This window comes from Papio anubis, chromosome 14 (genome assembly GCF_008728515.1).
Source record: "Papio anubis isolate 15944 chromosome 14, Panubis1.0, whole genome shotgun sequence".
Lineage (NCBI taxonomy): Eukaryota > Metazoa > Chordata > Mammalia > Primates > Cercopithecidae > Papio > Papio anubis.
Window position 1 is genome coordinate 48321481 of NC_044989.1, and position 72089 is coordinate 48393569.

Genomic DNA, 72089 nt, shown 5'->3' on the forward strand with positions numbered 1-72089 from the left:
TATTTTCCTACAACTAGAAACCTCACTGATCCATTCCTTATTCAGTCCACTGAATTTATCCAAGTGTGGATAAATCCCTGGATGTAAGATGAATTTCTCCTTTCCTGGGTTGTAACCTACTGGGAATCACAGAGCTGATCACCTACTTCTGTGTGTTTCCCATAGAGCCTAACCTGGAGCTGAGCAATTAGAAGGCTTTAAATGCACACTTGTTCATTGGGGGACTGTTGATTGGTTAATCAAAACAGTTCCTTACTTACCTCAAAATTCTAGAAACTTGTCTTTTATTCTCTCATTAAGCAGACTCAATCATGGAGATATGTAGCAGGTGCTAAGGACATGGATTTTGGAGACTGGTCAAATTTGATTCTAATTCTATCTCTACTTATTACTAGCTGTGGAACCCAGGACTAATTAATTAACCCCTCTGAGCTTTGGCTTTCCTATTTACAAAGAGAGATGATAACAGGTATCTCAGATAAGTGTTATGGGGATTAAACTATATCCTGTATGTGAAATAATAGAACAATGATGCATGAAAATTGCTCGATAAATGTTAGTTTCCTCTGCACCCCTACATCTCCCCCAATCCTGTTCCTAGTTATCTGGCTGAGAGATGCACCCTAGCTAAATTTGCTGTTTTACATTGAGTACACAAGGACACAAAGAAGGAAGTGATAGGCACTGGGGCTTACTTGAGGGTGGAGGGTGGGAGGAGGGTGAAGATCAAAAAACTACCTGTTGGATACTATGCTCATTATCTGGGTGACAAAATAATCTGCACACCAAACCCCTGCGACACACAATTTCCCTGTGTAACAAACCTGCACATATACTTCCTGAACCTAAAATACAAGTTGGAAAAACAATTTGCTGTTTTACAGCATTATCAGGAGGATAGAGCAATGCCGCTGCTTACATGACTTAATGTTCTTGCAAATGAGTATTATGTCAAGGGATTATAACCATCAGGGGGAGAGAGGGAAAGACCTTACCCAAACCCAGCGTAGAGAGCAGAAAGCTGTTGATTTTAGAGAGCGCAAAGGTAAAGTTGCCACTGGGAAGGAAGGAACAGGCTGCAAGGGAGGCCTGAGCTCTGCTGTTTACATGTCCTGTTTTCCCAGAGGACTCTTTTTTTGGGCTATGACCACATAGGCATAGAATCTTTTCGAAGCAAAGTTGATGTTTATTTCAGATGACCTATTTCTAGGGGGCATTGTGGGATCCGACTTGAAGAAGCCATGTGTATACCACAGGCTGAAGGATTAATTGTGAGGTGTCTTGCAGGAATGTTGGTGTGTTTTGTGAAGATTGTTGTCTGTCACAGCTGTCTTTATCCATAGTACATTCAGAGAAAGTTTCCATCCTGGGGGGCTTAAAATAAAGCATCTAATTGAGTGAAACTTTTCCTGTAACGATTGTGAGAGGGTTGAGCTACATATTTGTGACAAACTAATGGCAGTTGAATCTGGCTTTTGAATGAAGCTTACCTGGAGTACAATATAACCTGATATTTAGTGTTAAAATTTTCTTTATCTTTTACCAAGTAATTTAAATTCCTTCAGCAGAGGTCAAAATGATGCTACAGATTCCTCAGTGAGAACTCAATAAATAAATCTAGAGGAGTTAACAGACGAATTTTTTTTAAAATTAATGTGTAAATTACTGCATGGAAGGCCTATGTGAGAGTGGGTTTTAGTAGTGAGCAGAGGGAAGTGATCATGGCGGGGAACCAGATTTCTAAACAGGACACAGTGAATGAGAAAACAGCAGGCAGGATGGAGAGGCTGCAGATACAGAAGTTAATTTAATGTCTTGGTTTCCCAGAGACAGCTCTATCTGGTTTCATTCAATCATTCAACATTTAGTGAGCACCTACTATAGAACAGGTTCTGTGCTGGGAACTTCGATGACAAAGCAGGGCCTTTATTGTGAAAATCTTTTTGTTGTGTACAGACCTGAACCTAATCTTCCTCCCGTAGATTGGATCCTGGAACTCAGGAACCCGAATTCTAGCCTAACCCACTTGAGCTGTAGCCAGCCTTTAGATCTGTGAGCATGAGTATAAGGGACTGTTGTTGTAAGCCTCTGGGTTTTGGGGTAGTTTGTTACATAGCATCATTGTGGCAATAGCTGATTAATATATTATAATAGATTTGGATTGTCTTCTGAAAGCATTAAGGAGCCACTAAAGAATATTAATCAAGGGAGAAGTAGATAACTTTTACCTTTCAGAATGATCAGCCAGAGAGGCTGCAATGGTCTCCTGGGTAGCCACTGCTCCTCCATCTTGGGTACCAGCATGAGATACGTGGAGCAGTACTCAAGCCCAAAGTAGCTGCTGGTCCAAAGACAATGAGAGCCAAGCAGAGCATATCGTAACCAACCTGTAGCTTGCAGCCTAAAGAACGGATTGAAGATGGCAAGACTAGACAGAGACAGACCATCAAGGAGACTGTTGCAATTATGTAGGCTTGAACTTGGGAAGTGACAGTGGGAGAGAGGGGACTATTTAGGAGATAGAATTCACTGGCTGTGGTGATGATCAGCTGTGAGAGTTGCAGGAGAGAAAGGTCAAGGATAACTTGGTTGTCAATCGGGCAGACAACAGTGCCCTTCACTGAGATATAACACTCAGGGGAACATATTGTTTTCTAGGGGGAGATGGCAGGAGAGGCAAACAGCAGATTCATTTTAGAGCATGTTGAATTTGTGTGTTCATGAGATGTCCAAGTTATGTCCAGAAGACAATTAGATATTCAGTTGGTGTTATCAGCAAACAACAGCAAAAGGACCCCAGCAAATAGATGAACCTTCCCAAGGAGATTATGTAGTCTGAGAGTAAAAGAAGTCCAAGGACAGAACTCCAGAGAGCATGGACATTTAAAACATGGATCAAAAAAGAGGAGACTCAGAAGATGTTGCAGAAAGGAGGAGACAGTGGAATCATGCAAATTGAGAGAGTAAAGAGTTATACAAAGGAGGGAGTGGTAATGAGCAATTTTATGTATGTATGCATGTATTTATTTATTTATTTTTAGATAGAATCTCTCTCTGTTGCCCAGGCTGGAGTTCAGTGGCATGATCTCGGCTCACTATAACCTCTGCCTCCTGGGTTCAAGTGATTCTCCTGCCTCAGCCTCCTGAGCAGCTGAGACTACAGGCACGCGCCACCACACCTAGCTAATTTTTGTATTTTTAGTAGAGATGGGTTTCGCCATGGTGGCCAGGCTGGTCTCGAACTCCTGACCTCAAATGATCTGCCTACCTTAGCCTCCCAGAGTACTGGGATCACAGGTATGAGCCACCACACCCAGCTATGGGCAAATTTTCCAGAGAGACAGAATGTATTTATTAGTACATGAGCTAAAGTGATTCAATTACTGGTACTGGAGTAAAAACGAATTGGGTTTGAGTCCTGGTTCAGCAGTTTATAGCTATGTAATCCTTATCTTACTTTTCAAAGGCTATTTTCTCATCTTTAAGTTGGGAACAACCTCAGTATCTATCTCATATGGCTGCTGAAAGGACAAATGAGATTGTGGATATATGAGTACTGACCTAGAACAGTATCTGATGTATAATGAGCCCTCATTAAATCCTAAATATTATTGTTATTGTTGGTTGTTACTTAGCAAAAGCAGGTCATTGGTGACCAAGATGAGGGCAGTTTCAATGACATGATGAGGCAGAAGTCAGGACACAGTGGGTCAGGGAGTGAATAGGAGCTGAGGAATTAAAGAAACTCTTGTAGACAATTCTATTGCCTGACATGAAGCAGAGAAAATATGTAGGATAGTAATTTGAAGAGAGGCACAATTGAAGACAATTTTGCTTTGTTTTGTTTGTTTCTTTTACAAGAAATGAAGTTGGCATGCTTATAAGCTGTGGAGAGAGTTTCAAGAAAGGAAAGAGAAAGACAATTGGCAAAGTAGGGTCTTATAGGAAAAAAACAAATAGAACCCCAGGAATGAGTGGTGAAATAAGCCTTTAATTAGTGAAGACAAAAACAAAAACCACCCAGGCTTTCCACTGCAAATGGAAATAAAGAAAAGTTTTTTAAAAGGTAAATACAATGAAGTGTTAAATTTTTGTTTTTTTGTTTTTGTCTTCTTGTTTTGTTTTGCTTTTTTTGAGACAGAGTCTTGCTGGAGTGCAGTGGCATGATCTCGGCTCACTGCAACCTCCACCTCCCAGGTTCAAGAGATTCTCGTTCCTCAGCCTCCTGAGTAGCTGGGGCTACAGACATATGCCACCACACTGGGCTAATTTTTGTATATTTGGTAGAGATAAAGTTTTGCCATGTTGGCCAGGCTGGTCTTGAACTCCTCCTTGAACCTGCCTGAGCCCTCTCAAAGTGCTGGGGTTACAGGTGTGAGCTACCAGGCGTGGCCCTGAAATTTTTATTTTCCAAATCCTAGAAAAGCTGGAGACGGTCATCTGGCCAGGCAGGGCTGCACCTGCCTTAGGAAGTGGGCTGCACTTCCCAGAAGGCTGTTCATGGATGTGAAGGTAATCTCAGGAACAGGGGTTTTGGATGACTCCTGGGATAGGAGGCTGGGTATAAGGACACTGTCTTGGTGAGAAGCAGTGTGTGTTCCATATGATCCCATCCCACAACTCCTCAAGCCTTCAGTGAAGTTATGAAATTCACAGGATCGCTACTGTAATAGAATTTCCTGCAGAAAATGATGAGAGGAGTTAAGGTGAGCCTCCTAGCTGCCTCAGCCTTCTGACAAAACACATGCAGAAGGAATAGACAAGCCCAAGGCAAGTAATTGTTGTATTTGCATAAGCCTTAAGGAGAGTCTTCAGATTCATACTGGGAGGGAAGCTGAGAGTTTGGGTTAGGTTAAGTTACTTAAGTCTCTGCTGGGCAGAGGGACACCCAAAGTGACATCTCAGTCATATAAGTTTGTTGGGGAGGGTTGAACAATTTTGTCGAGGTTGAACCTATCTTACTATACCCCCCCATGCTATATAATTTTTTTTGTATTTTCCAGCTAAGTGGAAGACAAAGTCATACAGGGTTTTTAGGCAGGGTCTTTATTTCAAGTCAGGTTAATCTGACCAAGGTTTTTTTCCCTTCTTTTCCAGTCCCTACTGTATATTTAATTTCACAAGTGACAAACCCATATTAAACTTTAAATCATGAAATTCTAAAAAACTCGATTGATGAAAACTCATTTTCATCCAAGTTTCAGGACCATGTCATTTGTGTAAAGTGAGGTGCACCTGTGCCAATAATTTATAGTAAGCTTTTATTTAAAGACATTTATATCACATATAATTTAAAAAAAAAAAAACAACAGCAACAACAACAACCTTCTCATCTCCCAGTGTAGCAGAGACCAGCAAGTATGACTGTCTCCATCTTGCAGGTGAGAAGCTGAAGCACGGTGAGACTGAATCACTTCTTCAAGGGTCCTTTGTATTCCAGAGCATCCCAGCTACTGAATATGTGGTAAATCACGTAAACTCCCAAACAAGAACAGTGAACAAATAAGCTACCATCTGTTAATATTTATGGAGCCCTTGTGTCATACTCATCCTATGGTGATGCTATAAATTATTAAAATAAAGATGTGAAATGCACATTCCTGGACCTAAAAATCCTATAATTTGGTTAGGGAGACCAAACTTCAACACTTAAAAGTTTACAAAGAATTTGAGAAAGAAATAACCTTTGGAGACAATGGCAGGAAAAATCCTGAGGCATTTGTGATGTGAGTAAAAAATAGAATAAAAAATAAATTGGAGGTCAAAAGAAAGGAGAGGCCAGAATGGGCTGGAGTTGATGGAGAAGACATCATGTGGGGGAGGGAATTTAACTGGACCTTGGAGAATGGAGAGTGGTTGTAGGGTCATCTTGTCATTATCACCTTGCTTATGCAAGAGCAGATGTATAAACATGGAACCTCATGAGTTTCCATCTGAGAGGACACTTTCAGACCTGTCTGAAAACAATTCAGACTTCTGAATTAGTGTCAGTAAGTGTTAAGGTGGGGAGGAGATGGGAAGAAATGCACTGAAAGCTAACTTTCCTAAGATCCCATCTCCCCCCGTGGCAAGAACCTGCTCTTGGGATTAGAGGAGTTTCCTTAGGATTCTCACAACCCTGGATCTCACACATGTTCCCCTGTGCCTCAAACCTCTGGACTTGTGACATGAATGAATCCTCTAGCTGCCCTAGTTCTTGATGATCTATTATAGTTTGCTCTTCCATGAGGTAAAAGTAAGAGAACTCTTTCCTAAACCCATGCATTTTCCAAAATGTTCACTTCAGAGTTTTCTGAGACAGCCTCCTGGGATTGGCAAACATTGTGGCCTGCATAGAATATGGCAGGGCAGGGTGTTGCTACCACTCATTTCTCAACTGGAAATCTGGTGGGCAAGAGCTATAAGAATAGACAGCTTAGAGACTCTACCCATCTGAAGACTGGATGGTCAGTTGATGGGTATAAAATGGTCGTTGAGTCCTCTGGACTCACTTGGTCCATTCTGGGCAGTGGACTCACATTGGAACAACTTTTTAATAATAGGTCCCTGGCATCCATAACCTGAACTCAGCAGGCTCTGCACTTGTCCATTCTCTCCCTGGCTTTCCCAAACACACACCCTTGCCCTTTGTTATTCCTGAACACAAAAGCCTTATTCTCTTATTATCTCATACAGTGGAGGTTAGGTGACCCATAGAACTTATTTGTAAGTATGTAGCCAACCTTGTTAGTAAGAAATAAAAATGCTGGTGTCAGAAATTAAGAGAATCTACAGAGGTGGAGGTATTTACATTTCATGAGCAATCTCATTACCTTAGGGTATGGATTTTAACAGCTCGCAAGGAGGAGCTTCAAGTGTCGAAGTCTCTTATACATGGAGACAGGTTATACCTGGGCTTCCTACAGAGCATGGGTCAGGCTTTCATCCCTGGGTTATGAATGTCAAAAGAGTCAGCTAAGAGAAACCAAAATCCTTATTCTGTGCTACCGATGCGGGCTCGAATTCTCACAATATTCTCATGATATAGAAGCCCTGAGCCAAGCTTATAAACTAAATACTTGCATGGAATCAGAGAATCCTGTTGAAACCACAGCAAAGGAAGCTATGGAAAAGCTCCATGGAGTCATCTTCACAATCCAGGACACAAAGCAAAACAGACTTCAAGTGTGTTCTAAAACGTTCAAAGAAAGAGAGGAAGGAATAGAACTTGTAAGGGAAGAATAGAACATTATTTTTATTTTTTGAGACAGAGTCTCACTCTGTCACCCAGGCGGGAGTTCAGTGGTGCCATCTTGGCTCACTGCAAACTCTGCCTCCCAAGTTCAAGCAAATCTCATGCCTTGGCCTCCCCAGTAGCTGGGACTAAAGGAACCCACCACCAATGCCCGGCTTATTTTTTGTGTTTTTAGTAGAGATGGGGTTTCACTATGCTGCCCAGGTGGTCTCGAACTCCTTAATTCAGGCAATCTGCCTGCCTTGGCCTCCCAGAGCGCTGAGATTACAGGCGTGAGCCACTGCCCCCGGCCAGGACATTATTTTTTTTTAAAGGAGGGATTTGAAAAAGAATCATGGTGGATTGTATCTTCCAAAGTTTGTTGCAGATAGTGGCCACAACAAAGCTTTCCTATCTCACAGGCTTTTCTTACAATGTGTACTTATATTCTTTCCATTAAGAGGTAGGGTCCCTTCCCCTGAGGGACATGCTTATGACTCTCTTGTGATTAATAGAATGTGGTATAAGTGATGCTGTGTGATTTCTGAGGCTAGATAGAAATGTGAGTCCGTTTTTGCCTGCTTACTGGATCACTTGTGCTGGAGCTCTAAACTACTGTGTAAGGAGTCCACCTGCTTGGAGGCTGTCACGTGTGAGGAAGCCAAAATTAGCCCGTGCAAAGAGACCACACGTAGAGAGGTGCTGTAACTGCAGAGAGGAAAAGAGCTATCTGGCCCTTCCCCAACTTCTCCAGTCCTCTGCTGTTCCCGCTGTAGCCACAGTCTGACTGCAATTACTTAAGAGACCCTAAGGCAAAACCTCTGGTTGAGCCCTTTTTGAATTCCTAACCCAAAAAATCATGAGCAAAATAAAATGATTGTTTTGGGCTGGCAAAATTTTGAGGTCATTTGTTATGCAGTAATAAATAATTGGAACATAAAGAAATTCTAGAAGTTAAAATTTTGAGGAAACCAGTGAATGGATTAAATAGTAATTTAGATTAGTTGAAGAAAAATGACAGAATTAGATATATTCTAATCACACAGACCGGAGAGAGAAAAGATAGAAAAAATTAAAAGGAAATTAAGAGACATGGAGTTTGAAATAAAAGGTTACATTATACTTCTAGTAGGGATTGCAGAGAAAGATAATAGAGAAAGGAGGAGAGAAAGTTTTGAAGCGATAATGGCTGAAAATTTTCCTGAATCAAAAACATGATTTCTCAGGCAGAAATTGCACAAATAATTGAGTAGAATAAGTAAAAATAAATCGAGATCTAGACATGGTGTAGTAGACATATAGAAAGTCAAGTGAAAAGAGAAAATTTTAAAGCTTTATGACAGAAAGCACAGATTATTGAGTTAGGCAATACGAAATATAGATCAATTGTAATTCAAAAATGATTGAGTAGGACTTCTACTTATGCGTATGAAGGATTAACTGCTATGGGAATTGCCCTCCCTACATAAATAGCTAGAAAACCAGATAAAATGTATTAACCCAAATGTTCAATAATTTGTGAACAAATAAACAGATTGTGATTTATCCACACAGTGGAATAATAGTCTGCAATAAAAAGGCAGTAAATAACATGAACGAACCTCAAAAGCATTATGCTAAACGAAAGGAACAAGATACAAAAGAGCATATGCTGTATGAGTCCATGTATGTGAAATTCCAGAAAATTCAATCTAATCTTTAATGACTAAAAGATTAGTGGTTGAACTCGGTGGTGGCCACTGCGCAGACCAGACTTTGCTCGTTCTCGCGCGCCTCACTCTGCTTTTCCTCTGCAACCATGTCTGACAAACCCGATATGGCTGAGATCGAGAATTTGGTAAGTCGAAACTGAAGAAGACAGAGACACAAGAGAAAAATCCACTGCCTTCCAAAGAAACGACTGAACAGGAGAAACAAGCAGGCGAATTGTAATGAGGCGTGCGCTGCCAATATGCACTGTACATTCCACAAGCATTGCCTTCTTATTTTACTTCTTTTAGCTGTAAAACTTTGTAAGATGCAAAGAGGCTGGATCAAGTTTAAATGACTGTGCTGCCCCTTTCACATCAAAGAACTACTGATAACGAAGGCCGCGCCTGCCTCTCCCATCTGTCTATCTGGCTGGCAGGGAAGGAAATAACTTGCATGTTGGTGAAGGAAGAAGTGAGGTGGAAGAAGTGGGGGTGGGACGACAGTGAAATCTAGAGTAAAACCAAGCTGGCCCAAGGTGTCCTGCAGGCTGTAATGCAGTTTAATCAGATTTAAACTGTAATGCAGTTTAATCATTTTTTTTGTTCAAATGATTTTAATTATTGGAATGCACAATTTTTAAAATATGCAAATAAAAAGTTTAAAAACTTAAAAAAAAAAAAAAAATTAGTGGTTGCCAGGAGCCAGAGGGGAGAAGAGGGACTAGAATATAAAGAGTCAGGAGGGAATATTTTTGGATGATGGTAATATTTTATACCTTGATTGTGATGGTGGTTACTGAATTGCATACTTAAAATTGGTAAATTTTGTCTGGGTGTGGTGGCTCACACCTGTTGTAATCCCAGCACTTTGGGAGGCCAAGGTGGGTGGATCACTTGAGGCCAGGAGTTGGAGACCACCCTGGCCAACTTGGTGAAACTCTGTCTCTACTAAAATCAGCCAGGCATGATGGTGCACATCTGTAATTCCAGCTACTCAGGAGGCTGACGTACATGAATTGCTTGAACCCAGGAGGCAGGGGCTGCAGGAGCCAAGATCCCAGCACTGCACTCCAGCCTGGGCGACAGAGTGAGACTGTTTTACCTTTTTAAAAAAGGTAAATTTTATTGTTCGTAAATTTATCTTAATAAAACATGGTCAGATACTAGAAATTTTATATGGTTCAACTGGATAGAAACACAGAATGACAGCAGACTTTTCATCTGTAACAATAGATGCTGAGAGACCATAAATAATATTTTCAAAGTACTAAGAAAAAAAATAGTATGCATGTAGGAGTCTTTAGCTAGTTAAATGAGTAGTTTTCCAACATTAGTGATTTTGCATCAAAATCACCTGGAGGGTTTATAAAAACGCAGATTGCAGAGGCAATTCCTGAAATTTCTGCTTCAGTAGGTCTTGGGTGGGCTGAGAATATACCTGTCTAATAAGTTCCCCTGTATTTCAGATTCTGCTATGAAAGGAACTATACTTGAGAACCACCAAGATAAACCATCACGTGAGAGGGCTAAGAAAGAAAAAATTCAGCCTTACAACAACTAAGAGAGTTTAGCACCTACACACCCTCTCTGAAAGAACTAGTAAGAGCTTCTTCAGTATAAAAAAGACCAAATCAGAGCCGGTGAATGGGACGTAAGAAGCCCTTCTTTAAATATTACCGACACATCTCTCCCACCAAATTGCCAAAACAGCATTCTCTGGAGGAGAGAGTCTCTTTTATTCCATCCCGTGGAAGGTTCCCTCCCACTTGCCAAGAATATGTTGAATCACTTCTTATGGCGATAAAAAAGCAGAAAGGAACGGAAGATTTGTTCTCTTACCCTTAATAGACTGAGAATTATTTTCTTGCTATAAATGTAAGAAGCAGTTAGCCATCAGTAGGAGAGACCAATCAGGGTACACATTATAGAAGCCAGGCCTTTTATGTAGTGGCAAAACAAGTGTGGGGTGGCGGGAGTGATCCCTGGGTGCAGGCCATAAGAGATGCTTTTTCTCTAGGGAATCAAAACAATAATAGAGTCAAGCGAAAGTACATATACTTTCTATTATCACTACATGCCATCAATTCTAAATAACGTCAGTGATAAGATACTCTTCCCCAATAAAATCTTTTGTTTGGTTTAAGTTCTAAACAATTGCTGAAGTTACCTGTTAAATTTTAATAATATATGCAAACTTCAAATTAACACGTTTTTATTACTTATCATTTATTATTATATTATACATGATAGTTAATATGGAGAATTGCCAGTTATACAGTTGGCTCCAAATATATTCAGACTTAAGTACATGCTTTTGTTTTAAGAGTAAGTTAGTAATGGTTCAAAATCATGTGAACTTGCTTTGTGTCTCCAACTCTAGAGATATTACATATTCCTACATTTAAGCAGCAGATTAGAAATAAGTGCTCATACCAAAGTGATTATAAAAACAAAGAAACAAACTTGAGTTACTAAAATTCCATCTTTCTATGTAACCATTTAGACTTTTAAATGATTTTGGAAATTTAAATCAGTGGAACAAGATATAAAATTTGAGGTGATATATTTTGTTTAATAAGTGCAAATTTTAGTCCATTAATTTTTCTTTTACCAACTAATATCTTTAAAATGAAAATTTCTGCCTTTTGAGTTTTTCTGTTGTTTTAAACTATGCCATTATTCATTATTGTAAAACACCAATATGTAAGTATAAACTTTTCTAAATCTTTGACTCCAAAAATGTATTATAATCAAAAAGTGTTAATCTATTACTGATTTCCTTTTATGCATTGCAATATTTATATGCAGTATTTACTTTTTTACTGTCATGTATGTGCATATATCCATACATATATCCATACACATTTAAATAAAATAAAACCCCCATTATCTGTGTTTCTTTTCTAGCCATCATGATTATTTGTTCAATTTCATGATTATTACTGAAAGCAATTTTGTCATATAGAGGAGATGTTAAAAATGACCTGCTCTGGTGTGGGCAGATAGGAGTAGGTGTATGTGCCTTCGGGACTGGTCTTCTGGACACTGGGCCCAACTCCTTCAACAAAAAGGACAGAAAAATGGAAATAAATTTAATTTTGTGGTTTTAACTCACTGCATTAAGTGAGAAAGCATCCCTTTAACTCCAGGGAATATGGGGTGGCGGCAGTGTTGGGGTGGAAATGGAGAGCTGATACTGTAGCAATGGTGGTGATGTACTGGCCGCTGCACAGGGAGGCTGTGCACAGAGAACAGCAACAGGAGACTCACAAAAACTGAACAAACACCATTTTTACAATGGAGGATTGACTAGATGAGGGCATACACCACCTATAATCTCTGGAAGAGAAGAGACAGGGAGGTTTGGAGGGAAATCAAAGCCAAATATTATTTCACTTGTCCTTCAAGCCTATAAATGCCACTAAAGCAGATGAGGCTTCAGTAAACAAAAGTTATCTTGGCTTGAAAGTAGTCTTCTCTAAGTATAGTCCTATGACATGAATCAATTATATTTTGAGTAGCAGTAGCATGAAAGATATATTGTATTTAAGAGTATATATGTGTTGGCCTATTAAGAAATTACGCAGGCCAGGTGCAGTGGCTCACGCCTGTAATCCCAGCACTTTGGCAGGCTGAAGTGGGTGGATCACTTGAGGTTGGGAGTTTGAGACCAGTCTGGCCAACATGGTGAAACCTTGTCTCTACTAAAAATACAAAAATTAGCCAGGTGTGGTAGTGGGCACCTATAATCCCAGCTACTCGAGAGGCTGAGGCAGGAGAATTGCCCAAACCTGGGAGGCGGACGTTGTGGAGGGCCGAGATCGTGCCACTGCACTCCATCTAGCCTGGGAGACAGAGTAAGACTCTGGGGGGGAAAAAAAAAAGAAAGAAAGAAGGAAAGAAAGAAAGAAAAGAAAGAGAAAGAAAGAAAGAAAGAAAAGAAGAGAAATGAAAAGAAGAGAAAGAAAAGAAAGAGAGAAAGAGAAAGAGAGAAAGGAAGGAAGGAAGGAAGGAAGGAAGGAAGGAAGGAAGGAAGAAAGAAAGAAAGAAAGAAAGAAAGAAAAAGAAAGAAAGAAAGAAAGAAAGAAAGAAAAAAATTATGCAAAGCAAACTGCCAGAGGCAGCTCTCAACTTAATTTAAAAGTTGGTGAAGTTCAGCTTCTGTATCTGGCCTCATACTGGTGCTTTTAACCTCTGTTGTGTGCCCACTTTCTTTTCACAAGGCACCCAGGGTCATCCTGTTCTCCCTGAAGGATCGTTCATCAGAATATTTTTTACACTAAGGTCTAAAAGACTAAAAAAAGCCAAATATGATCTCATCTGGTATATTCATTTTTTTAAAAAATAAGCTTTTTATCTTGCAATAATTGTACTTTCACAGTTGTAAGAAATAAAACAGAGATCTGGTGCACCCTCTACTCAATTTCTTGCAAAACTAGAGAACAATATTACAACCGGTTATTGAATTTGATTATCAAGATACAGAACTTTTCCATCAACACAAATATCCCTCATGTTTGTCCTTTGAGAGCTTCACCCACTTCCCTCCTGCCCCATCCCTTCCTTAACTCCTGGCAACCACGGATCTGTTCTCCATTTCTGCAATTTTGTCATGTCAGGAATATTATATAAATAGAATTATATGGTATGTAGCCTGTGGGGATTGGCTTGTTTCACTCAGTATAATTCTCTGGAGCTACATCCAGGTTGTGTGTGTCAGTAGTTTACTCCTTTTTATTGCTGAGTAATATCCATGGTATGGATATATCACATTTTGTTGAACTATTTATTTATTTATTTATTTTACTTTAAGTTCTGGGATACATGTGCAGAACGCGCGGTTTTGTTACATAGGTATACATGTGCCATGGTGGTTTGCTGCACCTATCAACCTGTTATCTAGGTTTTAAGCCCTGCATTCATTAGGTATTTGTCCTAATGTTCTTCCTTCCCTTGTCCCCCACACCCTGACAGGCCCCATGTGTAATGCTCCCCTCTCTGTGTCCATGTGTTCTCATTGTTTAACTCTCACTTATGAGTGAGAACATGCAGTGTTTAGTTTTCTGTTCCTATGTTAGTTTGCTGAGAAGTTTCCAGCTTCATCCATGTCCCTGCAAAGGACATGAACTCATTCTTTTTATGGCTGCGTAGTATTCCATGGTATATATGTGCCACATTTTCTTTATCCAGTCTATCATTGATGGGCATTTGGGTGGGTTACAAGTCTTTGCTATTGTAAATAGTGCTGCAATAAACATACGTGTGCATGTGTCTTTATAGGAGAATGATTTATAATCCTTTGGGTATATACCCAGTAATAAGATTGCTGGGTCATATGGTATTTCTGGTTCTAGATCCTTGAGGAATCACCACACTGTCTTCCACAATGGTTGAACTAATTTATACTCCCACCAACAGCATAGAAGCATTCCTACTTCACAGCCTCACCAGCATCTGTTGTTGTTGAACTATTTACTTGTTGAAAGACATTTGTGTTCTTCCAGTTTTTGACCATTATGAATACAGTTGTTAGAAACATTCACGTGACAGTTTTTATGTAGACATACATTTTCATTTCACTGGAACAAATGAGCAAGAGTTCAATTTTTTGGTCATGTGATATTTGCGTGTTTTGTTTTTTTTTTTAAGAAACTGCCAAATTATTTTCCAGAGTGGTTGTGCCATTTTGCTTTCTCACCAGCCATGTATGAGTCATCCAGTTGCTCCACATCTTTAGCAGAATTTAGTGTTGCCACTTTTTTGTTTCAGTCATTCTGATAGATGTGTAATGGTATTTCATTGTGGTTTTAAAATGCACTTAATGGCTAATGCAGTAGAGCATCTTTTCATGCGTTTATGTGCCATCTGTATATCCTCTTCTGTGAAATGTCCAACCGTTCATGTCTTCTCTTTTTTTTTTTGAGACGGAATCTCACTCTGTCGCCCAGGCTGGAGTCCAGTGGTGCGATCTCGGCTCACTGCAACCTCTACCTCCTGGGTTCAAGCAATTCTCCTCCTGTCTCAGCCTCCCAAGTAGCTGGAATTACAGGCACCCACCACCATGTCCAGCTAAATTTTGTATTTTTGGTAGAGACGGGATTTCGTCATTGGCTAGGCTGGTCTCAAACTCCTGAGTTTGAGATGATTCACCTGCCTCGGCCTCCCAAAGTACCGAGATTACAGGCATGGGCCACCGCACCTGGCCTCTCCTGTTCATTTTCTGATTGGATTGTTGGTTTATTTACTGTTCAGTTTTGAGAGTTTTTTTATTTTTATTTTTATTTTTTTGAGACAGATTTTCCTTCTGTCGCACAGGCTGGAGTGCAGTGGCGTGATCTCGGCTCACTGCAACCTCTGCCTCTGGGGTTCAAGCAATTCTTGCGCCTCAGCCTCCTGAGTAGCTGGGATTACAGGCATGCGCCATGATGCCTGGATAATTTTTGTATTGTTTTGAGAGTTCTTTGTAGTTCTAGATATTAATCTCTTGTCAGGTATGTGGTTTGCAAATATATTCTCCCAGCATGAGGACTACCTTTTCATCCTCTTAACAGAGTCTTTCACAGAGCATATGTGTTAAAATTTTTATGAATTTCAATTTATCACATTTTCCTTTTATGGATTGTGCTGGTGGGAGCTCTAGGAAAGGGCCAGGGTTTTGTTTTTTCCTGAGGTGTTTGGCTGCAGCACAGCACTTATTGTCTAAAAGTTTTATATCTTCCTAGTCCTTAGCTAGGTTTTTCTCGGCACATCTTATGTCTGTGCTCTTTGGCGTTTCCACATTGCCATTGTCTTTAGTACCCTGGGACATATAAGGCAAAAAGAAAACTGAGGGAACTCACCCCCATGTCACCCCTTGGGTCTTGAGTTCCCTAGTCTCTACCGTCTTCTCTCTACCACTCAGAGTTCTTTTGTTTTTTTATACACTATCCAGAGTTTTAGTTGTACTTAATGGGAAGAATAGGGAAAAGTGTGTCTACTCCATCTTCCCCCAAAGAAAACATTCTGCATTTAATTTTTATTAGGGATTTAGAAGTAAAGTCAGATATAGGAATTTGGGATGTCAGATTTTTAAAAATAAGGCCAGTCTTAGTAAACTCTAAGAACACAGTTCCTTTGAAGTCAAAGTCAGGTTCACGGAGATGGATGTACACATAGAGGATTCACAGATCTAACTTAACACATTAAGACAAGCCACAGATAAGCAGGGAAATGTGTATGTTAATACAGGTCAAGACTAGTTGCTTTTAAGGCAGGCTGAACCAAGTCAAAATAGAGGAAGTAACTACAGGAGTGTCATGAGCAGAGGTCTTTCTTTGCATCAATCTGGGAAGGCTATCTAGAGGAAATAATGTTTCAAGAGTTGCTTTCCAGTATGGGAAAAAGATTTGCCAACCGGATGATTAAAAAATCTGCAAGATGTGATATTTTCTAGTGCATTTCAAATTTCAGATATTTTGGGTTTTTGTCTCTTAAAGTTTCACTTTTTTTTTTTTTTTTTCAGTTTTCTACTACTCTTAATTTTATTCAGGTTTTCAACTACCTTACTTAATGAATGGAACATATTTATAACAGTGTTTCTCTGTGGAAAAAGCACTGAGTAGAAAATGGATTGTGGAGGAGCTTTGAGGTAAGTTGAAGAAGGTGATTGGGTTGTAAAAGATGAGAGGAAAAAAGATAAAATTAGACTCAGAAGTTTTCAGATTAAAGTCCATGTGTATGCACACATACACATACATTTTTTTGCAGAACCACTTGAGAACATAAAGACAGTGCCCTTTATCCCTAAATATTTCAGCCTGTCTTTTCTCAGCAAAATATATAATTACCATCCAATAATCAAATTCAGGAATTTAATATTGATAACAATACTATTATCTAATATTCAGCATATATTCAAAAGTTGAACATTCAAATTTTGCCAGTTTCTCCAATAATGTTCTTTATAGTAATTTCGTTTTCCCTCTAATTTACCATCCAATCTATGACTGTGTGTTGCATTTAATTATCAGGTTTCTCTAGTCTTTAATCTGTAACAGCTTCTTAACCTTTCTTTGTCTTTTACAACATTAATATTTTTGAAGACTATGATGAGCAACTTGTTTTGTAGAATGTCTTTCAGTTGAGGTTTGTTTCCATATAATTACATACAAGTAATATATCTTTGACTTGCATACTACATAAGTGACGTGTGTCCTTTTTAGTGTCAAGAAATGCATAATGTCTGTCAATTTATCTGATTATTGACGATAACTTTGATCACTTGGTTAAGATAATGTTCAGATAGCCGTAAAGTTACCATTTCTTCCTTTATAATTAATGAGTACTCATTTCTGGCATTCTTTTTTCTCTTGTGTAAATCCAAATTTCCACCTCGAACCATTTTCCATCTTCCTGAAAATTTTTCTTTATCATTTTTTATAGGAAAGATCTGCTGTAAATAAATTGTCTCAACTTTGTGTAAAAATGTCTTTATTGGCTGGATGCAGTGGCTCATGCCTGTAATCCCAGCACTTTGGGAGGCTGAGGCAGGTGGATCACTTGAGGTCAAAAGTTCAAGACCAACCTGGCCAATATGGGGAAACCCTGTCTCTACTAAAAATACAAAAATTAGCCAGTCATGATGGTGCACAACTCTAATTCCAGCTACTTGGGAGGCTGAAGCATGAGAATCGGATGAACCCGGGAAGTGGAGGTTGCAGTGAGCTGAGATCGCATGACTGCACTGCAGCCTGGGTAATGGAGTGACTCTGTGTCAAAAAAATAAAAATAAAAATAAAAAACATTTTTTAAAATAAAAAGGTCTTTACCTTCAATTTTGAAATGCAGTTTTGTTGGAGAAAGAATTCTAGGTTTTTAGTTTTCTTCTTTCAGTAAAGATGCTTCTCCATTGTCTTCTGGATTGCATAGTTTCTGTTATATGTTGTAATTCTTAGTATGTATCATGCCTTTCCTCTTTTTTTCCTTTTTTTGAGATGGAGTCTTACTCTGCCACTCGGGCTGGAGTGTAGTAGTGCAGTCTTGGCTCACTGCAAACTCCAACTCCCGGGTTCTTGGGATTACAGGTGTGTGCCACCACGCCTGGCTAATTTTTGTAATTTTAGTAGAGACAGGGTTTTGCCGGGTTGGCCAGGCTGGTCTCAAACTTCTGACCTAAAGTGATCTGCCCGCCTCAGCCTCCCAAAGTGCTGGGATTATAGGCATGAGCCACTGTTTCCTGGCCATATCATGCCTTTTCTGAATTCATTTGAAATTTTCTCTTTATTTCTAGTTTTCAGAAATTTGATTATAATGTTCTTTGGCATGGTTTTCTTCAGGTTTATACTGCTTCTGGAGGTGGTGGCTTAGATTATTTTAGATTTTTCTGCCTTCTAACATAAGTAATGAAAGCCATGAATTTCTCTCCAAGCATTGCTTTGTCTTCATACCATAAATTTTGATATGTTGTGTTTAATTTTCATCCAAACCAAGATGTTTTCCAAGTTCCCTTGTGATTTCTTCAATTACCCATGGGTTATTTAGAAGTATGCTGTTTATTTTCTAACAATTGGAGATTTTCACAATTTCTTTCTGTTGACTTCTAATTGAATTCTGTTGCGATCAAAGAACATACTTTGAATAATTTCAGTCTTTTTAAATTTATTGAAACTTGTTTTATGGCCTAACATATTGTCTATCCTGGAGAATGGTCCATAGGCACTTGAAAAAAAATGTGTATTCTGCTGTTGTTGGGGTTGTGTTTTACAAATGTCAGTTAGGTAAGTTGGTTGATAGTGTTCAAGTATTCTATATTCTTACTTGTTTACTGTTTAGCTCTATCAATTGCTGAGAAGGGAGTATTGAAGTTTCCAACTATCACTGCTGAACTGTCTATTTTTTCTTTCAATTCTGTTAGTTTTTGCTTCATGTATTTTAGAGCGCTATTATTAGGTGCATTTATACTTTTATAATTCTTGTATCTTCTTACTGATGTATTTTATCCTAATACAATCTCTTTTCTAATAATATTTCTTGTCTGAGTGTTTGTTTTGTCTGATATTAATATGACCACTCATGTTTCTTTTTTTTTTTTTTTTTTTGAGATGGAGTCTAGCTCTGTCGCCCAGGCTGGAGTGCAGTGGCCGGATCTCAGCTCACTGCAAGCTCTGCCTCCTGGGTTTACGCCATTCTCCTGCCTCAGCCTCCCGAGTAGCTGGGACTACAGGCGCCCGCCACCTCGCCCGGCTAGTTTTTTGTATTTTTTAGTAGAGACAGGGTTTCACCGTGTTAGCCAGGATGGTCTCGATCTCCTGACCTCGTGATCCGCCCGTCTCGGCCTCCCAAAGTGCTGGGATTACAGGCTTGAGCCACCGCGCCCGGCCATGTTTCTTGTGGTTACTGTAAGTATAGTATGCCTTTCATCATCTGTATTAGCTGGGTTCTCCAGAAAACAGGATATATATACACATACATATACCTAGATATATGTGCTATATAATACATCTTAATTATCACAATCTACTTCAGATTAATACTGATTTAATTTCAGAAAAATATAACAACCACGCTCAAATATAACTCAATTTTCACCTCTTTCTTTTGTGGTAGTATTGTCATATATTTTAATGTATATGTATTATAAACCCAGTAATAGTGTTATAATTATTGTTTTATACAATCTTATATTTTCAAAGAAATTTAGAGAAGAGAAAATATATTTATGTGTATATTGTATTTTATATATTTATGAAAATATATTTATTGTAGATTATGTTTCTTTATCTTTTTAATTCATGCACATATTTACTATTGCTGTGCTCTTTGCCCTGTGAATTTAATTTACCACCTGGTATCATCTTCTTTTAGCCTGAAGGATTTCCTTTGGTATTTCTTGTATGAAAGGTCAGTTAGCAACACATTCTCTGAGTTTTTGATAATCTGGAAATGTCCTTATTTTTAGTTTTGATGGATAGGGAATTCTTGATTAAAAGGTTTTTCTTTCAGCATTTTGAATATGTCACTCTGCTACTGCCTTCTGTCCTCTATTATGTCTAATGAGAAGTCAACTATTAATCACACCTTTGTTCCCGTGTAAAAGATGAATCATTTTGCTATTACTTATTCCAAGATTTGTTTTCTTTGGTTTCAACCTTTTTTTTTTTTTTTTTTGAGACGGAGTCTTGCTCTGTAGCCCAGGCTGGGGTGCAGTGGTGCGGTCTTGGCTCACTGCAAGCTCCACCTCCCGGGTTCACGCCATTCTCCTGCCTCAGCCTCCTGAGTACCTGGGACTACAGGCGCCCGCCACCACCCTCGGCTAAGTTTTTGTATATATATATTTTTTTAGTAGAGACGGGATTTCACCATGTTAGCCAGGATGGTCTCGATCTGCTGACCTCATGATCCACCCGCCTCGGTCTCCCAAAGTGCTGGGATTACAGGTGTGAGCTGTGAGCCCGCCTGGCAGTTTCAACTTTTTTTACTATGATGTTTCTAGTGGTGTATCTTTTTTATCTTATCATACTTGGGGTTTGTCGAACTTCTTGGATTTGAAGATTAATATTTGTAATCAATCCTGGAGAATTAAGATTATTGTTAGATATTTCTTTAAAAGTTTTTTTCTGAATATCTCTCTCTCCTTACCTTCTGGTGCTCCTATTACAGGTACATGGGTATGCTTGATGCTGTCCCACAGATCTTTGAGACTGGTAATTTTTCATCAATTTTTTTTCTTTTTATTCTTCAGATTAAAAAATTTCTATTAATCTATCTTCAAGTTGCTCATCTGCTAATTAAATTTTGCTGTTGAGCCCATTTGAGGAATTTTTCATTTTAATTATTGTACTTCTCAACTCTAGAATTTCCATTTGATTCTTTTTTTAATAGATACCATTCTTTTATTGAGTTATTTTTAGACATTTTCATATTTTCTTTTAATTCTTTAAACATGTTTTCTTTAATTACTTGAATATATTTACAATAGCTTCTTAGAATGCTTTACTCAGTACAACATCTGGGCCTATAAAGTTAGTTTCTACTGATTGATTTTTTTCCCCTGAATGTGGGCCACATTTTCTTTTTCCCTTTTGTTTTGTTTTCTTTCTTTCTTTTCTTTTTCTTTCTGTCCTCTTTCTTTTCTCTTTTCTTTCCTTCCTTCCTTCTTCCTTTCCTTTCCTTTCCTTTTCTCTCTTTCTCTTTCTCTCTCTCTCCCTTTCTCTCCTTCCTTCCTTCCTTCCTTCTTTCCTTCCTTCCTTCCTTCTTTCTTTCTCTTTCTTTATTTCTTTCTTTTTCTTTCTTCCTTCCTTCCTTCCTTCTTTCCTTCCTTCCTTTCATCCTTTCTTTTTCTTTCTTTCTCCCTTCTTTTCATCCTTTCTTTTTTCCTCCTTTCTTCCTTTCCTCCCCTCCTCCCTTCCTCCCTTACTCCCTTCCTCCGTTTCTCCCTTTCTCCCTTTCTTTCTTTCCTTTTTTTTTTTTTTTTTTTTTTTTTTTTGAGACAGGATCTTGCTCTGTCACCTAGGCTGAAGTGCAGTGGCATGATCAGGGCTCACTGCAGCCTTAACCTCCCAGGCTCAATTGATCCTCCTGCCTCTGCCTCCCAAGTAGCTGGGACTATAGGCGCATGCCACCATGCCCAGCTCATTTTTGTATTTTCTGTAGAGAGAGGGTTTCACCATATTGCCCAGGCTGGGCTCAAGTGATCCAGCCACCTTGGTCTCCCAAAGTGCTGGGATTATAGGTGTGAGCCACCAAGCCCAGTCTTCTTGCATTCTTATCATTCTTGGTTGATAACTGGGCATTGTCAATGCTATACTGTAGCAACTCTGCATTCTGGTTTTTTCCCCTGATTAAAAAGAAATTTGTTTGAACTTAAATGGTGGAATAATTTTCCCCTGTGGGTGTCAGGCCACTGCTGATGTCTCTGCTCAGATTTTTTATTCTGATTTTTATTTTTTATCCAGGCGAACTAGAGTTCATCACTGTATCAGTATAGCTTAGTGGTCAGCCAATGATTTGAGCAGAGATTTTGCTTAAACACCTTAAGTCCACAGGCATTCCCTTACCCCTCTGCTGGCCTATTTTTCTGCAGATTGAGGAGTGGGTACATTCAAAGTTCAGCTAGTTCTCAAGTGTGCCTTGACTTTTTTCTTTCCACTGGGGCTCCCTTGGGTTTTCCCTGTGTATGTGTATTGTTTTCTAGTCAGTCAGGGATGGGTGGAGAGCTAATCTAGATCATCTGTGACTATGTCATTTCTAGGATCTCCTTGTCTACCTGTTCTCACTGATTGACCCAACTTGTTCACAAACTCCGGCTAACAGAGTTGTGAGTTTCATCTCTTCATTTCCTACCAAACTTGCTTTTTTTTTTTTTTTCTTTTGACTGATAATGCTGCCATGCTTCCAATGCCTTTTGCTTCCTGTCCCAAGTCTAGTCTGCCCTCTCTGGCAGCAAAGCTTCTAATTTTTATAATCTGCCTCACCATTTTAAGGTTATCATTCTCAGCAACTACACTGGGAATGGGAGAATGGGAGTGGACCCAGGCAGGAAGACCACAGACTCCTGAGGTTCTAATCTGAGGTCCCAGCAATTAAAAAAAAAAATCAATAAATGCCTCATAATTCATTTCCCTTTGGTCATTTTTCAGGGTCCTGAAATAGTTGTTTTTGACAATTTTGTCCAGATTATACTTGTTTTGTGAAGAGAGGACTTACCTACCTCTTAATTCTGCTATAGCCAGAAGCCCTATCTACATGTTTGACAATTTTTTAATTGGATGCCAGACATTGTGTATTTACCTTGTTTGTTGCTGGATTTTGTTTTATCTCTTTAACTAATGATGGATTTTGTTCTGGTGCACAGTTGTTACTTGGCTTCATTTGGCTTATTTTGAGGCTTACTTTTAAGCTTTGTTAAAGCAGATCCAGAGCAGCCTTTAGGCGAGAGCTAATTTAATCTTACTATTAAGGTGTTGCCCTTTCAAGAACTCTGCTCAAGTCCTCATGTACTATGAGTTTTTTTTTTTTTTTCTTCTTCTTCAACTTTTAAGTTCCAGGGTATATATGCAGGATGTGCAGGTTTGTTACATAGTAGGTAAACCTGTGCCATGGTGGTTTGCTGCACAGATCAACCATCACCTAGGTATTAAGCACAGCATCCATTAGCTATTCTTCCCGATGCTCTCCCTCCACCCACCCCTCCGACAGGCCTCTCCATCTGTTTATGTGTTCTCATCATTCAGCTCCCACTTATGAGTGAGAACATGCAGTGTTTGGTTTTCTGTTCCTGTGTTAGTTTGCTGAGGACAACAACTTCCAGCTCTACCCTTGTCCCTGTAAAGGCCATGATCTCATTCCTTTTTATGGCTGCAGAGCATTCCATGCTGTTTATGCACCACATTTTCTTTATCTAGTCTATCATCAGTGGACATTGGGGTGATTCCACATCTTTGCCATTGTTAATAGTGCTGTAGTGAACATATGCATGCATGTATCTTTATAATAGAATGATTTATATTCCTTTGGGTATATACTCAGTAATGGGATTGCCTCTAGATCTTTGAGGAATCACCACAGCATCTTCCACAATGGTTGAACTAATTTACATTCCCACCAACAGCGTAAAAGCATTCCTTTTTCTCCTCATCCTCGCCAGCATCTGTTGTTTCTTGACTTTTTAATAATTACCATTCTGACTGGGTAAGATGGCATCTCATTGTGGTTTGAGGTTGCGTTTCTCTAATGATCAGTGACGTTGAGCTTTTACTCAGTTTTTTTGGCCGCATGAATGTCTTCTTTTGAGAAGCGTCTATTCATGTCCTTTGCCTATTTTTTAATGGGTTTTCTTCTTGTCAATTTGTTTAAGTTCCTTGTAGACTCTGGATATTGGACCTTTGTCAGTTGGATAGATTGCAAAAATTTTCTCCCACTGTATGGGTTGTCTGTTTGCTCTAGTGATAGTTTCTTTTGCTGCTGAGTTCTTTTCACTCTGAGCTGTAGAAGCATGAACTATTTTAAGATCTATGAATTGTTCTGCCTACTCCTTTCAGTTGGTTCTTTCTCTAGCTTAGGGTATATTCTCTAAGTATGTCATAGATCAATATTCAGAGAGAGACTTGATGAGATTTCTCTGCAGACCTTCAGAGTGCACTCTCTCCCTATGCTGCTCGTATCTTCTCCAATACTCTACTCCACAAATTCTAGCCATCTTTATCTTGCCCAGCTAGATCTCTAGCTATGAAATTCATGAAGATCTGTTTGGTTTACCCCTCCCAGTGATATGAACTAGAAACTGCCTGCAATTGTAGGGCTCACTCAATTGTTTGTTTCCCTTCTCCCAGGGATTACAGTCTTGTACTACCTGTCTGAAATAGTTATTTTATATATTTTGTTCATTTTTCCCATCTCTTAGGGAAGGAGAGTAGATCTTATCTCGGTTACTCCATTTTGGCTGAAAATAAAAACTAAACAATTTTAATTAGGGAAGAGAAGTCAGTTTGTTCATGATTTGAGATTACTGTGGTTGCTTTGTAGAGAATGAATTATATGGAAGTAAGATTTGCCAGTTAGGAGGTTTTAAGTAGTAGTCCAGGGCAGAGATGAATAGTTGCCTGGTCTAAAGAAGTTGTGGTTAATGAAAAGCAAAAAATAAAAAAAAATTTTTAAAAAAGGAAAAAAAGGATAGATGATTGAAATATGTCTTGATGTATCTTGGACATAAAATGGATAAGACCTGCTGATTATCTGGATGTAGCAGGCAATGAAGGAAAGTGAGCAAAAAAGGATGACTCCTGACTAGCCTAAAGCCCAGCCAATTTTTATTTCCTTTAGCCTCTTTTAAACCTGTAATTTGGCTTCTTATTCTACCTTTACCATTCTGTTCTTTGAGCCCAATTTCCTTCCCTATTTCTTGCTTCCTTTTCTGACAACAGAAAATGTTGAATGGTCAACCCTGGAATATGGAAGATAATGTGTTATGTATTTGACGGGCATTGAAGCCCCAGTAGAGACAACTGATTCAGTAGCCCATGTCAAATGGCCCCAAAGAGTAGACAAGGACTCAATAGAACCAAATCATGTAGGATGTATAGGATCCACTATTATAATCCAATCAGCAAGATTTCAGGCAAGCAAACAAAGATTTAAAACAGGTCTCACTTTAAGGAGTGTTCCCAAAAAGGGAAGGGTTGATTGAGGCTTTAGCTGGGGAAAACTCAGAGCCATGTGGTTGGGCCTATCCTGGGGCTGACAGTCATAGCAAGCATAACTTCCCTAGATATGAGGGGTTTTCTTGTTTATCCCAGTAGTCTGTGGCATTTGTGTTCAAAACAAGAGTCACTTCCCCTAAGAAGACTGCCCTTTAATTACAGGCTTTGTATCGGGAGATCCCAGAGCATGGAGTACAAGAGGCCAGGGAGGTATCTTAAACTTTGTGTCAATACAATGAACAAAAACCAGTCACCCTTGAGGACTGGGCGCGAGTCTGGAGATGGAAATCAGGCTGTTGCTGGGAGTCTCTGGATTTCCTCTGCAGTTCTTAGTGCCACACAATTTAACGCGGCATTATTCTGTGCATTATTCAATAACTGCTTTGTTATGTCTCAGTTTTTAAATCTTCAGTTAGTTTCTGAGGGCTGCTAGAACAAAGTGCCACAAACTGGGTGGCTTAACAACAGAAATTTACTGTCTCACAGTTCTGGAGGCTGGAAGTTCAAAATCAAGGTGTCAACAGGGCTATGTTTTTCTTCCACCAGCAAGAAAGACTACTTAGGGACTGGCATATTTACTTTATTGGACCAGTCATGTCAAGTCTAAAGCTACATTTTCCTTTGAAACCTGTGGGGAAGAATTCTGCCTTGACTCATTTAGCTTCTGTGTTTGCTGGAATCCTTGGCATTCCTTGGCTGATACATGCGTCATTCCAAACTCTTCCTCTGTTGTCACACAGCTATCTTCTCCCTCTTTGTCTCTGCACTTTTTCTCCTCTTCTTATAAGGAGAGTTGGTTATATTGGATTAGGGACTCACCCTACTCCAGTATGACTTCCTAACTAACACATCTTCAGTAACCTCATTCTTAAATAAGGTCACATTCTGAGGCACTGGGAGTTGGGACTTTTACATTTCTTTCTGGGAGAGACAATTAACCTATAAGGTTGGAAACCATGTCTCAGACTTTCTTCACTCCAAGGAAACTTAGAGCACTGCTCGGCAGTTTTCTGCTTTAGGTAGAAGTGAAGGAAAATTAAGGACTATGATTTCTTTTAAATAAACAGATTTCGGCTGGGCACAGTGGCTCACACCTATAATCCCAGCACTTTGGAAGGCCGAGCCAGAGGATCTCTTGAGCCCAGGAGTATGAGGTTACAGTAAACTATGATCAATACTACTATACTCCAGTCTCGGCAACAGAGTGAGACCCTGTCTCTAAAAAAATAAAATAAAATAAAATGAAATGAAACAAATTTTATATAAGGATATAATATATTTAATTGTAACAGAATAGTCCTTTGATATTAACTGATATAAGTTCCCTATGATTTTTTTTTTTTTTTTTTTTAATCTTACAGCCCTTCCCTCATTCTTGAGATATAGATTGTCTTAGGAAAGGTTGTTGCAGAAAAATTGGAGAACAAAAGAGTAAAATTTTACCTTTTCAGTTTTAAAAGCTTAGGTCCAGAAAGAAGGCAAAAACATTTAGAATAATACTTGATTAATCAAAGATAGTTCTTTCTCCCTCCTTTCTAGCTGAGATTAGATAAAGTGTCCAGAACTGGGGGAGGAATAAGAGGAGCATCTGAGAGAAAGCAGGACCAGTTTTTTGTTCCTCAGCAGGGGTCCTGTGGTTTGCCCCCAGGTCGATTCCTGGGGAGTATGAAGGAAGCAAGATCTTCCCCAGATGGGAATAGAGATTTAGGAGAAGAGGAAGATTATATCTTGCTTTCAGGGAAGTCTTAAGACTTGTAGAATTTTCCTGTCCAGGTAGGATAGAAGCAGAGTTGAGAGGGGCACAGAAGTACTCAAGGTAGAGCCAGCCTGGAGAGACCTAGTGGTCAGGAGCAAGAGGCTGAGAAGGGCTCTGGGACCAAGGCCCAGCTAAATGATGGACATCTCAACACATGCAGTTACAGAGAGATGATGGTGCCTCCCCTCCTATGCCTCAAACTCATGTAATCCCAAAGATAGGTCCCTGGATTGACTCACTATGTTTCTACTGCTATATGGAATGAGGCTTATAAAGTAAATCATGTTTGTTTATTAAAAGATAAAGTTAATTTCTTCCAATCCTTAATTTGTGACCTGAGATTTATTTCAACTCCATAAAGAAAATGATCTTTCTAAACTTGCAAGCTGCCTCATATTTGTAGGTGGCCAGTGGGAACTGAAACTATTCTTTGGGCAGCCAAGTGTAACATCAGCATTTTCCCAGACTACAGAAGTTATTTCTGAGATCTCACTGATTCAGTCTCTAGGAGAGAGGGAAAGAGAAAAGCAAGGAGTGGGAGGGGATAAGGGTATGTGATTAAACCACTTAAATTATGTTTTAAAGTTTTGACTTAGTGTTCTGAAAGGGATTCTGGCCCTTTTAGAGAGGAAGTTCTAAGAAGCTCTGAAACTTGAGGTACCTGCAAAGACAACTTAGCTGTTGTTGCTAAGGAACAAGTGTATTTGAATCGTAGTATCAATGTCACCAGCTCCTGCTCAAATGGCAAAAAGTAAAGGAAAGATGTAAAACCAGCAGTGGGGAAGGAACAGTTCAGTGTGATAGGCCATGCGTTATTATTTAAAATTGTCTCTTCTCTGAAAAAATATAGCCTCACATTTGAGGATGTCTCATAATTGTTCCCACAAGGTAAATATACCAGTCTCTGCATAGTTTCTCTTTGATGGAAGAGGAGAGAAAAGTAGGAAGACAGGGAAGGAAGCAGAAGCCAAGTGGCATAACTGACCTAATTAAAGGACATTTTGGAGGAAGAGGTCATAGTCAGAATGAGCCTTTGGAATTAGACTGAGTTTTAAGCATTGGTTTTGCTACTAACTAAATGACCTGAGGCAAATAATTTGTAACTATTCCCCCACTTTGAGTTTCCAATCTGTAAAATATGATGTGTTGTACTAAGATCTCATGAATTTTGCTATTTTGTCTCTTAATATTTATTTCTAAATCATTCATGATTTTTTTTTTTTGAAACAGGGTCTTGCTCTGTGGCCCAGGCTGGAGAGCAGTGGTATGATCATAACTCACTACAGCCTCCAACTCCTGGGCTCAAGTGATCCTTCCACCTCAGCCTCCTGAGTAGCTGGGACTACAGGCATGCACCACTACACCTGGCTAATTTTTTAAAAACTTTTTGGTGGCATCTTGCTATGTTGCCCAGGTTGGTCTCAAACTTCTGAACTCAAGTAATCCTCTTGCCTCAGCTTCCCAAAGTGCTGGGATTATAGGTGTGAGCCACTGCACTTGACAACTTTCATTTTTATTTCAATAACCCAAGGTGGTAGGCAGCCTCTGAAGTGGTCCCTAATCCCCATTTCCTGGTATTCATGCTCTTGTATAACCTCTTCTCCTTGAGTATGGGGTGGGCCTAATGACTTGCTTCTAATGAATAGACTATGGCAGAAATAATGCAGAAATAATGGGACAACCCTTCTCATATTATATTATAAAATGACTATGACTTCTCTCTTTGTTTCATTCTCTTTCTCTTTCTTTCTTTCCTTCTCTTGGATCACTTGCACTGAGGGAAGCATGCTGTCATATTGAGAGCAATTCTGTGGAGATGCCCATGTGGTATGGTGAGGGACTGAGGCCCTCAAACAGAAAGACATCCTTCATCCACAATCACGTCTTGAGAAAACTGCAGCCTCAGGCAACAGCTTAGCTACAATCCTGTCTTTGAGCCAGAGGTACCCAAGTAAGCCACTCCCAAACTATTCACCCATAGAAACTGGGAGGTAATAAATGTTTGGTTTTTTAGCTTCTAAGTTTCAGGATAATTTGTAATGCAGCAATAGAGAACTAATACATGGCTGAGGTCCATCTCACAGTGGGCCCAATATGTCCTGAAATCATTGTGTGTTTATTTCCTCAGTTCCAGAATGCATAATTAGAATAGACATACTCAGTAACTAGCAGAATCCCTGTAGTGGTTTCCTGACACCTGGAATGAGGGATATAATGGTAGGAAATACCAAGTGGAAGCCATTTTGGTTTAGCAATTAAACCATTTTAGTTTAGTTACAAAAACACTAAACTTAAAGCAATACTGCATTCTTGGAGGAATAGCAGAGATTAGTGGCACTAAAAGGAATTGAAAGATGCAGAGGCTATGATTCAGCCAGATTGACAATGGACTACTTAATCAGGTAGTGGCTCCCATTGTAGTTGTTTTTCTAGATGTAGTTTTGTTGCTGGAGCAAATTAACGAATCCCTGGTATGCAGCTATTAATCTGGCACATACTATTATCTTTATACCTGTTAGTGCAGACCATCAAATGAAGTTGACTTTCATCTGGCAAGGTAGCAATAATACGTCTTCACTGTCTTACCTCAGGTGTATATCAGGTGTTTTAGCCCGTTGTCATAATCTGGTCTGCAAAGACCTTGATTTACTTTTCTCTTCCATGGGACATCCTTAAATTGATGATACTATGCTTATTGGACATAGTGAGCAGAAAGTAGCAACTACTTACTTTAGATACATCAGTAAGACATTTTGGATGCCAGAGAGTGCAGAAGATAAATCCCACCGAAATTCGAGGACCTGCTACTTTGGTGAAATTTCTAGGTGTTCAATTATCTGATATATGAAGGGATTTCTCTTCGTCATGAAGGTCAAACTGCTGCATCAAGCTTTAGTTACTATTAAGAAAGAGGCATGATGCCTACTGGGTCTCTTTGGCATTTGAAGGCAATATATTTCTCATTTGCACATACTGCTTTTACTCATTTACTTAGTGACCTGAAAAGCAGTCTGTTTCATGTGGGTCCCAGGGTAAGAGTAAGCTCTACAACAGCCCAAGCTGGCATGCAAGTTGTTCTGCCAACTGGACCATGTGATTCAGAAGACCTGAAGGTACTTATAGTATTAGTGGTTCATAGAGAGTCTGTTGGGAGCTTTTGACTGGCTGCTATAGGTGAATCACAGCAGAGACCCTTAGAATTTTTTAGTAAAGCCATACCATTCTCAGGGGGTGACTATTTTCCTTTTGAGAAACAGCTTTTGACTTGTTACTGGGCTTCAGAGGCTGAATATGTGACCCTGAGCTATAAAGTTACCATGTGGCCTGAGCTGCCTATTGTGGGTATTGTCTGCCCTACTAAGCCATAAAGTTGGACATAGACAGAAGCACTCCATTACCAAATGGAAATGATTTCAATAAGATTGAATTTAAGCAGGTCTTGGAGGCGCAAGTAATTTGCATGAGGAAGTAGCTCAGATGCCCATGTCTTCTACTGATGCTACATTTACTTCTTACTTCTTTCTCTCAGCCACACTTATGGCCTCACAGGGAGTTCCCATGATCAGTTGACTGAGGAAGAAAACACTTGAGGTTTGTTTACAGCCCATTCTTCATGATATTTAAGTACCACCTGGAAGTGGATAGCTGTAACACTATAATCCCACTTTGGGACAGCCCTGAAAGATTGTATTAAAGGGAAATCTTTTCTGTAGGTGGGATTTTGAACAGGACATGTGGTGTTCATTTTGCCTAGGATGATAGATGGCTAGACATATGAGTCTACATTAGTTCATGGGTGTGGCTAATGGTTTGGCTGGATGGTCAGGGACTTGGAAGGCACAATTGGAAAACTGATACGTGGAGAAAAGATACGTTAATAGATCTCTGCAAATGGACACAGAATATGAAGATATTTTTATGTCCTACATGAGTACTCACCAAAGGATGACTCAATAAAGAAGGATTTTGATGATCTGTTCTGTGGATGTCAGGCAGCCTTCTCCAGTCACTCCTGTTGTCGCCCATAGGGTTCATGAACAAATGAAGGTTACTCTGGGCTTCAGCATCATGAACTTTCACTCACCAGGGCCTGTTTGCACACAATCTCTGTTAAAGGCAGAGACCAACGCCAGCCCCCAATATGGCGCTATTCTTTGGGGTGATCAGCCAGCTACCTGGTGGCAGGTTGATTACATTGGTCTGTTTCCATCACAGAAGGGAGAGCACTTTGTTCTTACTCAATATGGAATTGCATTTTCTGCTTGAAATGCTTCTGCCAAAACTACCATTTTGAACTGTCATAACACTTTATCTAAATGGCATCACTGTTAACCAAGAAGCTCACTTTACAGCAAATGAAGTGAGGCAATGGACTCATGCTTGTGGAATTCACTAGTTGTACCATGTTACCCATTATTCTGAAGCAATTGATGTGTTAAAATGGTAGAATAGTCTTTTAAAGGCTCAGTTATGGCACTAGCTGGGTGGCATCACCTTGTGGGACTGGGTCAAGGTCCTTCAGGTTGTGGTTAATGTTCTAAATCAATATCCATTCTATAGTGCTATTTCTACCCTAGCAAGCTTCACAAGTCTAGGAAGCAAAAGGTAGAAATGGAAGTTGTTGTTCTCATGATCATCCCTAGTAATCCACTAGCACAATTTGTTTTTTCATCCCCACAGTTTTAGGCTCTACTGCTCTAGAAGTCTTAGTTCCAAAGGAAGAAATGCTTCTACCAGGGACACAGTGATTCCATTGAACTCACAGTTGAGAAGACTGCCACTTGGCCACTTTGAGCTCCTAATGCCACTGAATCAACGGCATATCAACAAAGGGGTTACTACACTGGTTGTGTTGACTGACCTTGACTATCAAGGGAAAATTAAGTTGTTACCATGGAATGAATGGCTATGTCTAGAATGCAGGAGACCCTCTAGGGAAACTTTTAGTATACTTATAGTTTGTGATTATTAAGTCACTGTAAAACTACAACAACCTCCAATTCAAGCAGAACTGTTAATGGTCCAGACCTTTTAGGAATATATTTGGAAACAGATAAGGAACTGTGACTAGTTACGCGGCTGGATAAGGAAATATGAATGCGTAGTAGAAGAAGGCAGTTATAAATACCAGCTATGACCACATGACCATTGCAGAAAAAAAGGACTATAATAGTTGTGAATACTTACTTCGATGTGCATATTATGTATATATTAACCAAATATTTTTGTTTTCTTCCTTCTTTCTCATCTTATCTAACATAACATATACTGAGTTAACTTTTTTCTCAATACTTAAGTTACAAGATGTCAAAAGGTGACATGTGAATCAGTTAGGAGAAGAATAAAAGATCACCCAAATAAAAAAGAGGACTTTTTATTCTCTTTTGATAAAAGAATTAACACAAGGCTCAACAAACTATGGTTCATGGGCTGGTCATCTATTTTTATAAATAAGTTTTTCTTGGAACACAGTCATATTCATTCACTTACGCATTTTCTATGGCTGCTTTCATGATACAATGCTAGCATTCAATAGTTGCAACAGAAACCATGTGACCTATAAAACCTAAAATATTTGCTATCTGGCTCTTTAAGAAAAAGTCTCTGACCCCTGAGTGACCATATTTTTGGTTGCATGGTGATAATTGTATTATGTTAGGCAGAAGCATGACTTTATTATTTCCATTATTTGGAAGTTAACTATGGAGATATGTATGACTGCAAACTTGCAAAGGATAGACTGAAGTGACTTTGTAATGTGTTGCCTTGACTAGGCTAAACTACATTTCCCAGCATTCTCTTTCTTGAATATTTCCAGTTAGGCTGTATTACAAGGGAGATTCCCCTGGGGGATTTGGAGACTGTAAATGAAGCAATAGCCATTTTGAAACTCACATACCTTGTGTGTTTCCTTGTTGGTGTGGGCAGTGGCCAGGACTGGAACTGCTCTATCTTCCCCTGGATCCTCCTTCAGCTTATCTGACTCTTGGGCCAGGAGTATGTGTGTTTGTGCTTAGTTTCACGACAAAGGGCCCTGGCTTCTTCATGCCCAAGGTCGGAGGCAAGAAGTACAAACACAGGTTTTTGCCTGTCTTACTGGCTCAAGCTTGTGCTTATGGGTTCCAGCTTGTTCTTGCTCTCCCTACTTTACATCTTGACTGCCTGCCCTGAGGACTTCCAGCTCCAGCATCAGATGCAATGACAACATCCTTACAGAGACTAGTATTTAACCAGCAACCACAACTGCATAAGGTAAATCTCTATAACACATTTATATATTTCTTAAGGGGTCAATATCTTTGATTAAACCCTGACTGATACATGCAATAAACGTTTATAAAAAGGCATTTAAATGTTCTAATTAAATCAATTTTTTTTTCTATCCTTTTGTGGTTAATTTCTAAGTTTTTTGCATTTTTTAAAATAAATATGCTTATATGAATGCTTTTCATTTATGAACATTTTCTTTATGGCCTAATACATGGTTAGTTGTAACTCTTTCTACACGTTTCTGAACAATGTGTAATCTATGTTGAGTGCAAAGTTCTACATAACTTGTTACCATGTTATTAACTCTTGCTATACTTTTTTGTGTTTTCAATATGGTTTATAGGGAAGTGTGTTAACTTTTAACATGATAGTCATTCTGTCAATTTCTCCTTGTAAAATGCTAGAGTGTTTTCTCTTCATATTTTTTGAAACTATATTGTTAGGTGCATGGAAGTTCATGACTAATATAGTTTCTTGGTGGATTGTATATTTTTTCAATACGAAATACCGATTTTTACCCATTTTTACCCCTTTTAATGTTTTTATACCACACTGGTATTTGCCGTTTCTATTATATAATAATTGAGATAATATATAATGTGCTTGGTCTCTCATGTCTGATAATAGTAAGCAGGCAATAAATAGAGGCTGCTATTATTATTGTCATCCTTGTAATAAATATCATTCTATGTCCCACAGTGTGCAGATTGGTCTCTTTGGGAGACCAAGTGGGAAAGAAAGGACTAAAGGACTTCAGATTAAGAAAGAGAGCAACTGCCTTTCAGGCACTGCGTAATGATGCTTAGAGTTTCTTCTCCTCTTAACAAGGTGATGGAAACTCCAGGAAAGAGAGGCCCCAGGCTTGGACAGATCACCAGAAAGCCTGCCAAAAGAGTCTTCCTAGGCAGCCAAGAGAATACAGCAGAAACAGATTTTCTTGTTGGATCTTGGCCTTTTTGCTTTTGAGGCCCAGCTGAAACTAGGAAGGGTAAAAGCAAAATAAGGTCAGACCTAATAGTAAATGTGTTCCTGTGGCTGGAAGGTCAGAATTATCTCTTCAGAGATCCCCTTGAATTTACATATATTTATTCTAATTCTGATAATAATACTCTGATGTAGGACTGATGCACTTCATTTCCAGATGAGGAAACTGGTGTTCACAGAGGCGAGAGATGTGGTCAAAGTCTCAGAGCCAGTAAATGCAGAGCCAGGGTTTGAGTGCAGCTATATCTCCAGAATCCACTCTTTCCACTCTGCCATGGTGCTCCTCAGAGCAGCTCTTAGTGAGTCATCTTGGTGAGGGGCAATGAATTTGGGGACAGGAGCAACCTTCAGCAAGAGCTGAGATAAAAGTGCAAAACAGAGAGTAAGCCACGAAAGAAATAGAAGTGTTTGGAAATGTTGGAGAAAGGCTCACGCCCACGTTGAAGCTACTCCCTGAACTCTGTACCCTTTTCCAAATGGACAGAATTGTGATGAGAGATGCAACGATAATTCCTCTGAATGATGTTTCTCAGGTCTGAAGAGATGGAATGCACTGGGGATTCTCTCAGCCTTGCCATTTGAGAATAGAGAATCAGGGAGAAAGCGAAGGGCTGGAATTAGAAATTCAAATGCAATCTGATGAAACCACATTTGACTCCACAGTTATTAACCCCAAGCTGGCTCATTTATTTAAATCTTGAGCCCATCTCAAATGTACTATACATTAAGCACCAGAAATTACTGATCTCTCTTTCCATATGGCCAGTGCATCTCCCCAACTCTGGAATGGAAGAAGCAATAAATGCTGAATAAAATATTTCTTTAGGGAAGACCAAGAGCAAACACATTCTAAAGATGAGTAACCTTGTGAAAAATGTAGACCCAGTACAGGAAAGAAACAGGTTGCTTTGAAGGAGCTGCTAGGGATTTTTTTTTTTTTAAACTAGGGAAGTTTGCCCCAGGCACATTCACTCAAATAATAAAATGAGAATGGTGTTTGCAAGAATTTAAAAAGGTCCTTAAACTCCTTTCTAGTCGGAATAGATTATTACAAAATGTTCAAGAGAGCTCTTCAGAATTTCATTTGATGACCTTGACATGAATTTAAAGCAAATCTCTACCTTAAAAGTTGTATTGGTAGAGTGATTAAAAGTATGTGATGTTCTTTGCAGAGAGGTGTTCATTTGATGAGAAACTGGAGAAAAGCTTTTTCCTAACAACGTTATTGCAGCTCTTTGCAAGAACTTTAGTAAATTCTGGCTTCTGTCCTAGGTTAAGTTAATTAGTAGTAAGTAATTAGTAGTATAGGTAAAGATAATTAGTGTATATAAGATAATGATTGAAGTTAAATCAACCAAGGATGGGGATGGAAAGGTGTGGGGGATGGCACAGGCCAAGTCCTGGAATTAATTGCCAGAGGCAAAGTGAGTGAGGCTCCTGAATAGGCTCTGGGCCAGATGGTAATCAGAATGATCTGCTCTAAAGAGATCTTTGATGTTGGTTCATTCTTTATGGGATTCCCGGGATTGAAAGACAAGGGCAGCCTACTAAAGCCCTACTTGATTTGCAATTTTTTATAAAATAGGTCTGGCGAATAATACCTAATTTTCATTACTCCCAAATTAAGTCACAGCATTTCACCCAATTTCTACCTGGTTGAATTCAGTCCATGAAAAGGGTCAAGCTCTGTAAAATATTTGAAGAGAGTTATTCTGAGCCAAGTATGAGTAACTATGGCTGGTGACACAGCCCTCAGGAGATCCTGAGAACATTTGCCCAAGTTGGTTGGGGTGCAGCTTGGCTTTATACATTTTAGGGAGACATGAGACATCAATCAAATACATTTAAGATATACATTGGTTCAGTCCAGAAAGGCAGGACAACTCCAGGCTTCCAGGTTATAGGTAGATTTAAAAGTTTTTTGATTGGCAATTGGTTGAGTTATTATCCATAGAAAGGAATTGTCTAGGTTATAAGATGTTGTGGAGATCAAACTTTTATTATGCAGATGAAGCCTCCAGATAGCAAGTTTCAGAGAGAATAAATTGTAAATGTTTCTTATCAGACTTTAGGTCTGTGTTGATGTTAATGCTGGAGGGTATGAAAAGGCACGTCAGACCCTCACTTCCCATCATGGCCTGAACCAGTTTTTCAGGTTAAATTTTAGAACACAGCAGCAGATGAGGAAGTCCATTTAGATGGCTGGAGGTGGCTTAGAATTTTATTTTTGGTTTCCAATTCACAATGCTGAATTATTTCACTGAAGAAGTTGTTACAGGAAAGGGGTCCCAATTCAGACCCCAAGAGAGGGTTCTTGGATCTCATGCAAAAAAGAGTAAAGTGAAAGCAAGTTTATTGAGAAAGTAAAGGAATAAAAGAATAGCTACTCCATAGACAGAGCAGCCCCGAGGGTAACTTGTTGCCCATTTTTATGGTTATTTCTTGATGATATGCTAAACTAGGGGTGGATTATTTATGCCTCCCATTTTTAGACCCTATAGGGCAACTTCCTGATATTGCTATGGCGTTTGTAAACTGTCATGGCACCGGTGGGAGTGTAGCAGTGAGGACAACCAGAGGACACTCTCATCACCATCTTGGTTTTGGTGGGTTTTAGCTGGCTTCTTTACTGCAGCCTATTTTTTTTTTTTTTTTTGAGACGGAGTCTTCGCCTCTGTCAGCTTCCAGGCTGGAGTGCAGTGGCCGATCTCAGCTCACTGCAAGCTCCGGCCTCCCCGGTTCACCATTCTTCCTGCCTCAGCCCCTGGTAGCTGGGGACTACAGGTGCCCGCCACCGGGCCTGCTAGTTTTTTGTATTTTAGTAGAGACGGGTTTCACCGTGTTAGCCAGGATGGTCTCTATCTTCCCTGACCTCGCGGATCCGGGCCCCATCTCCGCCTCCCAAAGTGCTGGGATTACAGGCTTGAGCCACCGCGCCCGGCCTACTGCAGCCTATTTTATCGGCAACGTCTTTATGACCTGATCTTCTGTCAACCTTCAATCTCATCCTGTGACTTAGAATGCCTTAACCATCTGGGAATGCAGCCCAGGATGTTTCAGCCTTATTTTAGCCAGCTCCTATGTAAGATGGAGTTGTTCTGGTTTACACACCTCTGACATTTCCCCCATCCCTTTTAAAGGAGATCCCTTAATCCTAAGGGTTGCACAGGGATGAAGATCCATCTTCTGTAACTTCTTCAGGCTGAATAGGGGCGATTATATTCCTGCCTAACTATTAGGGTCTTTTGTGTTTAGGGTAGAGAGCAGCTCAGTCAGAAAGTGTCGGTGCGGCGAGGGCCATTCAAAACACTGAATTCTGACAAAAGGTGATATCTGGAAGATTAATAAGTGTTCAATTTAAGAAAACATTCAGTAAGCTTATCCTGCATCCCTACACAAAGAGTACAACAGCAATATATTTCACAACAGTACAGCAAAATAAGTAAAATTACTCCAGGTAAACTAAGTTAGAAGGCTTTCCATGAACTAGGCAACTGTTGGAAGCAAGTTGATATGGGGTTGCTAGAAGATTCCAATGTGTGCCCAGGATTAGAATATTGATCCAGGTTTTTACATTAGCTATCTTAGCAGCAGCCAGAGATCACTGGTTGGTTCACAGGAATAAACAAGGTTAGCCTAAATTGCAGAAACAATCTTAAAAACAACTGATGAGACTAGAATCTAATAACAAGTGTACTATAGTTTTTGAAACATAATTTTTCTCTCCAGTTTCCCATTTTTACTAAAGACAAATTATGGTAAGACTGATTTGCTTTATTATACTTGGTCTGATTATTTGTATAAAGTGCAGCAAGAATAATTATTTTTTCACATAGGCTTTTTGTAAATTGGCTTTGATGGAACTCTGTTTCGTAGAAGGAATCTCAGAAAAGACTTTTTTAAAGCCAAGGCCAGCCGTGGGTTTGTGCCCTCAAATACCTATGAATTGAGTAAATTCCTCTCCTCTTGGGGTCCCAAGATAACCTGGAGCTCCTGGGCCTGTTAGAAAGTGACATTCTTTACTTACAAGAGGTCAGAAACCTTGTACAGGGACTGTTTTAGGCAAGGTACGAGGCTGGTTCCCCAAGGAGCTTTTATTGGCTCTATAAATCAAATTTGAGTCCTCAAAGGAAAACATGCCATTCCAGACAAAGTCTTCATAAAATAACCAATTTTTCCAACTGTGTCCTGTTGCAAAAGAAAACAGATTCTTATTGCACTTATGCAAATAACTATATTGCCATGAATTAAGAATACTTAGAAATAGTTTCCAAATTCTGGAGAAAGCAGGTAGGAGAAACAAATACGCTCCAAATTGTGTCCACAGGGGTATACTTTACTCAATTGTTGAAAGCTGTAAATAGCTTACAAGGAAAGTTTTCTTGAGGGGGAGGTTCCAAGATGGCCGAATAGGAATAGCTCCAGTCTACAGCTCCCAGTGTGAGCGATGCAGAAGACAGGTGATTTCTGCATTTCCAACTGAGGTACCGGGTTCATCTCACTGGGATGGGTTGGACAGTGGGTGCAGGACAGTGGGTGCAGCCCACAGACTGTGAATCAAAGCAGGGCCAGGCATCGCCTCACCCAGGAAGCGCAAGGGGTCAGGGAATTCCCTTTCCTAGCAAAGGGAAGGCATGACAGACAGCACCTGGAAAATCAGGTCACCCCCACCCTAATAGTGCGCTTTTCCAATGGTCTTAGCAAACAGCACACCAAGAGATTATATCCTGCACCTGCCTCAGAGGGTCCCACGACCATGGAGCCTTGCTCACTGCTAACACAGCAGTCTGAGATCCAACTGCAAGGTGGCAGAGAGGCTGGGGGAGGGGCGCCCGCCATTGCTGAAGCTTGAGCAGGTAAACAAAGTGGCCAGGAAGCTTGAACTGAGTGGAGCCCGCCGCAGCTCAAGGAGGCCCGCCTGCCCCTGTAGACTCCACCTCTGGGGGCAGGGCATAGCTGAACAAAAGGCAGCAGAAACTTCTGCAGACTTAAATGTTCCTGTCTGACAGTTTTGAAGAGAGTAGTGGTTCTCCCAGCATGGAGTTTGAGATCTGAGAATGGACAGACTGCCTCCTCAAGTGGGTCCCTGATCCCCGAGTAGCCTAACTGGGAGGCACCTCCAAGTAGGGGCCAACTGACACCTCAGATGGCCGGGTGCCCCTCTGAGAGGAAGCCTCCAGAGGAACGATCAGACAGCAACATTTGCCGTTCTGCAATATTTGTGGTTCCGTAGCCTCCACTGGTGATATCCAGGCAAACAGGGTCTGGAGTGAACCCCCAGCAAACTCCAACAGACCTACAGCTGAGGGCCCTGACTGTTAGAAGGAAAATTAACAAACAGAAAGGACATCCACACCAAAACCACATCTGTACATCAACATCATCAAAGACCAAAGGTAAATAAAATCACAAAGATGGGGAGAAACCAGAGCAGAAAAGCTGAAAATTCTAAAAATCAGAGCACCTCTTCTCCTCCAAAGGAATGCAGCTCCTCGCCAGCAATGGAACAAAGCTGGATGGAGAATGACTTTGACAAATTGAAAGAAGAAGGCTTCAGACGATTGGGAATAACAAACTTCTCCAAGCTAAAGGAGGATGTTTGAACCCATTGCAAAGAAGCTAAAAACCTTGAAAAAAGATTGGATGAATGGCTAACTAGAATAAACAGCATAGAGAAGAGCTTAAATGACCCGATCGAGTTGAAAACCATGGCATGAGAACTACATGACTCATGCACAAGCTTCAGTACCTGATTTGATCAAGGAAGAAAGGATATCAGTGATTGAAGATCAAATGAATGAAATGAAGCGAGAAGAGAAGTTTAGGGACAAAAAGAGTAAAAAGAAATGAACAAGGCCTCCAAGAAATATGGAACTATGTGAAAAGACCAAATCTACGTCTGATTGCTGTCCCCGAAAGTGACAGGGAGAATGGAATCAAGTTGGAAAACATCTTTTAGGATATTATCCAGGAGAACTTCCTCAACCTAGCAAGGCAGGCCAACATTTAAATTCAGGAAATACAGAGAACGCCACAAAGATACTCCTCAAGAAGAGCAACTCCAAGACACACAACTGTCAGATTCACCAAAGTTGAAATGAAGGAAAAAATGTTAAGGGCAGCCAGAGAGAAAGGTCGGGTTACCCACAAACAGAAGCCCATCGACTAACAGTGGATCTCTTAGCAGAAATTCTACAAACCAGAAGAGAGTGGGGGCCAATATTCAACATTTTTAAAGAAAAGAAGTTTCAACCCAGAATCTCATATCCAGCCAAACTAAGCTTCATAAGTGAAGGAGAAATAAAATCCTTTACAGACAAGCAAATGCTGAGAGATTTTGTCACCACCAGGCCTAACTTACAAGAGTTCCTGAAGGAAGCACTAAACATGGAAAGGAACAACCAGCACCAGCCACTACAAAAACATGCCAAATTGTAAAGACCATCGATGCTAGGAAGAAACTGCATCAACTAATGAGCAAAATAACCAGCTAACATCATAATGACAGGATCAAAATCACACATAACAATATTAACCTTAAATGTAAATGGGCTAAATGTTCCAATTAAAAGACACAGACTGGCAAGTTGGATAAAGAGTCAAGACCCATCAGTTTGCTGTATTCAGGAGACCCATCTCATGTGCAGAGGCACACATAGGCTCAAAATAAAGGGATGGAGGAAGATCTACCAAGCAAATGGAAAACAAAAAAAGGCAGGGGTTGCAATCCTAGTCTCTTAAACAAACACATTTTAAACCAACAAAGATCAAAAGAGACAGAGAAGGCCCTTACATAATGATAAAGGGATCAATTCAACAAGAAGAGCTAACTATCCTAAATATATATGCAGCCAATACAGGAGCACCCAGAATCTTAAAGCAAGTCCTTAGAGACCTACAAAGAGACTTAGACTCACACACAATAATAATGGGAGACTTTAACAACCCACCATCAACATTAGAGAGATCAACGAGACAGAAAGTTAACAAGGATATCCAGGAATTGAACTCAGCTCTGCACCAAGCGGACCTAATAGACATCTACAGAACTCTCCACCCCAAATCAACAGAATATACATTCTTCTCAGCACCACATCTCACTTATTCCAAAATTGACCACATAGTTGGAAGTAAAGCACTCCTCAGCAAATGTAAAAGAACAGAAATTATAACAAACTGTCTCTCAGACCACAGTGCAACCAACTAGAACTCAGGATTAAGAAACTCACTGAAAACCGCTCAACTACATGGAAACTGAACAATCTGCTCCTGAATGACTACTGGGTACATAACAAAATGAAGGCAGAAATAAAGATATTCTTTGAAACCAATGAGAACAAAGACACAACATACCAGAATCTCTGGGACACATTTAAAGCAGCATGTAGAGGGAAATTTATAGCACTAAATACCCACAAGAGAAAGCAGGAGAGATCTAAAATTGACACCCTAACATCACAATTAAAAGAACTAGAGAAGCAAGAGCAAACATATTCAAAAGCTAGCAGAAGGCAAGAAATAACTAAGATCAGAGCAGAACTGAAGGAGATAGAGACACAAAAAACCCTTCAAAAACTCAATGAATCCAGGGGCTGGTTTTTTGAAAAGATCAACAAAATTGATAGACCACTAGCAAGAAGAAAAGAGAGAAGAATCAAATAGACACAATAAAAAATGATACAGGGGATATCACCACCCATCCCACAGAAATAGAAACTACCATCAGAGAATACTATAAACACCTCTAAACAAATAAGCTAGACAATCTAGAAGAAATGGATAAATTCCTGGACAGATACACCCTCCCAAGATTAAACCAGGAAGAACTTGAATCCCTGAATAGACCAATAACAGGTTCTGAAATTGAGGCAACAATTAATAGTCTACCAACCAAAAAAAGTCCAGAACAGATGGATTCACAGCCAAATTCTACCAGAGGTACAAACAGGAGCTGGTACTATTCCTTCTGAAACTATTCCAATCAATAGAAAAAGAGGGAATCCTCCCTAACTCATTTTATGAGGCTAGCATCATCCTGATACCAAAGCCTGGCAGAGACTCAACAAAATAAAAGAGATTTTTAGACCAATATCCCTGATGAACATTGATGCAAAAATCCTCAGTAAAATACTGGCAAACCGAATCCAGCAGCACATCAAAAAGCTTATCCGACATGATCAAATGGGCTTCATCCCTGGGATGCAAGTCTGGTTCAACATATGCAAATCAATAAACGTAATCTAGCATATAAACAGAACCAGGGACAAAAACCACATGATTATCTCAGTAGATGCAGAAAAGGCCTTTGACAAAATTCAACAACCCTTCATGCTAAAAACTCTCAATAAATTAGGTATTGATGGAATGTATCTCAAAATAATAAGAACTATTTATGACAAACCCAAAGCCAGTATCATACGGAAAGGGCAAAACCTGGAAGCATTCCCTTTGAAAACTGACACAAGACAGGGATGCCCTCTCTCACCACTCCTTTTCAACATAGTGTTGGAAGTTTTGGCCAGGGCAATCAGGAAAGAGAAAGAAATAAAGAGTATTCAATTAGGAAAAGAAGAAGTCAAATTGTCCCTGTTTGCAGATGACATGATTGTATATTTAGAAAATCCCATTGTCTCAGCCCCAAATCTCCTTAAGCTGATAGGCAACTTCAGCAAAGTCTCAGGATACAAAATCAATGTGCAAAAATCACAAGCATTCCTATACACCAATAACAGACAAACAGAGAGCCAAATCACGAGTGAACTCCCATTGGCAATTGCTTCAAAGAGAATAAATTACCTAGGAATCCAACTTACAAGGGATGTGAAGGACCTCTTCAAGGAGAACTACAAATCACTGTTCAATTAAATAAAAGAGGACACAAACAAATGGAAGAACATTTCATGTTCATGGATAGAAAGAATCAGTATCGTGAAAATGGCCATACTGCCCAAGGTACTTTATAGATTGAATGCTATCCCTATCAAGTTAAATGACTTTCTTGACAGAATTGGAAAAAACTCCTTTAAAGTTCATATGGTACCAAAAAAGAGCCCGCATTAGCAAGACAATCCTAAGCCAAAAGAACAAAGCTGGAGGCATCACACTACCTGACTCAAACTATACTACAAGGCTACAGTAACCAAAACAGCATGGCACTGGTACCAAAACAGAGATACAGACCAATGGAACAGAATAGAGCCCTCAGAAATAATACCACACATCTACAACCATCTGATCTTCGACAAACCTGACAAAAACAAGAACTGGGGAAAGGATTCCTTATGTAATAAATGGTGCTGGGAAAACTGGCTAGCCATAGGTAGAAATCTGAAACTGGATCTCTTCCTTACACCTTATACAAAAATTAATTCAAGATGGATTAAAGCCTTAAAAGTTAGACCTAAAACCATAAAAACCCTAGAAGAAAACCTAGGCAGTACCACTCAGGATATAGGCATGGGCAAGCACTTCATGACTAAAACACCAAAAGCAATGGCAACAAAAGCCAAAATTGACAAATGGGATCTAATTAAAGAGCTTCTGCACAGCAAAAGAAACTACCATCAGAGTGAACAGGCAACCTATAGAATGAGAGAAAATTTTTGTGATCTACTCATCTGACAAAGGGCTAATATCCAGAATCTACAAAGAACTTAAACCAATGTACAAGAAAAATATCAAACAACCCCATTAAAAAGTAGGTGAAGGATATGAACAGACACTTCTCAAAAGAAGACATTTATGCAGCCAACAGACACATGAAAAAATGCTCATCGTCACTGGCCATCAGAAAAATGCAAATCAAAACTACAATGAGATACCATCTTTCACCAGTTAGAATGACAATCATTAAAAAGTCAGGAAACAACAGGTGCTGGAGAGGATGTGGAGAAATAGGAACACTTTTACACTGTTGGTGGGACTGTAAACTAGTTCAATCATTGTGGAAGACAGTGTGGCAATTCCTCAAGGATCCAAAGCTAGAAATACCATTTGACCCAGCCATCCCATTACTGAGTATATACCCAAAGGATTACAAATCATGCTGCTATAAAGACACATGCACACGTATGTTCATTCACAATGGTACTAGTAATGGCACTATTCACAATGGTAAAGACTTGGAATCAACCCAAATGTCCATCAGTGACAGACTGGATTAAGAAAATGTGGCACATATACACCATGGAATACTATGCAGCCATAAAAAAGGATGAGATCGTGTCCTTTGTAGGGACGTGGATGAAGCTGGAAACCATCATTCTCAGCAAACTATTGCAAGAACAGAAAACCAAACACCGCATGTTCTCACTCACAGGTGGGAACTGAACAATGAGATCTCTTGGACTTGGGAAGGGGAACATCACACACCGGGGCCTATTATGGGGAGCGAGGAGAGGGGAGGGATTGCATTGAGAGTTATACCTGATATAAATGACGAGTTGATGGGTGCTGATGAGTTGATGGGTGCAGCACACCAACATGGCACAAGTATACATATGTAACAAACCTGCATGTTATGCACATGTACCCTAGAACTTAAAGTATAATAATAATAATAATAATAAAGAAAATGTGGCACATACACACCATGGAATACTATGCAGCCATAAAAAAGGATGAGTTCATGTCCTTTGTAGGGACATGGATGAAGCTGGAAACCATCATTCTCAGCAAACTCTCGCAAGGACAGAAAACCAAATACCGCATGTTCTCACTCATAGGTGGGAACTGAACAATGAGAACACTTGGACACGGGGTGGGGAACACCACACACTGGGGCCTGTCGTGGGGTGGGGGAACGGGGGAGGGATAGTATTAGGAGATATACCTAATGTAAATGACCAGTTAATGGGTGTAGCACACCAACATGGGACATATATACATATGTAACAAACCTGCACACTGTGCACATGTACCCTAGAACTTAAAGTATAATAATAATAAAAAAAGAAAAGTTTTCTTAACTCTGTAAAACAATGCTCTGTCACCCAGGCTGGAGTGCAGTGGTATGATCTTGGCTTACTGCAAGCTCCACCTCTTGGGTTCCCGCCATTCTCCTGCCTCAGCCTCCCGAGTAGCTGGGACTACAGGCACCCACCACCACGCCAGGCTAATTTTTTGTATTTTTAGTAGAGACGGGGTTTCACTATGTTAGCCAGGATGGTCTCAATCTCCTGACCTCATGATCTGCCTGACTCGGCCTCCCAAATTGCTGGGATTACAGGCTTGAGCCACCATGCCCAGCCTAGGATCAGCAACATTTTAAGCAAAAAGTTAAAAAGATTACTTCAATTTTTTTATTGGTTCAGTTAATTTAGTTAACTCCTGTTCTGCTTGATATTTATGAACATTTCAGCTCTCCGAGAGAGTCCTGAAAATTTTTTCCTCTATCTTGATGTCACAATTTCCAAAGTTATCAGAAAACCTGCATTTAAGTGCACTTGTTGAAGTCCTACAGTTGATTATAAAACCGTCTTCGAAAGAGGACCAAATCAAGATAACAATTGTCTGTGGATGAGAAAATGTCTTAGGACAGCCACAGTCAAAAACACAATTGACAAATTTGATGTTTCTGTGGCATACACAATTTTATGTAACAATTATAATTATTAATACACTAAATCATATTAGAATTATAGTTTTTAAAATAATTTTAGAATACATACCAGTAACATATTTATACAAATACAGCCCAAAGAAAATCAAACACTGTTTCATATTTGACAATGCTTCCTGTAAGACTTTGATACCAAATACACCAAATTTCACCTTTACATTAGTATACTATTGATGTCAAACCCAATTCTTAATGCAACCTTATAGACAAATGTATTCAATCTTAATCAGTTTGATAAGGTAAGATTTTCATAAAACTTTTATAATGCTTTACACATTTTTGTTAAAGAGCAGATCATAAGCAGGTTTTTGCTTTAAGAAAAACCTGTTGTGCTTTTATTCCAATGTTCAATTTACTGAATTTACTGAATTGAATGAAAAAACTGAATAATACCCCTTTAATTTTAGCCAGTATGTTCACACACAGAATTTCTTTTACAATTAATTTTTCACAAACCTTCCACAATTTATTCAAATCTTTAGATTTTTTCCTGTCTCACTTAAAACAATCCTTTAACCCTTTAAACTTAGGCAAGAAATCCACATTCCCATGAGTTCTTATAATTTTGTTTACCAAAAACACATTCTACTTTTCTCACACACCTTGCATGTAGAGTTGTTTCTTTGGTAGTCTCATTACAATGTTAACTCTTAGTGACTTTTATTTTTGTTGAAAACTTTGGTAAGTTCAGAATTTTAATTATGTACTAGGTATGGAGCCTAGCATAGGACACTAGGCAGAAGTGCAGATAAGGGCTGACTCCAGCACAGCTAGGGGCGTGGCTAACTCCACATGTCCTAAGCCTTATCTAGAATCTAATGCTCAAAAGTTAAAGAAGCAGTTTGTGGCCTTAAAGCATTTAGCACATTTGATATCTTACCTGCATAATTTAGACCAAGTATTTACACTTTTGAAGACATTTTTATTTTACCAATAATCTTTAAAACTATCTTTATTTCCCAAAGATTACTAAAGTCACATGAACTAAAAGGCGTTACATTTTTAACTTTTCTAACAAAATATTTGGTTTAAGCTCGTATTATTAAAGCAATTAATCAAAGCTCTTTTGTATTAAACACACAACACATATAAATACACAGACAGTGGAAGATAAAGAAGTCATCCTCTAAGCCAGAAATTGAAGTCTGAACCCGGGCCACCATTGTGATGATGGAGACCAAGAGAAACAATTGCCATGTGGTTACAAGGTCAAACTCCCAAAGACATGACTGACCAGTTTGCTGGGCCATCTTGAACAGCGGGCTTACAGGTGTCCTAGGCCCACATTCTATCCTAAGGTACTCCTCTCCATTATAGAACACGGGAAGAAAGACACACAAAGCACACCAGATTCGCTACAGTTTAAGATTAGCCTCACAAGTTCTTTCTTCCACAAATGAAAACTTTACAGGAGATAAACAATGATATTTACCATTAATTCAACAAGTTTAAGAGAGAGAGAGGAAAGCATTGCCTGAGGCAGGGTGGGGAAGGCAAGGCACTCAGGAGGCCAGAGAAAGAACCACCCATTGCAGCTGACACGGAAAAGTTCAGGTGACCACTTGCGTCGTGAAAGGATCTTTTCCAGTAGTCCCATCAACTCTCAAGTCTCAAGTTTCCCCTTTGTGGGGAGGAGAAATCTCCCCATGTCCCATGATCCTGTACATGCCTAATCCTGTCACCCACAGCTGTCAACAAAGAGTGCAAGGCAGATTAATCTGAAGAGAACAGCAGTTAACATTCCATAGTGCCAAACCCGTTCTTAGCTAAAAGGGACTTTAATGAGAGGGGCCTTTAACCCCCTAAGTCTTAGAAGAGACTCTAATCCTCCTACGTTGGGTGTCTAACCCAAGGTCAGTCAAGCGTCCTTGCTTTTTATTAAAAGGGTCTTCTAACTCACTCTGTCTTAGGAGAGACTCTAACTCCCCTAAGTTGGGCATCTACCCCAGTCTCATTCTTTACCTGGGTATATGCACCCCACTTACCCAAAGTCGTCCAGTCAGTGCTGCAGTCTATTTCCTTTGGGTTGGGGGTCACCTCAGTATCACTCCTTCAGGGTTCTCCAGAAAGATGGTAACAGACCCCACCACTTACCCGAAGTTAGCCTTTGGGTCAGGGCTTTCCACACTATAGTCTCTTCTCTGGTTGCCAGAAAGATGTTACAGGAAAGGGGTCCTGATCTGGACCCCAAGAGAGAGGGCTCTTGGATCTCATGCCAGAAAGAATTCAGGGCGAGTCCATAGAGTAAAGTGAAAGCAAGTTTATTAAGAAAGTAAAGGAATAAAAGAATGGCTACTCCATAGACAGAATAGCCCTGAGGGCGGCTGGTTGCCCATTTTTATGGTTATTTCTTGGTGATAAGCTAAACAAGGGGTAGATTATTCATGCCTCCCCTTTTTAGACCATATAGGGTAACTTCCTGATGTTGCCATGGCATTTGTAAACTGTCATGGCACCAGTGGGAGTGTAGCAGTGAGGAGGACCAGAGGACATGCTTGTCGCCATCTTGCTTTTGTTGGGTTTTAGCTGGCTTGTTTACTGCAGGCTGTTTTATCAGCAAGGTCTTTATGACCTGTATCTTGTGCCGACCTTCAATTTCATCCTGTGACTTAGAATGCTGGGGAATGCAGCCCAGTAGGTTTCAGCCTTATTTTAGCCAGCTCCTATTCAAGATGGAGTTGTCCTGATTCACATGCCTCTGACAGAGTGGCTCACTATGCTTTAGGAAGGAGTTTATACCCACATCACAAGAACATACCGTGACTCTTCCTCCTCAATCTTCTCCAAGAGATATGAAGCCACTTACTGGATGAGTGTGATTGAGAGAGAGGGAAACATTCAAAACATTTAGGGGCATTTCAACAATGACCATAGACTTAAACACTAATTTTTTGGAGTCCAGAACCACGTTAGTATTGACGCTTATGAGGAAGAGTTATTAAGTGGAATTTTGACCCAATGCCCGCATGATAGGTCATGTGACAGCCCAAACTCTCATCTCATGGTTATCTCCCCTTACCTAAGACATACAGAATACAGTCAGAACTAGACAACCTCAGTAACTAGAAGAATCCTTACATTGACTCCTTGACTCATAGAGTATGGACTATTACAATAGGAAGTGTCAAGTATAAGTTCTTGGGGCATCTCCTCATTAGCAAAATACAGAAAAGCAATATTACCTCATGGTACCTATCACACCTCGTAATAGATAGTACAATTATTCGTTTGTATATGGTCTGTTTCCCTCCCTAGAATGCAGTCTCTTTGGGAGCAGATATTTTATTTGCCTGTTTACTGCTCTATCCCCAGCTCCTAGAACAATGACTGGCACATAATAAGTGCTCGATAAGTATTTATTGCATAGACAGATGAATTATGTTTCTGAGGGAAATATCAGAAATCAGTGCCATCCTCAAAGACATGAAAGATACAGATGTGGCAATTCCTACCATAGTCCTATTTTATTCTCCATTTTAGCCAATGGAGAACATGGTTGAGTCTTGGAGTATGAAAGTGGACTGTCATAAACTTAATCAGCTGGTATTTGCCACTGCAACTTTTGTTCCAAAGGCAGTGTTCTTTTTTTTTTTTTTTTTTGTGAGACGGAGTCTCGCTCTGTCGCCCAGGCTGGAGTGCAGTGGCGCGATCTTGGCTCACTGCAAGCTCTGCCTCCCGAGTTCACACCATTCTCCTGCCTCAGTCTCCCAAGTAGCTGGGACTACAGGGGCCCACCACCACGCCCGGCTAGTTTTTTATGTATTTTTAGTAGACGGGGTTTCACCATGTTGGCCAGGATGGTCTTGATCTCCTGACCTTGGGATCCTCCTGCCTCGGCCTCCCAAAGTGCTGGGATTACAGGCGTGAGCCACCGCGCCCGGCCTAAATGCAGTGTTCTTACAGGAGTAGATCAATACCACTGACAACTGGAACACAGCTAATAATATGTTAAATGCTTTCATTATTTTCTCCAGCCCAAGAAATATAAACACATTAGACAGGTGCTTTCACTTGGCAATGACAACTGTACAACACTGGTGTTCTAACTCAGCTATATATAAACCTTTGTCACTGCATCATATTTGCTACACTGGACCTTGACCATCTCATTATCTCTCAGGACATTATTCTGGTTTGCTCTATTGATGAAATCATGCTTATAAGACTGTGTATTTGTTAACTATTATTGCGTATCAAATTGCCCCAAAATGTACTGGCTTAAAGTAAAAGTAATTAGTTACTTCTTATGGCTTTTGTAGGTAAAAAATTAAGATAGGAAAAAGTGGGAAAGGCTTATCTCTGTTCCCTGACAAATGAGGCCTCAGCTACAAGACACCAAGGCTGGCTTCTGGAATAATCTGAAGGTTTCTTCACTCATATGTCTGGCAATTGATGCTCCCTCTTGACTAGCTGGGTTCCAATGGCATGTGGAGGGGAGAGAGAGAAAGAGAGAGAGGGCGTCCTTCTTATGACTTAGTCTTGGAAGTCACATAGCATCACTTTGCTTATACTTCATTGGTTGGAGGAGTCACAAACTCCCACCCAGATTAAAGGAGGGAAAGCCTAGATTACATCTATTAGTGGGAGGAGTGACAATAACATTGTAAGAAGGGTATGTGGGATGGGATAAATATAAGGTTTGAGTATCTTTGAAAATACACTGGGCCGGGCGCGGTGGCTCAAGCCTGTAATCCCAGCACTTTGGGAGGCCGAGACGGGCGGATCATGAGGTCAGGAGATCGAGACCATCCTGGCTAACACGGTGAAACCCCGTCTCTACTAAAAATTACAAAAAACTAGCCGGGCGAGGTGGCGGGTGCCTGTAGTCCCAGCTACTCAGGAGGCTGAGGCAGGAGAATGGCGTGAACCCGGGAGGCAGAGCTTGCAGTGAGCCGAGATCCAGCCACTGCACTCCAGCCTGGGTGACAGAGCAAGACTCCGTCTCAAAAAAAAAAAAAAAAAAAAAAAAAAAAAAGAAAATACACTGAAGCCTGTATCCATACTTCTTTAGTTGTTGTGTATAAAACAAATTCCCAGTTCTTTCTTCTCTCTTCTTCCCACTGTTCTATATAGGTGTATCTGTGATGTTTAACTTTAAAATTTAGTCCCTAGATTGTAGAATATCAACATGGGATTGTATTGAACCAAAGAAGAAATTAAATTGCCTCAAAATCCTGCATGCAGTATCTGATGAAACTGTGGATTGTCTCATTTCAGCAAGGATATGAGAACATTTTTGGTTATTATGAAGAAAAGCTGCATTCTATTTAGCAGTGTGTGTGTGTGTGTGTGTGTGTGTAAAAGTATAAAAATAAAGAAGCCAACCACCTTAAGTATTATGGAATAAAGGATTTATTATAGAAACAAGATCCTTTACAATTATGGGGAAATTTCAGGATGTAAAGCCCAAAACAAGGGAGTTGGAGGATAAGAGAAAATCACTAATGAACCCTCCTAACACACTGGCATGTGAATACTGAATACTCAAAGGGCTGGGTGGTGGTACTTGATATTTTACAGATAAATTTATTTGCAGTTTAAAATAACCCGAATTCATTTCTGTTGCTTGCAACCATGAAACCCAACTGATAATCCTCCCTATGTCAGAGAGACTAACGGCTGCCACAGGAATAGAAGCAAACTCCATCAGCCAGACCGATAGCTGTGATAGAAGTAGCAATGGCAGTGGTGACAGAAGTTTCTGCTGCCAACTGGAGACACCAGGAAAACGGCACAGTGGTTATAATAAGGATTAAATGAGCCAACCTTTGAAAAGCACTTAAAGCAGTGAGTAGGTAGTGAGAAACATATTAAGCATTGTTGAACAAAAACAAATTAAGTAGTGCTAGCAAAAAAAGTTAAAGCTAAACAACATATAAGACATTTAGAATTTCCACAAGGAAAGAGAGGGAATCCAGAAGGTAAAATGTCCCAGTTCTTCTATGATGGTGGTTCAGAGACAAAGATGCTTTGGTTACCTTTGAGATGGTTATTTGTGTCTAGATGGCTTTCTGGCAGACCAAGATTCCTCACTCCCACTCTATTGCCACCATCTTAGTCCAGCCTACCATTATCTCCTGCCTGGACTGCTGCACTATCCTACTAATTGGTTTCCCTCTTTCCATTCTTAACCTGTCTATAATTTGTTTTTCACATTGTAATCAGAATTATGAATGGGAAATATGATCCACATGAAAATCCTTCGTTGTCTTTCCATTGCCAATGCCTGTTAATATCTCAGTGTTTATTCAATGTTCCCCCTAATTTTGTAAAGTTTTCCTCAGGTGACCGTGCTAAAAGAGTAGCAAGCTCTCAGTATTATACATATCTCTAGGGAGTTGACTGTTTCTAGTGAAAAATAACATCAACAAAATTAATGTTACACCAATTTAATGAAATATATAGTTGTTACCATGCAGTATGGCAATGAAATATAATCAGTGCATGAGTATATCTGAGTATCAGACTGTAATCAGGGAAGCCAACCACCTTAAGTATTATGGAATAAAGGATTTATTATAGAAACAAGATCCTTTACAATTATGGGGAAATTTCAGGATGTAAAGCCCAAAACAAGGAAGTTGGAGGATGAGAGAAAATAACTAATGAACCCTCCTGACACACTGGCATGATTGGGCAAGTCAGAGCCTGCTAGGGAATTGGGGAAGACAGGTACATCCAGATGCTGGAGTCAGACCATGATGGAGGCCTGGTGGAGAAATCCATGGTGAGCTATTGCCTTTGCATCTGATAGTGGGTGTGAGGTCACTGTCAGCAGATCCAGCAGTTGGGAAGAAGAGTTAGACACAGAGTAGAAAGAGCCAGGCTGACTTAGGACACATCAGCACCTCTGCATATCTGTCTCCCATTGCACCTAACCACAACCACCTTTAGAGATTGGTAGTCGTGCTTCATTTCTGCCTTCTAAGTCTTCCGTAAATTTTCCTGTTGAATAACTCAAACACAGACGCATACAGGGAAGGAGACTGTGGGAAAAGGTGTTCTACAACAAATATTTAGAGAAATTACTAATGTGTATTTCTTTTAAACCATTTAACCAAATTGCTAGGTTTTGCCTTCTCACTTTATTGATTCATGGATTCTTTCAGCAAGATTAAATTTTATTTTTTTCTCGATTTACATATTTTTTCTTCATCATGATCACAATCACACAAACACGCAAAGACACACACACAATACACACTGGCATACAAATATCAGAAACTATGGGATGCCTTTAAGGTGTGTTAGAGATTGGGATCCCTAGAACCATCTCCTGAAATGGGGATTATTCTTTACGTGATTTATAGCAGGAACATTCTTGGGAAAGAGGACTGAGGGGAGCTGGAAAGAGCAGAGGAAGAACCTGGTCTCTGCTAGAAATTACCTTAAGTCTAATTCCATGAGAAGCTCTGTAGCATAAATTGCACCAACATTAGTCCCACCCCAAGTCTAAGGCACCAGCTCTTCCCACCCCTCTGCTAGTGAGTCATTGACCCAGGTCTGCTGTAGGGGAGGTGGGTGGTTACAGGCCTGTTGTCCAAAGACAGCAGGCAGCTGTGAGTGTTACCAGCCAACACTCAGATGGTAAAGGGGATAGGGTGAGGCCCAGCAGCATTCATTCCACCATGCTTTAGGAGAAGAAATCTTCATATATGGAACGTGTGGAAATTCAGGCAGCTGGGGCAGAAGGCCACAGCGGAATCCTTTTTTCCACTTCCTCTCTTTCTGCTGTCATCTCAGACACGTCTCTGATTCTGTAGCAGTTTGGTCTTCTGGCGCCCACTTCTAGATATCCTTCTGTAGTTCAGTGTTTGGTTATGGATGCTACATTTGCATACCACCATTGGCCTTATAGTTCTTGCCTCCACTCTTCTGTTACTGATCTTGGGTTGTCTGGGGCTCATATTTGGGTGCCTACTTCGAATTCAGGCTCCTTTCTGCCCTGGTACCCCTCCTCCTACCTCAGTATTGTCATGTGCAACATAATCACATCCGTGAAAAGATAAAGGGTTTCTACACAATAGCTGTTCTTTTCTCCTGTTCCCCAAAACTGGCCCTATTCTCATATTTGGTACAATCCCACTATTTCTCTCTTTTTAATTCTGTATTAGTTATTTACTGCTGTGTAACAAATTATACCCCCCAAACGTAGCAGCTTAAAACAACAAGCATTAGTTCAGAGTTTCTGTGGGTTAGGAATTTGCAAGCACCCTAGCAGGGTGGTTGTGGCCCAGAGTTCTTTCATGGGATTACAGTCAAGATATCAGTTGTGGCTGCAGTCATTTGAAGGCTCAACTGGGCTAGAAGATCTCGTTCTGAGATGGCTCACTCACATGGCTTGTTGCTAGAAGGCCTCAGTGTCTGGCTGGCTGCTTGGTAGGAGGCCCCTGTTTCTCACCATGTGGTCCTCTCTTCACAGGGCTACTTAAATGTCCTCATGACATGGCTGCTGACTGCCCCAGAGTGAGATGATCCAAGTGACAGTGACAGGTACAGGAGGCAGCGAAATTCAAGGCAGAAAAAGGCAGGGTCCCTGGCGAAGCCCCACTCTTAAGCAGAAAAGCCTGAGACTGTGGCCCAAATCACTTACATCCCCATTTTCCCGCTTGAATGTTGCCTTTTCCTAAACCACCCTGGCCCACTATGCTTCCCATCCTGTACCCATAAAAACCCCAAACTCCACTGGCAGAAGAGCAGAGCAGCACAGCAGAATGTAGAGAAGAGAGGAAGAGAAGCATCTTAACAATGAAGAGGCAGGGACCAGGGAACTCTCCCATCTCAAGAACAAAGTGGAAGCTGTTATGTCCTTTTGATCTAGTCTCAGAAGTTACAGTGGGTCACTTGTGACAAAATTACTCCTTAGAATTGAGTCACTAAATCCCGTCCACACTCAAGGAAGGGGCTTAAGCTCCATTTCTCACAGAGAGGACTGTCAAAGAATTTGTGAACATACATTAGAACAAACACATACCCCACCACACTAGGGGGCCCTTGAGCAGCTGCTCCCTGGTCTTCACATTTGCCTGGGATGCTTGAGGATTGATATAGGGGATTCTGAACCAAGAGGTTGAGATTTACCTCCTATAAGGGATGATCACATGACTACCATTCCAGGGCATCTAAGAAGTGGTGGGAAGAGGCGAATACACAGTGATGGAAAAAGGTATAGGGAAAATGGCCTTTGGAGTCAGATAGATTGGGGCTCAAGTCTTCACTTTGACATTTCCAACCTGGCTTGGACAAACCACTTAATTCAACACAAAACAAAGCATGTGTTACACACTGCACTGGATACTGAAGATAGAGTGCTGAAAAAAATTCACTCTTGGGGTGCTTACAGTCTGGGTAAGCAGACAGACATTAAATATGTCATTTTCATTGTGATGAGGATTATGTGCCATCAGAGCACATCCCAAAGGGAGTTAACCTTATCTAAAGAATTGAGGAAGTGATATTTAAGTTGAGGATGATTAAGAGTTAGCTGGATGAGAAGAACAGATGATGTAAAGATCATGGGGTACCAAGACCCTTGAACTTCCAAGAAGTTGAAAGGAAGCCAGAGAAGCAGGAGAGTAGGTAAAAGAGACAATGGAGTGAGATAAGGCTGGAAAGCTGGGCAGGGACTCATACTGCCCTGAGTCTCTGAGGCCATGTTAAAGCTGGGGAGCCATATCTATAGGACCGTGGCCAACTATTGGCTGTTACAGCAGGGGTATGGCTTGATGAGATTTGTATTTTATAAAAACTTCTCAGGTTATTCTACAGGGAGTGGGTTAAAGAAGGACACAGTGGATGTGGTGGAACCATCTAGGGAGCACTACAGGAGTCCTAGTAAGGAGGTGATGGTAGCAGTGAAGGTGAGAGGCCATGAGGAGGGGAACAGCAGACAGGGCTTGACCATTGACTGTGGGCTGGGGACAGAGGAATTAAGGAATAAGAGCCAGGTTTTTCAGTGGTGATGGCGAGTGGTGGGTGGGTGGGGCTAGAGTATGCATTCAGCTTTAGACATAGGGTATTTCAGGAACTTGTGAGATATCCAAGCACAAGTGTTGTAAAGTCCTGGAGCTCCAAGACAGGGCTGGGCTCAAAAGGTCTCGGTGAGTCTAGACATGCATGCTGCAATTAAAGTTCCTGGATGAATGAGATGGCCTAGGATTTGTGTAGCACAACTCCGGGGCATGTCCTAAGGAACTTCAGTGTTAAAGGGGCAGGGAGAAAAGGAGCCAGGAAAGGTCCTGAGAAGGAGCAGTGAGGGAGGAGGAGGAAAACCTGGAGAGTATGATGTCACTGAGCCAAGGCAATGGTATTTCTAGGGAAAGCAGTAAATGGAATTACTTTTCATTGGGATAATTATAATCTTCTCTCATAGGACTCTTGGGAGGATTAAATGAGATAACATATAAAACCATCTCAGTACTTCATAAAGTCTTTTCAATGTGAGGTGTTCTCTTTAGCAGGGGAATGGGAGTGTAGGGGGTAAAGGTTGGGGGAGTGGAGAAGTCCAGGATGCCCCTTCTGAAGTAGCTTCTTAGCACCTGACACATCCAAGCCCCTTCTAAAGGAACTAACCAGCATCTAACACATCTAAAGCAAACTTTCGGTCATTTATTGATATTTGGAGTCAGCCGGTCTTTGACATAGTACAGTATAATTTTTAGAAATGAGAAATGACTCCCTTGTTTTTGTTTGTTTGTTTTTGTTTTTGTTTTTGAGTTGGAGTCTCCCTCTGTTACCCAGGCTGGAGTGCAGTGGTGCGATCTTGGCTTGCTGCAACCACCACCTCTCGGATTCAAGCGATTCCCCTGCCTCAGCCTCCTGAGTAGCTGGGACCACAGGCATGCACCACCATGCCCAGCTAGTTTTTGTATTTTTAGTACCGACAAAGTTTCACCATGTTGACCAGGCTGGTCTTGAACTCCTGACCTCAGGTAATCCACCCACCTCGGCCTCCCAAAGTGTTGGGATTACAGGCGTGAGCCACCGTGCCCAGCCACTCCCCTGTTCATAAAAAGAAAAAAATACCTGGGGCAGTTACTACTGTAATGTGAAAGAGACAGGTATAATGATGTGATCAGATCCTGTGTGTGTGTGTGTGTGTGTGTGTATGTGTGTGTGTGTGTGTGTGTTCTAAGGCTTAGGAAGGCATTCAGAATGAGGAAGGAGCAGGGAACAGAGGGGAGGGGAGGCCAGGGCGTGGCCAATGAAGGGAAACAGGCGGGGTTGGAGATACTCAAGGCAAATTTCACTGACTTCCCAGTTTTACAATTTTGCTTTAGGCAATATTGGTTTCTCTTTACATCTGTCCAGAAAAAAATACAACTTTTGTGCAAATGTACATTATGTCCATCTGGGGTGGCTAGTGGCAACCCTTACCTCAGCAGAAACTATGCATCTCTCCCACGTGTGCCACAGGAACGTATTCTTCTCTGGTGGGTGTAGGTGACCTAATGTCTAGAGTCTAAATACAGCAGATTCCCAACCCTGTCCCCTTTAGGATACGGGTGGTTTTGGTAGACCCGTGAGTTAATATACTGAACTAGTGTGGGAATCACAAAGCTGAGCCTTTTCTATGGTGCACCTGCGTAAATGGTCCTGGGAAACTGACCTCCCATTCACCTTCCCAGTAGTCACTCAGGAATACGCAGAGGTTGTTACTAGTTACTTAGACCTAATGAGCAGGCAGGTCCCAAGCTAGAGTCTCCAGAATAGAATGAAGGGCTAAAAGAGTGATGATCCTTTCTCCCATTCCATGAGAACAGTAAAGGGAGCTTCTGATGACTGACGGCCTCCACAGCCGAGTGTGGTTGCGTCATAGCAAGGGCAGCAGTGCTGCTCTTGGGCACTGAGGGCTGCTGAGTCTCCATCTGTGTGTAATCGGCTGTGTCAGGGCCTGTGAGGCTATTTCTGTCAATCACTGTAATCTGCACAATCAGGCTTTTATTGTATGAAACTGTTCCTTTTCTGGGTGCCATCTATGCCCTTGCGGTACATTAAACCCGTGAAGTTATCTGTTATAATGGGTTTTGAATGATTAACTGAAGGTGGCCTTTTAATTCACTGAATTTGCACTTACTAAGCACTCACTATGTGCACTCCTATTGGAGGCCGGAGAGGTGGAACAGTCCTTGTCCTCAGGGGCTCATCACAATGACGACTCCTCTCCCAAGGCCATAGTTATCTCCCCTTATGCCTCTCTCCCCATTGCTCCCCTACTCCACAGCTCCTGGCCTGGAGGCAGAACTGCTGAAGAAGCTCCAAGGGGTCTCAGGTTCACCCTGGCTGGTCTGCTTTCTGTCTGAGCCTGCTTCTGTTAACCAGATGCTGTTGCCATCTTCTCTGTGTCTTATTATGACCTTCCTTGGATGTTAGCAAGTATCTGCAGGACCAGCCTGTGAGTCTTCCTTGTCAGAAGCAATGCCATCATCTCCCCATATCATTCTGGCATGAACTCCACTCCCCACACCCTACACACATTATATCCTCTGGTCCAATGTCACCCCTGCCCCATCCCTGTTTGAATCATCCTTCCTTTGCCTGCAGACTGAACTTCCAACATCTATAGCTAGGTCTAGACTCGTAGTATATGTGCCTGCCCTCTTTCCCCCAATTCTAGTGAACAGACCTAATTCCAGAATTTTCTGCCCTAATAATCAGTCCTATTCTACTTCAATTAATCATAGATGGGCAGCTGTTTCTTGAGTTATGACACAAGAAAGGAAGTAAGAAAAAAGAAGTACAAGACAACATGCATACAACTGTGCAATGATGTGGTACAGGGGACACAGAAAGACAACTGAACAAATTCAAAATGAGAACACAATGGGCATTCTGCTAGACCAGACCTGTGCAGTTGAGAAGAAGAGTTAATGAAGGCCTATTGTTTCGCATGATGCAGCAGTAAGGTTAGAAGAAAGGGAGAAAGAACAGCAAAAAGCTGATACTCAAGCCAAAGAACAAAAACAAAGTGGCTGGCAAGCTGTACACTAAATTTCAACAAGTAAAAGAAATAATTTCACCCACTGGTTGGAGGAATTTTGGTCCTATGGACACTTGAAACATGAGGTCAAAATAAAATTTATTAGCTTTTCTCCAAGTTTCCTTACTTGATTGACTACACTACCCAATCAATCAGACCAGAGATCTTGGTATTAAAGCAAAAATGAAGACTAAGGGTCCAAACATAGAGCACGAAATAGAAGGTATTATTGTCAAGTAGAGTGGCTAATCTGGCCAAAAATCTAAGCTCTGGGGAATAAAGTTCCAACAGGTCACAGACCATCCTGTATCATGAATGCACTCTGAGAGTTACAGATCAGTCAACAGCAGCTGAGCATGTCAGGTGGGGCTGGGCTGAGGTGGATTCTGTCATGTGCACGAAGTACCCCCTTTGGGATAATGGCACTGGCTACTTCTGTTATGTGCATGAGATGCCAAGGGGGGACCATGACCCTCAGGAGCCTGCACTGCTGTCAGCCGTCTAGGCAGTTGTTCAGGATATGTTACTGGGAATCAACATATTGCCTCCCACTTCCAGAAACCCTACATCCAACTGATGGCCAAGTCATTTGCTCACCTGTGTCTTTTCATTTCTCATATTTGACTCTTACTCTCCATCCACTTTCACATAGTTTAGTCCTAATTTCATTAAATTTAATCTCATGCACTTCGTCTTTTAACTCTTAGCCCCCTCCCTACTTTTACTCCAGGTGCCTCTGGTAGCTCATTGTCTATACATTATCCCATCATAGTGCTTGATTTGCTTGTGGCTTGATAGTGCTTGTGGTTGTCATTTGTCTATTAGTCTGTCCTCCTCTCTTGGACTGCTAGAGCATGAAGGGTAGTTCTTATATCTTATTTTTTATATGTCTTTAATAGTATACCAAGATTATACTATTATAATCCTGACATGCAGCAGGTACTTTAATAAATGAAAATGGATAAAGACCTATTAATATTTTTTCAAAAATTACATCATCTTCATGTCATTCATACATGTGAATAAATGGAGTGTATGTTTTAAACTGAGGTCACCTCAAAGCAGTGATCTCAAGTTATGACTCAGCTCATCAATAATCCTGGATGGCAGTGGTGGGAAGATTTTGCTATAGGGTAAATAAAGATTTTTGTCCCCTCTTTAGCCCTATGGCAGCCTGTCCTTTTTATCAAATATTTGGGCATTCAGTTCTTATAACTCATGAGTTCCTGTATATTCATCTTCTGGGAAAATTCAGAGAACATATTTGCAAATGGAAAATAATTTGCCTGTATTTTTTCTCCCTTTTTTCACATGAATAAACTAACTGTTCTGAACAACTCAGTATCTCTTGCTTTGCCGACTTCCTTGCCCAATATATTTGTCTTCAGCAATTTCACTGCGTTTTTTTTTTTTGTTTTTTTTTTTTTCACAAAGAAATATGTTTATTCACATTTAAGGGGTACAAATTGTTGATCCCACTTTCAAAAGAGATGTGTTTCTCGATTTTGAAAGACTTCCAGCTGCCAAGCTCTGTCAGACCTTGCCTTGGCTTAACAAGGAATGTTTCTGTTTTTCTTAGGCACAGAAAAAAAAGTAAAGCCCCCAAATTATTTAAGTATCTTTCAGTTTAATTTAGGGGGCCAAGAGAGGCAGTGACATGAAAATCTAGAGGAAAGAGCTTGGATTGAGGACTTGGACTCAACTACCAAATGCTCAGCATGGCTTTGTGTAGATTGGTGAAGCCTCTGGGCCTCTGTTTTTTTTGACAGAGGAGGTTTAACCATGTGGTCTTTAGAGTCTGTTCTAGCTCTCAAGTTCTACGACTGCACGTATTCTTCTCTGCTGTTGCTACCTAACTGTTTGTGCATGCCCTCTCCAAGGGCAAGACACTTTGTTTCATTATACTGAAGTGGCCGTGGACAATGGGAATGTATTGTTAGACAGACAGTTTTTGACTTTCTGTTGAGGCCATGGTGGATGACAAGTGGTTAATCCTGGGGCAGGAGATGAAGCAGGCTTGGGTTTAGGAGGGAGGGACTTCCTTTTCTCCCTGGAAACCTGACTGGCCTGCTCATGGAAAAGGTCTGGTTTGGGGTATAGCTTGTGGCTACTGTGAAACCTCTATTGCCTAATCACCAAGTTTCCATGGCATACCAACGCAGGAGAACATTTTCAGGTACATGGATGTTTCCCTAAAGATTTTTGGGTCTGAAGCACCCAAAATTGACAAGGCATTGGGAGGGAAGGGTGTTTTCATCCTCCCTGAACTCTCAGAAACCACCGCCAAACTGGCAGTGAGACACACATTCAATGGTGATTCCTATAATGCACGAGGCTGGCACTGGACTGCTGGCTGTGGGGGCAAGGTAGGCACAATAACCTCAAGTCTTTCTGCCATGTACCTCTGCCACCATAGCACTTCTTTTGGCTAGAGAGTCTGATGGACTTCCTGTTTCAGCAGCTCTATAGTGAAGCTGTGCTGCAACAACGGTGGTAGAGAATGGTTTCTTTGGCAGACAGAATGGGCTTTCTTTGAAGTCATTTGGATAATCACCTGTGGGCTTCTAGAATGTATCACAGGCAGGATACTCCAGGACCAGAGAATGCCTTTGGAATGGGGGTACAGAATTGTATTAATTTGATTATGAAAAGAGATATCATCTTCTTTTCAGTCTCAAATGGGTGAAACAGATGTTTCAATTATACCATATATTTTAGCTTTTCCCACAGAAAATACTGATTCAATAAATGCTTGTGGACTGAATGAATGAATATAAAATAGAAAGTGATGTTAAATAGAAGCTGAGAATACAGGAATTCTATGGCTGTTAGCCATTTGTCTTGATTCCTTCTGTAAGGTGGGTTTGGTTTGGAACAAAGGGTGGGGTTTCCAAAAGGTGCGCAAGGATTAGCACCTTTCTTCATTTGGAGGTTTTGATTTTATTTCTTCCTTTCTGAGTAGATGCCAACCAACCTGAGACCCCTCCATCTTTTTCTTTGCATTTTCTCCCTTTCTCATACTCCATCCTTTCTCTTTCTCCTCTCTAAAATCTTATTGTTCCAAATTTTAAAAGAATAATCAAGGGGAAAAATTTACAGTTGAAGGATACAAATCAATTTCAATATTGAGTCTGGTACATTCCTTTGACTATCTCCCATAAACACACCTAGAGCCCTGAAATGGTAAGCAGGCAACAAGTTCCAAGATATGCCAAACCTCAGTCTAATAGAGTGCTCAGGGTGCCAAGTCATTTCAGGTCTGTAGGGTTGCCTGGGCACTATACAAAGGGAGGTTCAAGTGCAGATACGTTCTTCAGGGTTATCTACTGCCGCATAACAAATGACTACCACATTTAGTGGCTTAAAACAACCATTGTGCTGTATTTCACTATTTGGGGAGTCAGGAATTTGGCAGCTCTCAGTCAGGTGATTATTTTGTTCTACATAGTGTTGCCTGGGATTGTTCAGTAGAATTCAGCTGCAACTGGTCTGATCTGGAGGGTCCAAGATGACTTTCTTCACATTCCCGGCACCTTCACGGTAATGGCTCCAGTTGCAAGACTGGCTTGGCTGGTCTCTCTCTCTCTCCATGTAGTTTCATGATCTTTCTAGCAAGATTATGTCTTGCGATCTTTCTAGCAAGACAGCCTGGCTTTCCATGTGGCTACTCAGGGCTCTAAAAGAACAAAGAGGAAGCGCCTGTTCTCTTAAAGGCTAGTCTTAGAACTAGCAGAGCTTCCCTTCCACTCTATTCTAATGGACCAGCTCAGAATCAAGGGGAGGGCAAATCAAGCCCACATCTTTATGGGAGGAATGTCGAAGCATTTGCAGCCGTTTTTAACCCACTATAGAGGTTTATAGGTACACAGAACTGAGATTTCCCTCTGCCAGGAATCAGGAGAGTGAGGGTCTATCATTTTCTGTGTCGAGGGATACCTGGCATGGAAACATCTTGGTCCACTGATCCAGTATTTTGACTATCTTGATAGAGCAGACCAGAGGTTTGTGTGCCATGAGATCCTATACTAACATCTGCCAAAGGTTCTGGTTCTAATAGCTGAAGTTAAAAAGAATTTTAAAAGTGCAATCTCTAGTATTGGCTATTGGATGGTTTCCCTTTGGATCCCTGAACTGCTTCCTCTTGTTGGCAGTGACAGAGAGAACACTGGATCCTTAGCCTGAATGTTCTTCGATGTCACCTCAACTCCATTTCATTTTATACTGCTAAACTCAGTCTAACTTTTTGATAAAACTAACACAAAAACTCCCAATTATAGAGCGGCTGGCACTCTATACATTTTCTCTAATTTTCCCTGTAACTACACAAGTTCCATATGCTAGCCCAATTTTCAGATGAGGGAACAGCAGCTCCGAAAGGTTAAGGCACCTAAGCTGGAGGTTACACAGAAAGCGATACATTTGCAAATTTGAACCAAGACCTTCTGGGCTCCAAAACCTGTTTCCACTACTCCATGTGATCTTTGGAAAATCACGGAACCTTAGAAAACATCTTTGGTGTACAGTCTGAGAAAGCACAGAGCCAGTGAGGCCAGCAGCAACGTCCCCAGCTCAACTTTGCACTCCCCAGTGTTGTCCACTCCGACCAAGACTACTGCTGGCCCACAAACTTGTTTTGACATCAGCTTCATCCCTTTTGAGAAACTTTGATATGCACACAGAAAAGTACAGAGTGATTTGTCCTTTCTCAAAAAATCTTATTTTTTTATAAAATATTGCTCTGCTAAATTTCCTTAGGACAGATAGCCTTCGCATGATATTTAAGGAATGATTAAACATGCAAAGAAGTGTGAAAAATAATCACCTTGATATTAATCCCCCTCATAATACCTGAGTTAGCCTGGGTCCTCAGAAAAGCCTGTGTGATAGAAACTGAGGTGAGCCAGTAAGGCCGGGATCAGACGCTGAGGGAAGGAGACAGTGAAGGGAGATTGGGTGGAGGTGTCCTAGACCACGGTGCAGTCTAGTGAAGATTTGGCAAGGCCACCAGGAGTCTTTGAGCCAAAACTGTCCAGCCAAAACTATATCACCTAGGAATGGGCCTGCCTAAGAATTCCTGTCCTGCTCAGTCACTGGCCGAGAGTGGCCTCTGAGTGAGAGAGGCCTCAGCGCCAGAGAAATGGTGCATTTCAGCATGTAGGTGTTGGCTTCTTGGATAATTGAGCTCCCTGTAGTAGCTCTCATGGCTGCCACACTGCCACTGTACTGGGCATACACAAAGTGCTGAATAAATGTCTGTTTGTAAATGGTCTTCAAAGTAGTCTACTACTTTGCATTTCCAACTTCTGTGACTTTGCTCAAATTTGTATCTGCTTTGCTTGCTCTGCTCTCCTGTACTGACATTCAGAAACCAGTGCAGATCCCACCTCCAAGCAGTTTTCTCCAATCTCCACAGTCAGAATTAATCTTACAAATCCTTTTTCTAGGCACCTGCAGCACATGCTATACTTTTATCATTGAATTTAAGATAGACTAATAGGTACGGGAATTACTCGTTGCATAGACGTGGTCCTGGGGACTTAGGGTAGTGGCTTATTCACTTTTTGTGCCCTACCAGTACCCCTATAGCATTTTAGCACAGGACTTTGCATATAGTAGGTGCTCAATAACCAGTTGTTGAATTTGTTGAGATTCTTGCAACAAGATGTACTCAAATATATCTTTAAGGGAAAAGGTAGTACGATTCTGCCCAGAATCTCTTACAAGAACTTCCAACTCAGCAAGTCCCAAGCTGAACCCCTTATCTTCTCCCGAAACCTACTTCACATCTGTGCTGCCAGTGCCCACCACACATGCTCCAGTCCCTAAGCCAGAGAACCTGTGTGTTCCCCTGGACTGCTGCCCTGCATCACCCGAATCTTGCTGGTGCTGCTTTGGAAGTTCCCCCCGATCTTCTCTCCTTCTCTGAAGCCGTCATCCTCTTTCACTGCGACTATTGTACTGGCCTCCTTATGGCCTGCTCTGATATATGTCCCCCTCTTTCTCCAGACCTCTGCATTGTCCCTAGAGTTAGGGCTGAGATAGGGTGGGGTAAATGAGGTGCCAAGGGCACACAATTTAAGGAAGCCCTACTTCCAGGATTGTGCAAGTGCTGAAAGTGAAGGCCTTACATTTTGTTTCTTAAGGCTGGTGCAGTGGCTCACGCCTGTAATCCCAGCACTTTGGGAGGCCAAGGTGGGCAGATCACCTAAGGTCAGGAGTTCAAGACCAGCCTGGCCAAGATGGTGAAACCCCACTTCTACTAGAAATAAAAAAATTAGCTGGGTGTGGTGGCATATGCCTGTAATCCCAGCTACTTGGGAGGCTGAGGGAGGAGAACCACTTTGGAAGGCAGAGGTTACAGTGAGCTGAGATCAGGCACTACGCTCCAGCCTGGGCGACAGAGTGAGACTCGGTCTCAAAAAAAAAATATGCTTCTTAAGTGCCTCTCTAATCACCTGGGTAGTCCCACGCTGCCCAGAGCCCAACTGCGATAATGACTTTCCTTTACTGGAAATCCTTCTAGCAATCTGTTTCAGTGGGTCCCAACCATGGCAGTGCTTTGGCGTTACCTGCAGAGTTTGGTGAAAATACAGACTCCTAGGTCCCACCCAGATTAAATCAACTGGTTCCTCTCAATCTAGCACCTGCTTATGTTTCTAGCTTCATTTTCAGCTGGTTTCCTCTTGACAGGCACTCCACAGGCTGATCACACCAGACCACTCACTGGACTTCATATGCTTGGCATCTTTATGTCTCTGTGTCTTTTTTTTTTTGAGATGGAATTTTGATCTGTTGCCAGGCTGGAGTGCAGTGGCGTGATCTCGGCTCACTGCAACCTCTGCTTCCTAGGTTCAAGCGAATATCCTGCCTCAGCATCCCAAGTAGCTGGGACTACAGGTGCCCGCCACCACAACAAGCTGATTTTTGTGTTTTTAGTAGAGACAGGGTTTCACCATGTTGGCCAGGATGGTCTCAATCTCTTGACCTCGTGATCCACCCACCTCAGGCTCCCAAAGTGCCAGGATTACAGGCATGAGCCACCATGCCCAGCCCGTCTTTGTGCCTTTTCCTGGGCTGCTCCCTCTGAAAGAGTACTCTTCTTCTCCCTGCTCCTTCCAAGAGGCAAGATTCCACTAAGGACCCACTTCAAATGCCATTTCCTCTCCGAAACCCTTTTGAATCGTCATTTCTTCCCTTCGATATAACTCTTTCCCCATCCAGACTCTGCTGTATTTTATTTGTAACATCAGCAGCACCTCTCATGCTGTATCACATTGGTTCTATGAGGGTCCTCCTCCCTGCCCAGCTCAGAAACCAATAGTCAGAAACTATTAGGTTGGTGCAAAAGTAATTGTGCAATTACTTTTGCACCAACCTAGTACTTATTCACATTGGATCTGCAGCACCTTGCACATTGCCTAGGAAGCTGTGAGAATGGATTAACTGTTGAATTGAATAGAAATAAGTACTAAAGACCAACATGGCTGAATAGGAACAGCTCCAGTTTACAGCTCCCAGCGTGAGCAACACAGAAGATGGGTGATTTCTGCATTTCCAACTGAGGTATTGGGTTCATCTCACTGGGGCTTGTTGGACAGTGGGTGCAGTCCACGGAGTGTGAGCTGAAGAAGGGTGGGGCATTGCCTCACCCGGGAAGTGCAAGGGGTCGGCAAATTCCCTTTTCTAGCCAAGGGAAGCAGTGACAGAGGGTACCTGGAAAATCAGGATACTCCCACCCTAATACTGTGCTTTTCCAACCATCTTAGCAAACAGCACACCAGGAGATTATATTCCGCACCTCGCTCAGAGGGTCCCATGCCCACAGAGCCTCACTCACTGCTAGCACAGCAGTCTGAGATAGAACTGCAAGGCGGCAGTGAGGCTGGGGGAGGGGCGTCCACCATTGCTGAGGCTTGAGAAGGTAAACAAAGGAGCCAGGAAGCTCAAACTGGGTGGAGCCCACTGCAGCTCAAGGAGGCCTGCCTGCCTCTGTAGACTCCACCTCTGGGGGCAAGGCATAGCAGAATAAAAGGCAGCAGAAACTTCTGCAGACTTAAATGTCCCTCTCTGACAGCTTTGAAGAGAGTAGTGGTTCTCCCAGCATGGAGTTTGAGAAGTGAGAACGGACAGACTGCCTCCTCAAGTGGATCCCTGACCCCCAAGTAGCCTAACTGGGGGGCACGTCCCAGGAGGGGCCGACTGACACCGCATATGGCTGGGTGCCCCTCTGAGACGAAGCTTTCAGAGGAAGGATCAGGCAGCAACGTTTGCCATTCTGCAATATTTGCTGTTCTGCAGCCTCCGCTGGTGATACCCAGGCAAATGGGGTCTGGAGTGGACCTCCAGCAACCTCCAACAGACCTGAAGCTGAGGGTCCTGACTGTTAGAAGAAAAACTAACAAACAGAAAGGACATCCACACCAAAACCCTAACTGTATGTCACCATCATCAAAGACCAAAGGTACATAAAACCACAAAGATGGGGAGAAACCAGAGCAGAAGAGCTAAAAATTCTAAAAATCAGAGTGCCTCCTCTCCTCCAAAGGAATGCAGCTCCTCACCAGCAACGGAACAAAGCTGGACGGAGAATGACTTTGAAGAGTTGAGAGAAGAAGGCTTCAGATGATCAGTAACAACAAACTTCTCCAAGCTAAAGGAGGATGTTCAAACCCATCGCAAAGAAGCTAAAAACCTTGAAAAGAGATGAGACAAATGGCTAACTAGAATAAACAGCACAGAGAAGTCCTTAAATGACCTAATGGAACTGAAAACCACGGCACAAGAACTATGTGATGCGTGCAAAATCTTCAGTAGCTGATTTGATCAACTGGAAGAAACGGTATCAGTGATTGAAGATCAAATGAATGAAATGAAGCGAGAAGAGAAGTTTAGAGAAAAAAGAGTAAAAAGAAACGAATAAAGCCTCCAAGAAATATGGAACTATGTGAAAAGACCAAATCTACATCTGATTGGTGTATCTGAAAGTGACGGGGAGAATGGAACCAAGTTGGAAAACAATCTTCAGGATATTATCCAGGAGAACTTTCCCAACCTAGCAAGGCAGGCCAGCATTCAAATTCAGGAAATACAGAGAATGCCACAAAGATACTCCTCGAGAAGAGCAACTCCAAGACACATAATTGTCAGATTCACCAAAGTTGAAATGAAGGAAAAAATGTTAAGGGCAGCCAGAGAGAAAGGTCGGGTTACCCACAAAGGGAAGCCCACCAGAATAACAGTGGATCTCTTGGCAGAAACTCTACAAACCAGAAGAGAGTGGGGGCCAATATTCAACATTTTTAAAGAAAAGAATTTTCGGCCAGGCGCAGTGGCTCAAGCCTGTAATCCCAGCACTTTGGGAGACTGAGACGGGTGAATCACAAGGTCAGGAGATCGAGACCATCCTGGCTAACACGGTGAAACCCTATCTCTACTAAAAAATACAAAAAACTAGCCGGGCAAGGTGGCAGGCACCTGTAGTCCCAGCTACTCGGGAGGCTGAGGCAGGAGAATGGCGTAAACCTGGGAGGCAGAGCTTGCAGTGAGCTGAGATCCGGCCACTGCACCCCAGCCTGGGTGACAGAGCAAGACTCCATCTCAAAAAAAAAAAAAAAAGAAAAAAGAAAAGAAAAGAATTTTCAACCCAGATTCTCATATCCAGCCAAATAAGCTTCATAAGTGAAGGAGAAATAAAATCCTTTACAGACAAACAAATGCTGAGAGATTTTGCCACCACCAGGCTGGACTTATAAGAGTTCCTGAAGGAAGCACTAAACATGGAAAGGAACAACCGGTACCAGTCACTGCAGAAATGTGCCAAATTGTAAAGACCATCGATGCTAGGAAGAAACTGCATCAACTAATGAGCAAAATAACTGGCTAACATCATAATGACAGGATCAAATTCACACATAGCAATATTAACCTTAAATGTAAATGGGCTAAATATTCCAATTAAAAGACACAGACTGGCAAATTGGATAAAGAGTCAAGACTCATCAGTGTGCTGTATTCAGGAGACCCACTTCATGTGCAGAGACACAAATAGGCTCAAAATAAAGGCTCAATCTACCAAGCAAATGGAAAACAAAAAAAAGCAGGGGTTGCAATCCTAATCTCTGATAAAACACACTTTAAACCAACAAAGATCAAAAGAGACAAAGAAGGCCCTTACATAATGGTAAAGGGATCAATTCAACAAGAAGAGCTAACTATCCTAAATATATATGCACCCAATACAGGAACACCCAGATTCTTAAAGCAAGTCCTTAGAGACCTACAAAGAGACTTAGACTCCCACACAATAATAGTGGGAGACTTTAACACCACACTGTCAACATTAGACAGATCAATGAGACAGAAAATTAGAAAGACATCCAGGAATTGAACTCAGTTCTGCACCAAGCAGACCTAATAGACATCTACAGAACTCTCCACCCCAAATCAACAAATATACATTCCTCTCAGCACCTATTTGCACTTATTCCAAAATTGACCACATAGTTGGAAGTAAAGCATTCCTCAGCAAATGTAAAAGAATAGAAATTATAACAAACTGTCTGTCAGACCACAGTACAATCAAACTAGACTCAGGATTAAGAAACTCACTGAAAACCGCTCAACTACATGGAAACTGAACAACCTGCTCCTGAATGACTACTGGGTACATAACGAAATGAAGGCAGAAATAAAGATGTTCTTTGAAACCAATGAGAACAAAGACACAACAAATCAGAATCTCTGGGACACATTTAAAGCAGCGTGTAGAGGGAAATTTATAACACTAAATGCCTACAAGAGAAAGCAAGAAAGATCTGAAATTGACACCCTAACATCACAATTAAAAGAACTAGAGAAGCAAGAGCAAACATATTCAAAAGCTAGCAGAAGGCAAGAAATAACTAAGATCAGAGCAGAACTGAAGGAGATAGAGACACAAAAATCCCTTCAAAAACTCAATGAATCCAGGGGCTGGTTTTTTGAAAAGATCAACAAAATTGATAGACCACTAGCAAGAAGAAAAGAGAGAAGAATCAAATAGATGCAATAAAAAATGATACAGGGGATATCACCACCCATCCCACAGAAATAGAAACTACCATCAGAAAACTATAAACACCTCTAAACAAATAAACTAGACAATCTAGAAGAAATGGATAAATTCCTGGACAGATACACCCTCCCAAGACTAAACAGGGAAGAAGCTGAATCCCTGGATAGACCAATAACAGGCTCTGAAATTGAGGCAATAATTAATAGTCTACCAACCAGAAAAAGTCCAGGACCAGATGGATTCACAGCCAAATTCTACCAGAGGTACAAACAGGAGCTGGTACCATTCCTTCTGAAACTATTCCAATCAACAGAAAAAGAGGGAATCCTCCCTAACTCATTTTATGAGGCCAGCATCATCCTGATACCAAAGCCTGGCAGAGACACACACAAAAAAGAGAATATTAGACCAATATCCCTGATGAACATCGAGGCAAAAATCCTCAATAAAATACTGGCAAACCAAATCCAGCAGCATATCAAAAACCGTATCGACCACAATCAAGTTGGCTTCATCCCTGGGATGCAAGCCTGGTTCAACATACGCAAATCAATAAATGTAATCCATTGGCTGGGTGCGGTGCCTGTAGTCCCAGCTACACGGGAGGCTGAGGCAGGAGAATGGTGTGAACCCGGGAGGCGGAGCTTGCAGTGAGTGGAGATCGCACCACTGCACTCCAGCCTGGGTGACAGAGTGAGACTCCGTCTCAAAAAAAAAAAAAAAATGTAATCCATCATATAAACAGAACCAAAGACAAAAACTACATGATTATCTCAGTAGATGCAGAAAAGGCCTTTGACAAAATTCAACAACACTTCATGCTGAAACGTCTCAATAAATTAGGTATTGATGGGATGTATCTCAAAATAATAGAGCTATTTATGACAAACCCACAGCCAATATCATACTGAAAGGGCAAAAACTGTAAGCATTCCCCTTGAAAACTGGCACAACACAGGGATGCCCTCTCTCACCACTCCTATTCAACATAGTGTTGGAAGTTTTGACCAGGGCAATCAGGAAGGAGAAAGAAATAAAGCGTATTCAATTAAGAAAAGAGGAAGTCAAATTGTCCCTGTTTGCAGATGACATGACTATATATTTAGAAAACCCCATCGTCTCAGCCCAAAATCTCCTTAAGCTGATAAGCAACTTCAGTAAAGTCTCAGGATAAAAAATCAATGTGCAAAAATCACAAGCATTCCTATACACCAATAATAGACAAACAGAGAGCCAAATCATGAGTGAACTCCCATTCACAATTGCTTCAAAGAGAATAAAATATCTAGGAATCCAACTTACAAAGGGTGTGAAGGACCTCTTCAAGAAGAACTACAAATCACTGCTCAACAAAATAAAAGAGGACACAAACAAATGGAAGAACATTCCACACTCATGGATAGGAAGAATCAATATCGTGAAAATGGCCATACAGCCCAAGGTAATTTATAGATTCAATGCCACCCCCATCAAGCTACCAAAGACTTTCTTGACAGAATTGGAAAAAACTCCTTTAAAGTTCATATGGTACCAAAAAAGAGCCCGCATTAGCAAGACAATCCTAAGCCAAAAGAACAAAGCTGGAGGCATCATGCTACCTGACTCAAACTATACTACAACGCTACAGTAACCAAAACAGCATGGCACTGGTACCAAAACAGAGATACAGACCAATGGAACAGAATAGAGCCCTCAGAAATAATACCACACATCTACAACCATCTGATCTTCGACAAACCTGACAAAAACAAGAACTGGGGAAAGGATTCCTTATGTAATAAATGGTGCTGGGAAAACTGGCTAGCCATAGGGAGAAATCTGAAACTGGATCCCTTCCTTACACCTTATACAAAAATTAATTCAAGATGGATTAAAACCTTAAAAGTTAGACCTAAAACCATAAAAACCCTAGAAGAAAACCTAGGCAGTACCACTCAGGATATAGGCATGGGCAAGGACTTCATGACTAAAACACCAAAAGCAATGGCAACAAAAGCCAAAATTGACAAATAGGATCTAATTAAAGAGCTTCTGCACAGCAAAAGAAACTACCATCAGAGTGGACAGACAACCTACAGAATGGGAGAAAATTTTTGTGATCTACTCATCTGACAAAGGGCTAATATCCAGAATCTACAAAAACTTAAACACATTTACAAGAAAATATCAAATAACCCCATCAAAAAGTGGGCAAAGGATATGAACAGACACTTCTCAAAAGAAGACATTTATGCAGCCAACAGACACATGAAAAAATGCTCATCATCACTGGCCATCAGAGAAATGCAAATCAAAACTACAATGAGATACCATCTCACACCAGTTAGAATGGCGATCATTAAAAAGTC

At 40.9% G+C, this 72089-nt stretch overlaps 1 long non-coding RNA gene and 1 pseudogene across 2 annotated transcripts; both read left to right on the forward strand.

The window, feature by feature from the left end:
- Positions 1-7502: 7502 nt before the first annotated feature.
- LOC116270275 lies at positions 7503-9284 on the forward strand (annotated as a pseudogene).
- A 17429-nt stretch (positions 9285-26713) lies between these two features.
- Positions 26714-36306, forward strand: LOC108581629. 2 transcript variants are annotated; one of them, XR_002516630.2, is made up of 4 exons: positions 26714-27723; positions 28620-28786; positions 31516-33087; positions 33805-36306. It is a non-coding gene; the product is annotated as an uncharacterized LOC108581629 (long non-coding RNA). The 2 variants fall into 2 exon arrangements; XR_001894091.3 differs by having other exon boundaries at positions 32962-33087.
- The last annotated feature ends 35783 nt before the right edge of the window (positions 36307-72089 follow it).